The sequence below is a fragment of the Dermacentor albipictus genome, chromosome 1, assembly GCF_038994185.2.
Source record: "Dermacentor albipictus isolate Rhodes 1998 colony chromosome 1, USDA_Dalb.pri_finalv2, whole genome shotgun sequence".
Taxonomy (NCBI): domain Eukaryota; kingdom Metazoa; phylum Arthropoda; class Arachnida; order Ixodida; family Ixodidae; genus Dermacentor; species Dermacentor albipictus.
Window position 1 is genome coordinate 244,999,898 of NC_091821.1, and position 68,902 is coordinate 245,068,799.

At 47.5% G+C, this 68,902-nt stretch overlaps 1 protein-coding gene, 28 non-coding genes and 1 pseudogene across 29 annotated transcripts; all 30 read right to left on the minus strand.

Moving 5' to 3' along the window:
• Positions 1-7,753: 7,753 nt before the first annotated feature.
• On the minus strand, positions 7,754-7,826 carry TRNAR-ACG (transfer RNA arginine (anticodon ACG)). The gene has a single exon. It is a non-coding gene; the product is annotated as a tRNA-Arg (tRNA).
• Positions 7,827-7,893: 67 nt separating this feature from the next.
• Positions 7,894-7,966, minus strand: TRNAR-ACG (transfer RNA arginine (anticodon ACG)). Its single transcript has one exon. It is a non-coding gene; the product is annotated as a tRNA-Arg (tRNA).
• A 3,704-nt stretch (positions 7,967-11,670) lies between these two features.
• On the minus strand, positions 11,671-12,927 carry LOC135907962 (uncharacterized; annotated as a pseudogene).
• Positions 12,928-13,047: 120 nt separating this feature from the next.
• TRNAR-ACG (transfer RNA arginine (anticodon ACG)) lies at positions 13,048-13,120 on the minus strand. Its single transcript has one exon. It is a non-coding gene; the product is annotated as a tRNA-Arg (tRNA).
• A 70-nt stretch (positions 13,121-13,190) lies between these two features.
• On the minus strand, positions 13,191-13,263 carry TRNAR-ACG (transfer RNA arginine (anticodon ACG)). Its single transcript has one exon. It is a non-coding gene; the product is annotated as a tRNA-Arg (tRNA).
• A 70-nt stretch (positions 13,264-13,333) lies between these two features.
• On the minus strand, positions 13,334-13,406 carry TRNAR-ACG (transfer RNA arginine (anticodon ACG)). Its single transcript has one exon. It is a non-coding gene; the product is annotated as a tRNA-Arg (tRNA).
• A 70-nt stretch (positions 13,407-13,476) lies between these two features.
• Positions 13,477-13,549, minus strand: TRNAR-ACG (transfer RNA arginine (anticodon ACG)). Its single transcript has one exon. It is a non-coding gene; the product is annotated as a tRNA-Arg (tRNA).
• A 70-nt stretch (positions 13,550-13,619) lies between these two features.
• Positions 13,620-13,692, minus strand: TRNAR-ACG (transfer RNA arginine (anticodon ACG)). Its single transcript has one exon. It is a non-coding gene; the product is annotated as a tRNA-Arg (tRNA).
• A 68-nt stretch (positions 13,693-13,760) lies between these two features.
• Positions 13,761-13,833, minus strand: TRNAR-ACG (transfer RNA arginine (anticodon ACG)). The gene has a single exon. It is a non-coding gene; the product is annotated as a tRNA-Arg (tRNA).
• A 69-nt stretch (positions 13,834-13,902) lies between these two features.
• On the minus strand, positions 13,903-13,975 carry TRNAR-ACG (transfer RNA arginine (anticodon ACG)). The gene has a single exon. It is a non-coding gene; the product is annotated as a tRNA-Arg (tRNA).
• Positions 13,976-14,043: 68 nt separating this feature from the next.
• Positions 14,044-14,116, minus strand: TRNAR-ACG (transfer RNA arginine (anticodon ACG)). Its single transcript has one exon. It is a non-coding gene; the product is annotated as a tRNA-Arg (tRNA).
• Positions 14,117-14,185: 69 nt separating this feature from the next.
• Positions 14,186-14,258, minus strand: TRNAR-ACG (transfer RNA arginine (anticodon ACG)). Its single transcript has one exon. It is a non-coding gene; the product is annotated as a tRNA-Arg (tRNA).
• Positions 14,259-14,327: 69 nt separating this feature from the next.
• TRNAR-ACG (transfer RNA arginine (anticodon ACG)) lies at positions 14,328-14,400 on the minus strand. The gene has a single exon. It is a non-coding gene; the product is annotated as a tRNA-Arg (tRNA).
• A 5,094-nt stretch (positions 14,401-19,494) lies between these two features.
• Positions 19,495-19,567, minus strand: TRNAR-ACG (transfer RNA arginine (anticodon ACG)). Its single transcript has one exon. It is a non-coding gene; the product is annotated as a tRNA-Arg (tRNA).
• A 68-nt stretch (positions 19,568-19,635) lies between these two features.
• Positions 19,636-19,708, minus strand: TRNAR-ACG (transfer RNA arginine (anticodon ACG)). Its single transcript has one exon. It is a non-coding gene; the product is annotated as a tRNA-Arg (tRNA).
• A 68-nt stretch (positions 19,709-19,776) lies between these two features.
• Positions 19,777-19,849, minus strand: TRNAR-ACG (transfer RNA arginine (anticodon ACG)). Its single transcript has one exon. It is a non-coding gene; the product is annotated as a tRNA-Arg (tRNA).
• A 5,876-nt stretch (positions 19,850-25,725) lies between these two features.
• On the minus strand, positions 25,726-25,798 carry TRNAR-ACG (transfer RNA arginine (anticodon ACG)). Its single transcript has one exon. It is a non-coding gene; the product is annotated as a tRNA-Arg (tRNA).
• Positions 25,799-26,010: 212 nt separating this feature from the next.
• On the minus strand, positions 26,011-26,083 carry TRNAR-ACG (transfer RNA arginine (anticodon ACG)). Its single transcript has one exon. It is a non-coding gene; the product is annotated as a tRNA-Arg (tRNA).
• A 68-nt stretch (positions 26,084-26,151) lies between these two features.
• On the minus strand, positions 26,152-26,224 carry TRNAR-ACG (transfer RNA arginine (anticodon ACG)). Its single transcript has one exon. It is a non-coding gene; the product is annotated as a tRNA-Arg (tRNA).
• Positions 26,225-26,291: 67 nt separating this feature from the next.
• On the minus strand, positions 26,292-26,364 carry TRNAR-ACG (transfer RNA arginine (anticodon ACG)). Its single transcript has one exon. It is a non-coding gene; the product is annotated as a tRNA-Arg (tRNA).
• Positions 26,365-31,455: 5,091 nt separating this feature from the next.
• On the minus strand, positions 31,456-31,528 carry TRNAR-ACG (transfer RNA arginine (anticodon ACG)). Its single transcript has one exon. It is a non-coding gene; the product is annotated as a tRNA-Arg (tRNA).
• A 68-nt stretch (positions 31,529-31,596) lies between these two features.
• Positions 31,597-31,669, minus strand: TRNAR-ACG (transfer RNA arginine (anticodon ACG)). Its single transcript has one exon. It is a non-coding gene; the product is annotated as a tRNA-Arg (tRNA).
• Positions 31,670-31,737: 68 nt separating this feature from the next.
• On the minus strand, positions 31,738-31,810 carry TRNAR-ACG (transfer RNA arginine (anticodon ACG)). Its single transcript has one exon. It is a non-coding gene; the product is annotated as a tRNA-Arg (tRNA).
• Positions 31,811-31,878: 68 nt separating this feature from the next.
• On the minus strand, positions 31,879-31,951 carry TRNAR-ACG (transfer RNA arginine (anticodon ACG)). The gene has a single exon. It is a non-coding gene; the product is annotated as a tRNA-Arg (tRNA).
• Positions 31,952-32,021: 70 nt separating this feature from the next.
• On the minus strand, positions 32,022-32,094 carry TRNAR-ACG (transfer RNA arginine (anticodon ACG)). The gene has a single exon. It is a non-coding gene; the product is annotated as a tRNA-Arg (tRNA).
• A 71-nt stretch (positions 32,095-32,165) lies between these two features.
• TRNAR-ACG (transfer RNA arginine (anticodon ACG)) lies at positions 32,166-32,238 on the minus strand. Its single transcript has one exon. It is a non-coding gene; the product is annotated as a tRNA-Arg (tRNA).
• A 5,002-nt stretch (positions 32,239-37,240) lies between these two features.
• Positions 37,241-37,314, minus strand: TRNAR-ACG (transfer RNA arginine (anticodon ACG)). The gene has a single exon. It is a non-coding gene; the product is annotated as a tRNA-Arg (tRNA).
• A 69-nt stretch (positions 37,315-37,383) lies between these two features.
• LOC135907963 (uncharacterized) lies at positions 37,384-38,311 on the minus strand. The gene has a single exon (XM_065439777.2). The coding sequence runs from the start codon at positions 38,245-38,247 to the stop codon at positions 37,384-37,386; it is 864 nt and encodes a 287-aa protein (XP_065295849.1). The 5' UTR covers positions 38,248-38,311.
• A 1,351-nt stretch (positions 38,312-39,662) lies between these two features.
• On the minus strand, positions 39,663-39,735 carry TRNAR-ACG (transfer RNA arginine (anticodon ACG)). The gene has a single exon. It is a non-coding gene; the product is annotated as a tRNA-Arg (tRNA).
• A 6,815-nt stretch (positions 39,736-46,550) lies between these two features.
• Positions 46,551-46,623, minus strand: TRNAR-ACG (transfer RNA arginine (anticodon ACG)). Its single transcript has one exon. It is a non-coding gene; the product is annotated as a tRNA-Arg (tRNA).
• Between the last annotated feature and the right edge of the window lie 22,279 nt (positions 46,624-68,902).

The following is a 68,902-nucleotide window of genomic DNA, read 5'->3' on the forward strand; positions in this document are numbered from 1 at the left end:
TAAAGGTGCCTGGCGTTGCAGTTTCAGCATCCACCAACTCCTGAAGCGATTTTTAAAGGTTATTTTCTTCTTGGCGCTCTTCAAGACGTATTTGTGCTGCTCGCTCTATGGCGTTCATTTTTACGACTTATTTAAATCACTCCCATTGTTCCCCCCACGATTTTTCACAGTCATTCTTTGCTTTAGCAACTTCTGTGCGTACACTTTCTAGAAATTGATCATCCTTTAAAAGTTTCGCGTTTAGTTTCCATGTTCCCCATGTCATTCTAGGTTTTGCCGTGATCTTCTTCCGTATCGTGAAGGCTACTAAACAATGGTCGGTAAATGCTATGTTCAGCACCTTGTAATCATCACACAGTGTGGCGATTTCTTGCGAAAGATAATTTCTGTCTAACCTTGCATGCCTATTGCCTTAAAAATAAGTATAATGCCGATTATTGCCTCCATGCGCGCGATGTGCAATGTCCTCCAACAGAGTTCTTCCAATGGCCCCTCTCAGAAAGGCAACGCTCTTATCAGCCCAGTATCCATCACTCGAACGGTCGTCCGAGCTGAAAACGCAATTGAAATCTCCTAACGCTATCAAACATCTGTCTGTTTTCACATATTGCGATATTTCTTGAAAGAAACTTAGCCGGTCATTCACTTTCGTTGGTGTGTACACACATAATATTCGGAGTTTTATGTTGTAATATACAAAATTGCACAGCACGAATTGTCCACTCTGACAACTTATAACTGTTTCTTCAAATGCCCAAACCTTTCTAAATGAACATACAGAAACCGGTTGTTGTGCCAACAGCATGGCTAACGCACACAGTATAGCAGTGACTAAACTGCGCAACCATACCGAAAGTCGGACTCTCACTCTCTATTTTAGTCTCTTGAATCGCCAATATATCTAAATCTTCTTCCAACATTACGTGTCGGAGCTGACGCTGCCGCCGTCTCGCCCTGAGACCTCTAGCGTTGAGCGTTCCCATGCGCAATGGAGCTAACGACATAGCCGTTTCAAACAGCAAGAGTAAAACAACAGTAAGGCCCCCAGCAAATAGCAACCTTCCCAAATCGAGCGTCCCTGTCGGCACGACAGCTTCAACGGGCACCCGCGACGCAAGTCGCGTTGGCCATTGCGTCGCCTGCCCTTCTCGGGTGAGCGACGCTGACCTTTGCGCTGTGGCGTACTTCCCTTTCTTGGCCCGGGTCGACCGGACTACTATCCACTGCGGCTCCAGGCGTTGAACATTGTCCGCCGGCGTCTCCTCGTCTGGAGCATCATTTCGGTGCCGCTTGGAAGGTGTGGCCGACTCCTCAGTGGCCGTCTCATCCGGCGTCTCATATAGCGTCTCTAGTTCCGCGTCCATCTCCATGTTAAACGCGTCACACCCATGGTCCGTTTCTTCGTGTGCAGGCGGTGTCTTCTCTTCTTCGTTCATTCTTCTTTCTCTCTGCTTTCTTCCTGCTGTGGCGTCCTGTGTCGACGCGGATGGCGTTGCCACCTTTTTCGCGACACTTGCCACCTGTTCAATCGGAGTTTCCAAGGACGCTGTCAGTTTCTCCGTTACCTCCTCCTCCTCGATCAATTCGAGACCTTCGTCGTCAAGTAGCGTGCTGCCAGTAACTCTTGCATACGTACACACAATCATGTGCTTTATGGTCGAATTCCCGGCACTCAGACACCTTGGCACTCTGCAGTATCTTCTAATGTGTTCTTTGCGTCGACACGGAAGGCAAATCGGAGTTCTCCCGGGGACGACGACCAGCACTGAGCCACCAAAGATCTTGAACAAATGGGGCAGAGCTTCCGGTGTTAAGTTCTCTCGGGGCGTCATCCGCACAATACGCGTGGTAGACTCGGCTTGCTCGAAGCGCCTCACCTTCCAATCCTTTTGTCGTACTTCTTTCACTTCGCCATGGTGGTCGAAAGCCCTCTTCAATGCTTTCCCAGTAACGTGGAATGGAACCTAGTGCACGTTGAGTGTGATGTCTTGCTGTACTGGGTCAATGACGGCGCAAAAGCGCCCTTTAACCTCCAGGCCACCCGCTTTAACCAGCACTTCCTTCCCCTCTGGAGTTCGTAGCTTGATGAGCCACATATGTGTCATTTGGAAGGGCCCAATACCTGTCACGTCTTTCAGTGTACAGAGTTCTTGCACCGGGTCACGGAAATCTTCGAGGCAGTATGGTCTCCCGGTAACGTCACAGTGTAAAAACAAACACTCCTTCATAGTTTCGCCTGATGGCAAAGTAGGTAGTACATACCGATATCCCGGTGGGGCAACAGAAGACGTGTTACCACGGCCAGACGTGGCTGCTGAACCACGACTAATGTTGGTCATTCCATAACCGTTGTTTTGTGCGAGTTGGTATTGACGGCTAAAAACGATGTGCTGATTTCTTAAATTTTTGCTTGGTCATTTATTCGTTGTAATATGTGCTACTATTTGTTTTCGTGAAATATGTTCGGTATCCTAGATTGCAATGTTTAAAAAAATAGGGAAGAAAGAAGGACACAAAAAAGTTAACGAGCCTGCCAGGATCGACCCTGGAATCTTCTGATCCGTAGTCAGACGCGTTATCCGTTGCGCCACAGGCCTTTTTTTTTTCTTTATTGCCAGTCCTCGACATATCACAACAACACACATTCCTTAAATATATACAACAAAAGATATACAAAAAGACCAAACAAAAAAAGGGAATGAATACAAAAACCGAACAATAAACAATACACATGCGTTCTAGTCCGCTACTGTAGCATGACGTTGTCTCATTAAAATTCCTTGAGTGCTGTCAGGGGTTCAACCCTGTACAGCCACTCAGGAACAGGCTGTTGCAACTTCTGCACTTCTACGTACCGCTGCATGCATTCACGGAAGTACACACGTACCGGTCGGGCATCCGCATCACAATGGTAGCCCGCCATTATTGCGCGCCATAAACAGTGGAGGCCCGTAAGCATGACGTCGTCGTAAGGGAAACCTTCGTCATCATTTACTGGTAGAAACCTGATTCCGTGGGGATCTATCGGTAACTCCTTTTTAAGAGTTCTTTGCAACACGTCCCAGAAAAAGACCCCTTCCCAACAGTGGATGAAGACATGATCTGTAGTTTCGTTTTTTTACAAATAAGGCAATGTGTTCCCCACGGCATGTAGGACCCTCGTTGTTCCAGGAAGATTTTAACAGGTAAAGTGCCGGTATGTAATTTAAAAAAAGAATGATTTCGTGGCTGGTTGAACTGGCATCATCTTCACTCTTTTCAGTACGTCTAGGCCTGGGCCTCCACTGTACACGGCTCTGTACATGGGTACAAGCAGAACACTGTCACACAAATCACGATATAGCTTTTTCCGTTTTGCACTCCACAAGTATGCACTTCAAAAGCGAACACGCAAAAAAGAAACACTCTAATAATATATGGGGTTTTACGTGCCAAAACCACTTTCTGATTATGAGGCACGCCGTAGTGGGGAACTCCGGAAATTTTGACCACCTGGGGTTCTTTAACGTGCACCTAAATCTAAGTACACGGGTGTTTTCGCATTTCGCCCCCATCGAAATGCGGCCGCCGTGGCCGGGATTTGATCCCGCGACCTCGTGCTCAGCAGCCTAACACCATAGCCACTGAGCAACCGCGGCGGGTAAGAAACACTCTGAACTATTTCAAGAAAGAAACCACGGACTGGTACTGGAATTATTACGGTACCTACAACGAATTCGGGAGGTGCTCATGACAGTCTCATTTGGATCACCGTGCGCAGAAATTGGTCGTTTGTATCTCGAAAGAAGAAAAATCTGTTCACGAGTTGACGCAAGAAGAGGTGCGCAAACCCCAGACCACCATCCTTCACACGCCGGAAGAGATTCTCTCGGCTGCACCGCTCCCAGCTCGATGCCCACACGAATACCGCGAATACGCGGTGCAGTTTCTGCACATTAATCCGAGAGCACTGTAGGACCTGCATTACGTACCAGATCTTTGTCACGATAAACATATTGCACGCTGTAGCTCTCGCGAATATTGACAAGTGACAGGCGTTCCATCGGTCGGCTTTTTCTTTTAGTTCTTTTGTCCGCTCCTTCCAATACTCGCTACTGTCCTTGTAGGCATCAAAGGGTGCGCCAAGATAATTAACTGGCGTCGTGACCCAGTTTACGTTAGAAAAGTGGTTTGGTGCGGACGCCCATCTTCCATGCCAAAACCCCAAATATTTCTGCCAGTTAACGAAGCTGTTAGTGACGTTACCAAACTTTCTGACGATACTAACAGTATTCAATACACTTTGCTTATCTTTACAGCATACAGCCACATCGTCGGCATATGCCAATAGCTTCACCTCTGCGGTTTGAAGATCAAACCACTTAATGCATTCATTTTCGATGATGGCCTGACATAGCGTTTCTATGTAGTCACAAAACAGGAGTGCACCGAGTGGACAACCTGGCGAACAGAGCGCTTCACGTTAATGGGGGCGCCCAGCGTCTGATTAATTGTAAGTCTCGTGTAGCAACTCCGGTACGCCATGGTCACCCCCTCAGTGATCTTGTGACCAAAATTAACATGTTCAAGGATGGTGAGCAATATCTCATGAGAAACGCAATCAAACGCTTTCTCCAAGTCAAGCTGGAGGATCGCTACTGCATCACACATGGCATCACAACACTCCAGCACACACTTCATCTTATGAATGTTAGTGAAAATGGTTCTTCCACGAATGCTACAAGTCTGGTGTGGGCCGACTACTTCCTTAATAACTTACTGGACCAGTCGTTCCAGCACTTTCATCAATATTTTGTAGTCGCAGTTAGTAAGCGCTATGGGTCTGTAGGAGGAAAGTTGCTTGAGCTTTTCGGTCTCTTCTGTTTTCGGTATTAGTACTGTATGGGACTCGCCAAAGGATGGTGGAAATATTTTCAGTTCGTATGCTTCATTGAAAACTGCGGTTAAGATAGAAGCTAAGTGGCCTTTAAACGATTTGTACTTCGTGTTCTGTTATTGGTCGTTCTAACGTTTCTTTAAGTTCGCCGGACAGCTGTGGCATTCACTGCAAAAATAGATGCTAGAAATCGTGCATGTTGACAGGCCTTAATGCAAAAAAGCTTTTTGTAATGCTCAAAGAAAGCACTCCCTATATTATTGTTATCGGTTATTACCACGCCTTCATATTCGATGGCCTCAACCTGCTTACGTCTGGAGTGCTTTTTTTCTAGTCCCAGTGCTTTTTTCGTTGGCGTTTCCCCGCATGTTAGTCTTTCTGCTCTCGAGCGCACGAGCGCGCCTCGATAGTGCTCTTCGTCAACACCTCGAGCTTCTTAACAACGCGCATATCTGCTTGATAAGCGCCCGGTTGCATGCATTCGTGCTTCGCAAATTTTTCCAGCAATGTTTTTAAATCCTTTTCTCTGGCCTTTTCTTCATAACGCAGTACGCCACTTCTTTCAATTGCTTTCATTTTAATGGTTTGCTTCAACAACTCCCATTTCTCGCCCAACCTTATAGAACTGTCTGTTGCAAAAGAATTCAGAGCAGCCACTACATTTTCGTTAAAGGTTTCATCCCGTAGCAGCTCAGTATTCATTTTCCACAGTTCCCAGACGAAATTGTTTCGTTCTTTCTTGCTGCCCACCCTGCATTTTACCAGGCAGGGGTCAGAAAATGATATGGCAGCAACTGCATAGCACTGGCATTTTTTCTACTAAATCGTATGAAAGATAAATACGGTCTAATCGTGCATGACTTGTGCCCTGAAAGTGAGTGTACATCACGTCTCGGTCAGCCCGAAAACACTCAGCGACATCTTCTAATTCGAATTCATGTATAATCTGTGCCAGGATATCACTGGTTTTGTCATAAACTACGCGTCGCGTAGACCTATCTTCAGCGTTCAATACGCAGTTGAAATCCCCTACACAGGCTATCATTTTGTGCACATGGAAATGATGCTTTGAACTCGAAAAAGAAATTTGCCCTCTCTCGCACAGTATTAGGCGCATAACACGCGCCATTGGACATTGCAATAGCTGAAGTCACAAAAGACAAGTCGACCAGAAGTGCACGAGAAGTAACCATCTAGGACAAGACCAGGGAGCTTCCTCACGAACAGCACACACCCTGCCGAAGTCCCTAAGGCGTGGCTCACTACCGTATAATAGTTATACGCGAAACTTTGCACTATGCTCCCGGTCTCCTCCTAGCCATCCACTTTGGTTTCTTGCACGGCTAAAACGTCGAGGTCATGGTCCACTAGTAGTCTGCAAACCAGCTGACTGTTTCCTTTTGGCGGCCAGACCTCGAACGTTTAGCGTGCCGAGGCTAAGCGATGGGTTGGTAGCCATTACTGATGTAAACCGGAGGGCAGAAGGCCCGGAGCATGTTGCTCACCTTAACGTCTAGCTGACCGCTAGACGCCTCCATGGCCATCCGGCGGCCGTCGCTCGAGTTCGTCTTTGGTCGGCTTCGTGGTGGGCCTACGTTCAGCCTCCAGGTTCGGTTTGAGCTTGAGGGTGGAGCGCCTTCCGGAAAGCGTCTTAACGGGCGGTGGCTCGGAGTCACCACCGGCCTTTACGTCGACTTTCTCCTCCTGCTGCAAGGACCTCTTGACCGGTGCCGAGACGCCTTCGATGCGGGCGCTAGCATGGGTCGCGTTTTCGTCTCCCTCTGCTTGCGTAGTATCCGTAGCCGACTGGCGGCTCTCCTTTTCTTGCGGGGCCATCCCCACGCTCTCGAGTGTAGCTGCTGGCTCCTTGGGGGCAGGAACATTATTCCGTTCTCCTTCGGTCGGCGTAGTTGTCCCGTAGTCGTCCCATGTTGCCGTTTCCAGCTCCCTTGGCCGCTTCCTCCGCCTCGGTCACATCCATCATGTGGTCTAATGCCGACGGCTCGCTCTCCGCCGAACCCGCGGCTACTGCGTAAGATAGTACACAGTTCGCGTCGTTGTATCTGAAGCGCCTGCACTGAGAGCAACGAGGAACCTTACATTCTCGTCGAACGTGTTCAGAGCCCCGGCTGCGCAGGCACTGCATGGGGCGTCCTGGGGCTACCACCAGCGCAAGTTCGCTGGCGACGCGGATCTGGTGGAGCAGGTCGTCAACCTTCATCCCAGTTTTGAACTGCCGCAGCACTGCTCGGATTGTCGAGCCCTTGTCGGAAACGCCATCCACTCGCCAGCGCTAGCGGGTCACTTCCGTCACTTTGCCAAAGGAGGACAGTGCGGTCTTAACGTCTTAGTCATCCACCCCATGCAGAAGCCAGTGGATACGAAGCTTCACCTGTTGTTCCTTGGGATCGATGACCAGGCAGCGACGCCCCTTCACCTGCAGTTCCTTTAGTGCCGCCAGCTTTTGAGCAGCCTCGGCTGTCTTCATCGCTACCGCGCATACATGGTTGATTTGGTATGCTCCAGGGGCGACAACTCCAGAGAGCATACCAAGAGCTTGAAGCGCGTCCCGGAAAACTTCTACGCAGAACGGGCGAGCACGAGCGTCGCCGTGCAAAAAAAAAAAAAAACTGTGTTGAAAACGATGCGTCCTGTAGGTAGCCGAGGCAAAATAATCTGGTAATCCTTATCATCCTCCGTCGATAGCCCATTGCCGCGGCTTACAGCCGCATATGCCGCTCCATTGGAGCCCATGATGCTACGATACGTTCTGCTCGGGAGCCGGAAGCAGAATGTTGCGCCACAGGCCCAGGACGTCGTTAGCTTAAGTTGCAATATTTAAAAAAATGGGGAGAAAAAGGACACAAAAAAAGTTCACGAGCCTGCCAGGATTCGAACCTGGAATCTTCTGATCCGTAGTCAGACGCGTTATCCGTTGCGCCACAGGCCCAGGACGCCTATAGCCTAAATTGCAATGTTTAAAAAAATAAGAAAAGAAAGGACACGAAAAAATTTAACGAGCCTGCCAGGATTCGAACCTGGAATCTTCTGATCCGTAGTCAGACGCGTTATCCGTTGCGCCACAGGCCCAGGACACCTGTATCCTAAATTGCAATGTTTTAAAAAAATAAGAAAAGAAAGGACACGAAAAAATTTCACGAGCCTGCCAGGATTCGAACCAGGAATCTTCTTATCCGTAGTCAGACGCGTTATCCGTTGCGCCACAGGCCCATTTTTTTTTCTTTATTGCCGTTTTTGGACGCATAACACAAAGTAACATGATAAAACACTTCAGCCGCACTTGGACTGACGCGAGTGGTGCTAAAAACTTTTCATTTGTGACAAATCATCAAACAGTGATATCCACTCTGGTGGATCAGTCTGAGCCCTGAAACATTCGCGAAGATAAACAACACTTTCGATGAAGTTTTCACGTGTGGATCTTGTATTTATGTCTGCATGTCGCACCTGCATTCTCGTTTTCCACAAACTGTGGAGGCCAAGAAGCATAATTAAATCGTAGGGTACTTCTTCACTTTCAACTGATAAGTACCGGATGCCGTAAGGACTTAAAGGTAGTTCCTTTTCAATCGTCCTCTGAAGGACATCCCAATAAAAAATTGGATCCCAACATTCTAGGAAAACATGTTCCACTGTCTCGGGCTTCCTGCATAACAAGCAGTTTGTTGTCCATGGCACGAAAAGACCTTTATCATGCAGCCAGGTTTTAACAGGCAGCGTACCGGAATGCAGTTTAAAAAAAAAAGTTTTGACCACAGGTCTAACGGGCATGTTCTTAACTCTTTTTAAAATATCTTGCCCTGGGCCTCCAAAGTGAGGTGTCCGATAAATGGGTACCGGCAACATCACGTCAACCAACGCTTTGTACAGGTTTTTCTTATTGACATTACATAGGTATTCAGGGCTGAAACGTACTTCCAACATCTTGCACGAAAGCACAACCTCGCGCAAGTATCCTGTCACAGCACCACACATGTTATCACAGGACACTATCCTTCCAGGGAGCAGTCTCTGTAGGCGCACTTGCATAACAGATCTTAGGAAGGGATCACTTTGATCACGCGAAAACATAAATCGCGAGACCACTTGACGCAAAAAAAGATGCGCCAGGCCAAGGCCTCCGCTTTTAACGGAAACAAACAGGTTAGTTCGGCTGGTTCTTTCCCAGTTAGACGCCCAAATAAAAACAGCAAAAACACGATGCATTTTTTGAATAGCTGTTCGGGTCGCACACAGCACATTCATGACATACCAGAGCTTCGAAATTAAAAAAAGACATTACAGATAGAGGCACGGGAAAACATTGATAGCTGTCTTCCTTGCCACGCGACCGCTTTCTCTCTTATTCTCGAAGTTTCTTCTTTCCAGTACGAGCTGGGATCCCGATAACAATCCAGAGGTACTCCTAGATACCGCGTTGGCAAGGTGGACCATGGAAGCCGAGAAAAACAACCCGGTGTTACGTCCCATTCGCCATGCCAAAAACCGGAGCTTTTTCCCCAATTGATCTGACTTCCAGTCTGAGCGCAGAATTTTTCAACCACAATTGTCGCTTCACAGATGCTCTGTCTATCAGCGCAAAACACCGCTATATCGTCAGCATACGCGAGTACTTTCACGTGTGATGACTGCAGTCTGTAACCTGAAATTCGGTCAGAGTTGATAATTGCCAGGCATAGTGGCTCTAAATACACTGCGAAAAGCAAGGGGGAAAGCGGGCATCCCTGTCTTACTGAAGAACGTACAGCAAGTTTGTCAGTGAGATCGCCATTAACTATAATGCGGGTCGTACAGTTCTTGTAGGCCATTTTTACGCCCTCTACTATAATGTCCCCTAGTTTGGAGTGTTCCAGGATGGAAAAAAGGATTTCATGGGAGACGCGGTCAAAGGCTTTCGCCAAATCGAGCTGCATCATTGCTATCTGACCGCCAACTGCATCGAGACACTCTAATACGTTGCGTGCGACATGTATATTTGTAGCGATGCTACGGCCTTTAATTCCACACGTCTGGTGAGACCCTACCAATTTCGTGATCACAGACTGCAGTCTTTTTGCTAGAACCTTCATAAATACTTTGTAGTCGACGTTGGTGAGACTAATCGGTCGATATGACCCCACCAACAGTCGTTCTTCCGGATCATCAGTCTTGGGAATTAGAACGATGTGGAACGTATTGAAAGACAATGGAACCCGTTTGCGCTAATAAGCCTCAGTTATCACATGGAGCATGCACTGTGCAACAGGAAGCCGAAAGGTTTTATAAAAGGCCGCACTTAGCCCATCTGGCCCAGGAGCTTTCCCAGATGTTAGGTCGTCTATTGCTTTTTCTATCTCCTGTAAAGTTATAGGCAGTTCAAGACGTTCCTTAATTTCATCCTCTAGTCTTGGCACCAGCCTCAAGAAGTCTACATGGAAGCCTTCTATGGTCTCGAGCTTATTGCTAAGAAGTTCTGTGAAATGTTCGGCTATAGCACACTGAATGTCTCTCGCATCTTCCGAAGTCCGGCCGTCAAATCGGATGCTCCTAATTTCTTTCTGGCAAGCGTATCTTTTCTCGTCTGATAGCGCTCGTTTTGTCGGCGTTTCGCCAGCCCACAATTTTTCAGACCTTGCGCGTATGACGGCGGCCCTATACCTGTCGGCGTCGATTCTTTCGAGCTGGCATTTCACTTCCCGTATTTCTTTCGTGAAAGTTCCCGGCGCGCTATTTTCCATGCTCAGCATCCATTCAAGTTGCCCGTTCATTTCTTTTTCTTTTTCTTTCTCTTTATAGCGAGCCACGCTGCACTTTTCTATTGCTTTCATTTTTACCCACTCTTTGAACCCCTCCCATTCAGTTGCAAAACTAGCTGGCTGCGCGTCTAGCAGTTTGTCTAGCTTGGTCTTTACTTGCATAATGAACCCTTCATCCTCCAAAAGCTTTGTGTTCAATTTCCATAAGTGCCAGTTAAAGCGCGATTTCCTGCCCTTCATTCCTAAAGTCATGCTCACGAGGCAATGATCACTGAAAGACACAGGTTTAACGTCATAACTTGAGCATAGCGGCATAAGATCGACAGATACATACATTCTGTCTAGTCTCGCATGGCTCTCCCGCTGAAAGTGCGTGTATTCTGAGTGGGTCCCAGTGGAAAACACATTGCCAACATCCTCGAGACCATACTCATGCACAAAAGTATTCAAAACTTCAGAGCTCTTGTCTCTCAGTGGCCTAAACTTCACTCTGTCAGCTGCGGCGCACACACAGTTGAAGTCTCCCAGTACAAGCAAAAACTTGTCGCCATTCAACCATGGCTCAAGAGATTCAAAGAAAATTTTACGCTCGCTTTCTACATTAGGAGCATATACACAAACAATTCGCCAACAAAAATTCGAAAATGTGAAATCAGCAATCAAAAGGCGACCACTTGGGCATGCAAATACAGCCTCTACGTTCACTCTTAACGTCTTACGTATGAATACAAGGCACCCACCCGACGTCCCAACAGAATGACAAACGCAAACATGAAAGTTTGCTTGAAAGGAAGACACCATGCGGTCAGTGTGCTCTTGGCTCTCTATTTTCGACTCTTGTAAAGCAATTATATCAATATCGTTATCCAGAAGAAGGCGATTAAGCTGGTATTGTCGCCTTCTTGCTCCCAGACCTCTGACATTCAAGGTCGCAACTCGAAGTGGAGCAATATGATTAAAAGCCATGTCTTAGAAGAAGAAACGCCTCTATCCGCATGGTGCCTACCTTCATGGTTGACGTAGCCTTCCTCACGACTGCCAAGACCTCTTGACACCGATCAACCTACACAACCGGCGCTGACACCGACCAGGACACTGTTACTACGGAGGCGGTTTCCCCGCCTTCCGCGTGTCGGCCGGAATGTTCGGCCGCGGTTTTAAAGACGAGCGTCTCACTCCCCCTGCCTTCGGCGGAGGCTCATCGCCGCTACCGCCAGGCTGCAGCTTGACGTCTCCGCTTTCTTCATGCGGACGTTTTCCAGCAATGGTGCTCGCCGCTTCCTGGTTCGTCTCCATGGTATCAATGCCGGGGGTCTCCACGCTGCTTTCTTTAGCGTCCGCGGCTTTCGCCGCCTCCTTTGCCTTGTCATCGTCGTCCTGTTCAGGCTTATGCTGCGCCTGTACACTACCATCTGTTGCGCCGGAGGGCCCCGCCTTCTGCTTCACCAGAGTCGTGAATGATGGCCGAGTCTGGCGCTGTGGTTGTCCACCCACACGGGCTGCTTCCTCAGCATCCGCCTCATCCATCAGCATCTCGGACGAGTCCTCGCTGGTTCCCGGGCCTGTAATGCTCGCGTAAGTGCGAGTACACTGGTCGTCTTCGTGCCCGAAGCGTCGGCAGATTCCGCAACGCGGGACTCGACATTCCTTGCGGATGTGGCCCGTACCGCGACACCGAAGGCACAGCGGGGGTCTGCCTGGTACCACGACAAGCGCCAACTCACCGCCAACGCTCAGCTGGTGTGGCAAGTCATCCAACTTCACGCCCGCTTTCAACTTGAGGGTGACAAGCCGGGTGGTTGATCCCTTCTCTGTCATACCTTGCACACGCCAGCGCTCCCGGCCTACTTCGGTAACTTTCCCATAGGGCGCAAAGGCGACACGCACGTCCTCATCAGGCACATTGTGTAGAAGCCAGTGGAGCTTCAGTCGAACATCCTGGTTCGCCGGGTCAATCACCAGGCAGCGCCGGTTTTTTTACGCAGCTCCCCGATGCTCGAGATCTTCTTCACCGCGTCCGCGTCCTTGAAAGTGATAGCCCAGACATGGCTCATGCGATACGCCCCCAGGGCGATAACATCAGGAAGAAGCGAATGCGGTGCCAATGCGTCACGGAAATCTTCAATCCGGTACGGTCGCGCCGTAATATCAGCGTGCAAAAAAACTGTATTTAAAACATAACGACCTGTTGGCAGACCTGGCAGAACAACTTGGTAGGTGCCCTCCTGTTCCATCGTCCTGTTTCCGCGACTAGAAAAGGCCGCTGAAGCCGCTCCAACGGAGCCCGTCATCATGCGTCCGTCACGCTCGGTGGCCGGAAGCGGAATCCCCGTTGCGCCACAGGCCCAGGACGGCGTTCGCCTAAATTGCAATGTTTTAAAAAATAGAGGGAAAAAAGGACACGAAAAAATTCAACGAGCCTGCCAGGATTCGAACCTGGAATCTTCTGATCCGTAGTCAGACGCGTTATCCGTTGCGCCACAGGCCCAGGAAAGCGTTCGCCTAAATTGCAATGTTTTAAAAAATAGAGGGAAAAAAAAGGACACGAAAAAATTCAACGAGCCTGCCAGGATTCGAACCTGGAATCTTCTGATCCGTAGTCAGACGCGTTATCCGTTGCGCCACAGGCCCAGGAAAGCGTTCGCCTAAATTGAAATGTTTTAAAAAATAGAGGGAAAAAAAAGGACACGAAAAAATTCAACGAGCCTGCCAGGATTCGAAACTGGAATCTTCTGATCCGTAGTCAGACGCGTTATCCGTTGCGCCACAGGCCCAGGAAAGCGTTCGCCTAAATTGCAATGTTTTAAAAAATAGAGGGAAAAAAAAGGACACGAAAAAATTCAACGAGCCTGCCAGGATTCGAACCTGGAATCTTCTGATCCGTAGTCAGACGCGTTATCCATTGCGCCACAGGCCCAGGACGGCGTTCGCCTAAATTGCAATGTTTTAAAAAATAGAGGGAAAAAAAAGGACACGAAAAAATTCAACGAGCCTGCCAGGATTCGAACCTGGAATCTTCTGATCCGTAGTCAGACGCGTTATCCGTTGCGCCACAGGCCCAGGACGGCGTTCGCCTAAATTGCAATGTTTTAAAAAATAGAGGGAAAAAAGTACACGAAAAAATTCAACGAGCCTGCCAGGATTCGAACCTGGAATCTTCTGATCCGTAGTCAGACGCGTTATCCGTTGCGCCACAGGCCCAGGAAAGCGTTCGCCTAAATTGCAATGTTTTAAAAAATAGAGGGAAAAAAAGGACACGAAAAAATTCAACGAGCCTGCCAGGATTCGAACCTGGAATCTTCTGATCCGTAGTCAGACGCGTTATCCGTTGCGCCACAGGCCCAGGACGGCGTTCGCCTAAATTGCAATGTTTTAAAAAATAGAGGGAAAAAAGTACACGAAAAAATTCAACGAGCCTGCCAGGATTCGAACCTGGAATCTTCTGATCCGTAGTCAGACGCGTTATCCGTTGCGCCACAGGCCCAGGACGGCGTTCGCCTAAATTGCAATGTTTTAAAAAATAGAGGGAAAAAAAGGACACGAAAAAATTCAACGAGCCTGCCAGGATTCGAACCTGGAATCTTCTGATCCGTAGTCAGACGCGTTATCCGTTGCGCCACAGGCCCAGGACGGCGTTCGCCTAAATTGCAATGTTTTAAAAAATAGAGGGAAAAAAAGGACACGAAAAAATTCAACGAGCCTGCCAGGATTCGAACCTGGAATCTTCTGATCCGTAGTCAGACGCGTTATCCGTTGCGCCACAGGCTTTTTTTTTTCTTTATTTCCGAAGTTCACATGAGGAACAATAAGTCACAAACGATAATGCACTTCAGCTACGCTTGAGCTGAGGCGAGCAAAGTTAAAATTTCTTCAAACTCACTAAATCATCAAGGAGTGTTACCCACTGAGGTTGGTCATGCTGTGCCCGGATGCATTCCCGAAGGTAAGCAGCGCTTTCAATAAAGTTTTCACGTGCACTGCGCGTATTAACATCTGCATGCCTTACTTGCATTCGTGTTTTCCGCAAGCTGTGGAGGCCAAGAAGCATGAACAAATCATATGGTACATCTTCGTGATCAACCGGTAAAAACCTGATACCATAAGGGTCTAGTGCTAACTCTTTCTTTATAGTTCTCTGTAGGACGTCCCAGTGGAATATCGCGTCCCAGCAGTCCAGAAAAACATGTTCGACTGTCTCTGGCCTCTTACATAAAAGACAGTTCGTTGTCCAAGGGACAAAGATTCCCTTTTCTTGAAGCCACGTTTTGACAGGTAATGTATTAGAGTGTAACTTGAAAAAGAATGTTTTCACGCCTGGCCTAACTGGCATCTTCTTCACTCGCTTTAAAATATTCTGCCCTGGGCCTCCACGATAAGGCGCCCGGTACAATGGCACCGGCAGCATGATATCCACAAGATCTTTGTACAGCTTTTTCTTGGGAACACTGTACAAATAGTCTGGGGAAAAACGCACTTCTAACAACTTACAAGAGAGCACAACCTCGCGCAAAAATCCGGTTACAGCACCACACATGTTCTCACCAGAGGACACTATGTTTCTTGGGAGTAGCCTCTGCAATCGGACCTGTATAACAGTTCTTAAGAAGGTGTCATTTTGATCACGAAATAAATAAAGCGTGATACCACTTGACGCAAAAGCAAATGAACCAGTCCAAGGCCTCCACTCCTCACTGAAAGAAGCAGGTTTGTTCTCCTCGTTTTTTCCCAGGTCGAAGTCCAAAGAAAGACGGCAAATATACGATGCAATTTTTGAATAGAGGTCCGCGAAGCACACAGCACATTCATGAGGTACCATATTTTGGAAATTAGAAAAACATCGCAGACAAAGGCACGTGAGAAAATTGACAGATTCCTTCCCTGCCATGCTCCCGCTTTCTCTCTCGCCCTTGACATCTCTTCGTTCCAAAGTGGGCTGGGATCGCGATAACATTCTAGGGGCACACCAAGGTATCGCGTTGGCATGGGAGACCATTGCAGCCGTGAGAAAAATTGCGGTGTAATATCCCATTCCCCGTGCCAAAATCCAGAACTTTTTTCCCAGTTTACTTGACATCCAGTCTGGTTACAAAACTTTTCCAGAGTGTTTGTAACTTCACAAATGCTTTCTCTGTTCGTGCAAAATACCGCTATGTCATCCGCATACGCAAGAAGTTTCACCTCACCAGATTGCAGCTTGAAACCCGTGACATAGTCACTGTTGATAATGGCCAGACATAAAGGCTCTAGATACGCTGCAAAAAGCAGGGGAGAGAGCGGACAACCTTGCCTCACCGAAGAACGCACTGTGAGGCGCTCAGTAAGGTCCCCATTAACTATAATGCGTGTCATACAATTTGCGTACGCCATTTTTACTCCTACTATTACATTACCCAGGTTAGCGTGCTCTAGAATGGAGAAAATGTCATGTGAAACGCGGTCGAACGCTTTAGCCAAGTCCAGCTGTATCATAGCTACCTGGCTTCCAAGCGCGTCAACACATTCCAATACGGTTCTGGCCACATGTATATTTGTAGCAATGCTACGTCCTCTGATTCCACAGGTTTGGTGCGGCCCTACCAATTTGTCGATTACACTCTGAAGTCGTTTGGCTAGTACTTTCATGTACACCTTGTAGTCGACATTAGTGAGGCTGATAGGTCTGTAGGAACCCACTAACATTCGTTTCTCCGCATCATCAAACTTGGGAATAAGTACAATGTGCGAAATACCAAAGGACAGTGGAACTTTTTTGCGTTCATAGGCTTCTGTTATCTCTTGTAACAGGAACTGAGAAACATCATGTTTAAAGGTTTTATAGAAGGCAGCGTTCAGCCCATCTGGCCCCGGCGCTTTTCCAGACGGAAGATCATCTATTGCTTTCTCGATCTCTTCCAAAGTAATAGGCAATTCAAGACGCTCTTTTACATCATTGTCGAGTGCTGGCATTAGTCGGAGGAAATCCCCTTCAAACCCTTGCGCATGCTCGCGTCTATTGCCGAAAAGTTCAGCAAAGTATTCCGTAATAGCGCGCTGAATCTCACTAGGGTCGCTTGTAATGTGCCCCTCGTATCTTACTTGCCTGAGTTCCTTCTGGCAAGCGTACCGCTTTTCATCTGATAGCGCCCGCTTTGTAGGCGTTTCGCCTGCCCACAAGTTATCGCTCCTTGAGCGCATTATTGCTGCTCTATACCTGTCAGTGTCAATTGTTTCGATCTGACACTTCACGTCTTTTATTTCTTTACTAAAATTTCCTGGCTTATTGGTTTCCATCCTAACCAAGCACTCAAGTTGTTCGCGAAGTTCCCTTTCTTTTCCTTTCTGTTTATACCGAATTGCGCTACTTCTTCCTATAGCTTTAAGCTTCACTCGTTCTTTGAAACTTTCCCATTCAACGGCAAAGCAGTCCACTTGCTCAGCTAGTACCCCATCAAGATCACTTTTAATTTCCTTGACAAATCCTTCATCGTCTAAAATTTTCTCATTTAGTTTCCAAAGGTACCAATTAAAGCGTGATTTCCTTCCCTTCGTTCCAAAAGTCGCGCTTACAAGGCAATGATCACTAAACGACACAGGTTTTACATCATAGGCTGTGCATAGTGGCACGAGATCAGCAGAAACATACAGTCTATCTAATCTTGCGTGACTGTCGCGTTGAAAGTGTGTGTAATCAGGCCGTGTTCCAGCCGAAAACACACTTCCAACGTCCTCCAATAAATAATCGTGCACAAATTGAGTCAACAGTTCCGCGCTCTTGTCCCTTACTGGTCTACACTTCACTCGGTCAGTAGCAGCACATACACAGTTGAAGTCGCTAGGGTGTTAGAAGTCGCCCAATACAAGCAACACCTTGTCACAATTCAAGTACGGCTCAATGGAATCAAAAAAACATTTACGTTCACTTTCAACATTGGGGGCATAAACACATACAACGCGCCAGTGTAGGTTTGAAAAAGAAAAATCAACTACCAAGAGGCGGCCACTTTCACATGCAAATGCAGACTCCACACTTATACCTAATGTGTTGCGAATGAAGATAAGGCATCCACCCGATGTCCCAACAGAGTGACACACACACACTTCAAAGTTGGCGCGGAAAGGGGGCACCATGCGGTCAGCATGTTCTTGTGACTCTATCTTTGATTCTTGCACAGCTATTAGGTCAAGGTCATTATCAATAAGCAGGCGATTAAGCTGACACTGCCGCCTTCGTGCTCCCAGCCCTCTAACATTCAAAGTTGCTACACGCAATGGGGTTCTTAGCTCAACTACCATACGTTTACGTAATAAAAAGGGGCGCGCTCCGCATGGTGCCTACCTCTGTCGACCATGTGATTTTCCCGACTGGTGTTCCGCAATGATGTACGGGGGGTCTGTCTGGCCACCCAAAGGGTTGATTGGTGCTTGTCTCGAAGTGGTCTGAGGCACCTCCTCGTCGCATCCTCCACTTTGCATGCACGCAAACTCGAAAAGTCAGCCAAAAACACCGTGTCGGTCGATACACAACCGACGCTGACACTCCACAGAACACGGGAAAAAAAATTACGGAGGCAGTTTACCTGCCTGCCGTGACTCGGCCAAAAGGTTTGGACGCGGCTTCAACGACGGACGTCGACTTCCTGTCGTTTTTGGAGGCGGCTCCCCACTGCTACTACCACCGGGCTGCAGGTTCTCACCGGCGCTCTCTTCGCGGGACCGTTTTCCAGCGGTTAGGGCAGCCGCTTCATCGTCGGCGTCCATGGCGTCGTCAATGCGAGGCTCCACGCGGTCCGGGGTTTTCAGCGAAGCTTTCGTATCGGCCACCGCACTGTGACCGCTGTCGCTTTCGGGGTCACGCTGCGCTCGCTGAGATGCCACCACTGCTGAAGACGTCAACGTTGTCGTTGTCTTCTGCTTAACCAGAGGCGTAAACGAAGGCCCATCTTTCGTCTCCGTTTTCCCAGTTGCCCACGCTGCCTCTTCTGCGTCCGCTTCATCCATCAAATGCTCCGAGGCATCTTCACTGGTTCCAGGGCCGGCGATGCTTGCATAAGTACGGGGGCACTCACCGTCTTCGTGACCGAAACGTCGACAAGCTCCGCATCGCGGCACCTTACACTCCCGTCGAATGTGTCCCGTACCTCGGCAGCGAAGACATAACGGAGGCCTTCCAGGCACAACGACGAGTGCCAACTCACCCCCAACGTTAAGCTGGTGCGGCAAGTCGTCCAGTTTAACGCCAGCTTACAATTTCAGCGTGACCATCCTGCTCGTTGAGCCTTTCTCTGACACGCCGTGCACACGCCAGCGCTCTCGGACCACCTCGGAGACCTTTCCGTACGGTGCGAGCGCGACACGCACGTCCTCGTCCGGCACGGTGTGAAGCAGCCAATGGAGCTTCAGATGTACGTCCTGGTTTGCCGGGTCAATAACCATGCAGCGGCGTTCTTTGACGCGCAGCTCACCGACGCCTGCAATCTTCTTAACGGCATCCGCATCCTTCAGCGTGATGGCCCAGACATGGCTCATCCGATACGCCCCCAGGGCGATAACATCCGAGAGAAGCGATTGCCTAGCCAACGCGTCTCGAAAATCTTCCACCCGGTACGGGCGGGCCCTGATATCCGCGTGCAAAAAAACAGTATTTAAAACTAAACGCCCGGTTGGGAGACTTGGCAGAACAACCTGGTAGTCGTTTTCCATTTCCATAGCCCTGTTACCGCGGCCAGAAAAGGCCGCTGAAGCCGCTCCAACGGAGCCCGTCATCATGCGTCCGTCACGCTCGGTGGCCGGAAGCCCGTTGCGCCACAGGCCCAGGACGGCGTTCGCCTAAATTGCAGTGTTTTAAAAAATAGAGGGAAAAAGAAAGGACACGAAAAAATTCAACGAGCCTGCCAGGATTCGAACCTGGAATCTTCTGATCCGTAGTCAGACGCGTTATCCGTTGCGCCACAGGCCCAGGACGGCGTTCGCCTAAATTGCAATGTTTTAAAAAATAAAGGGAAAAAAGGACACGAAAAAATTCAACGAGCCTGCCAGGATTCGAACCTGGAATCTTCTGATCCGTAGTCAGACGCGTTATCCGTTGCGCCACAGGCCCAGGACGGCGTTCGCCTAAATTGCAATGTTTTAAAAAATAGACGGAAAAAAGGACACGAAAAAATTCAACGAGCCTGCCAGGATTCGAACCTGGAATCTTCTGATCCGTAGTCAGACGCGTTATCCGTTGCGCCACAGGCCCAGGACGGCGTTCGCCTAAATTGCAATGTTTTAAAAAATAGACGGAAAAAAAAGGACACGAAAAAATTCAACGAGCCTGCCAGGATTCGAAAATGGAATCTTCTGATCCGTAGTCAGACGCGTTATCCGATGCGCCACAGGCCTTTTTTTTATTTATTTATTGCCGGTCTTCGACATTGTACAAAGCACATAATACAGAACACAATTACAATACACAATTAACAAATACAAAACATTTTGAAAGGATATACATGCCATCAGTCCTATAAGGACTGGCGTTGTCGAATTAAAATTCTTTCAATGCTGTCAGAGGTTCTATCCTAGACAGCCATTCGGGTACACATTCTTGTATTTCTTTATTTCAATGAAACGAGACATGCTTTCGCGGAAATACGTACGCGCAGGCCTAGCGTCCGGGTCGCAGTAGTACCCAGACATCCTTGCACGCCATAAACTATGGAGGCCCTTGAGCATTATTAGGTCGAAGGGAACCCCGTCGTTATTCGTTACCGCTAAGTACCTGATGCCATGCGGATTTAACGGTAACTCCTTCTTCATTGTTCTTTGTAGGACATCCCAGAAGAACACTCCGGCCCAGCAATGCAAAAAGACATGGTCTATTGTCTCTGGTTGCTTGCAAATCAAGCAGTGCGAGCCCCAGGGTACAAGAAAGCTACGTTCTTCCATGAATGTCTTCACTGAGAGTGTTCCTGTGTGTAATTTAAGAAAGAATGTCTTTACCCCAGTAGGCACCTCCATATTTTTCACTCGCTTAAGGACATCCAGTCCTGATCTTCCACTGTATAGCGCTCTGTACAATGGCACTGGAAATACAATATCGCAAATATCTTCATACAATGTTTTCTTTTTGACGTTACATAAATACTCAAAAGAAAAACGCACAGAAAGAAAGCGCACACTATCTGCAACTTCTTTAAGATAGCCACGAAGCGTTCGGGGCATACTATCTGTACTAACAATAAGTGCCGGCAAAGCACCTCTCAACCTGAGTTGGCGTACAGTGCGCAGAAAAGGATCACGCACATCCCGAAAAAACAAAAACCTGTTCACAAGCTGGCGTACAAAAAGATGCGCCAAGCCCAGCCCCCCTTTCTTCACGTGCCGGAACAGATTGGTTCTGCTACTCCTTTCCCAGGTAGAGCCCCAGATAAAAACCGCGAACACTCTGTGCAACCTTTGCACGTTTACCCTTGAACAGTACAACGTTTGCATGACGTGCTACAACTTCGTGATAAAAAACATGTTACACACAGTTGCTTTTGCGAAAATCGACAGGTTGATGCCTTTCCACCTGTCTGCTTTTTCTCTTGTTTCTTTTGCTTGGTTCGTCCAGTATTCGTCGCTATTTTTGTAACTGCCCATGGGGACACCTAAGTACTTGGTCGGGGTTTTTATCCAGCTCACATTTGCAAAAAGGTCCGGGGCCGAAGACCACTCTCCGTGCCACAAACCGAGAGACTTTCCCCAGTTCACTCTACTGCCCGTCACGTCACAAAAATTTTTCACTACCCTTATTGTTTCCGTCACACTTTCTTTGCTTGTACAACACACCGCGATGTCATCTGCATATGCCAAGAGCTTGATTTGTGTGGCTGCCAAGCTATACCCGCGTATCTGCTCATTCTCAGTTATTGCCAAACACATAGTTTCTATGTAAATGTCAAACAAAAGAGGACTGAGAGGGCAGCCCTGACGCACAGAACGCATGACGTTAATGGGGGCCCCCAATGATTTATTCACAATTAAGCGTGTTGTGCAGTTCTGGTACGCCAACGCCACTCCCTCAGTGATGATGGAACCAACATTAACGTAATCCAAAATGGCAAACGAAATATCATGAGAGACACAATCAAACGCTTTCTCGAGGTCCAGCTGGAGCACCGCGACTCCACCCGAGGTGGCGTCACAGCACTCCAGCACGCACCGCATCGTGTGAATATTCGAAAAAATGGACCTTCCTTTAATACCACACGTTTGGTGATCTGCCACGATGTCACTTATGACGCTTTGAAGTCTGGCAGCCAAAACTTTCATAAAAACCTTATAATCAACATTGGTTAAAGATATTGGCCTGTAAGATGTTACTAGCCTAAGTTTCTCCACTTGGTCACTCTTAGGGATGAGTATGGTATGAGCTTTTCCAAAAGAAGGCGGCAAAGTTTTGTTGTCATACGCATCATTAAACAGCTCTGTTAGTAACGGCTACAGTTCTTTCTTAAAAGCTTTATATAAACACGCGCCCAGACCATCCGGTCCAGGTGATTTGCCTTGGTTCAAATCATCAATCGCTTTTTTCAACTTCACGTTCTGTTATTTTCCATTCCAATCGTTGTTTTGTACCGTCACTCACTCGCGGCATCCGAGATAGAAAGGCCCTTCTGAACTCGTCTATATTCACTTCTTGAAACGCAAAGAGTGACTGATAATACTCTCGAAACGCTCGGCCTATGCTCTTACTATCGTCGGCAACTGTGCCGTTCCATAAAATTCTGTCGACATGATTCCGTCAAGCTTGCGCTTTTTCGAGTCCCAGCGCCCGTTTAGTGGGCGTCTCTCCAGTTACTAATGCATTTGCTCTTGCTCGCACAATCGCACCTTGATACCGTTCCTTGTCAAGCTGCTTGATTTTTTCTTTAAATCTTGCTTATACGTCCCAGGCTCTTCGCACTTCAGCGCTATCAGCTGCTTAAGTGTCTTTCGTAAGCCCCTTTCTTTCATTTCCTTCTCAAATCGTAAGCAGCTCGATCTTTCTAAAGCTTTCATTTTTACGTTTTGTTTGAAGTATTCCCATTTCTCTGCTATTGTTTCACTGTTTTCTTCACTTACTTTCCTGACGGCCTCACGTACTGCCTCTACAAATGGCTCGTCTTTTAATAGTAAGGCATTCATTTTCCATAGTTCCCAATTAAAATCTTGTTTCTTCCTCTCCGTGCCTACATGACATTTCACAATGCAGTGATCTGAAAACGGTACTGATGCCACCGAATAACTATGGCACTTTGGAATTATGTCTTGCGATACGTATATGCGGTCTAACCGCGCATGACTACTGCCTTGGAATCGTGTGTATACAGGGTCGTTCAAAATATGTGCGAACACGGCGAAGCGTGGCCGCGCTCCGCGGGGCGTCAGCGCATGCGGAGCGGTCGCGCATCGAAACAATGTGGCGCAGGCGCACAGAAGTCTGCAGGCGGTGCTTCGTGTCGTCTGCTACAGCGCGGAAGCGCATCATGCTTGCTTTGCTGGGAAGCGCACCTGTGTGCTGGCAGCGCCCTGACGTGCCGAGATGGCATTGTCGCATTTTACTGACTGCAGCGCGTTGTTGTTGGTTCCGCATACGGCAACTCAGCAGCGTGTGTTTGCAATGCAGCGTTCTCGGTTAAATGCAGGCGTTGTTTCAAATTTCTCAGCTGTGGTGTAGATCCGAGAATCATTCGAGAATCATCCGAGAATCATCCGAGAATCATTCACTAGTACAGAGCAGTCGCTTAGCTTGGCACTTATTTGCAGCAGCTTATCAGCCGCGCCAGCGGATAAGAGATTGCCGTGCCCAAGCTAGCTCCCTCTGCCAGTTGATACCCTTCCACAGGACTGAACAACGCGCTGCAATCAGTAAAATGCGACAGTGCCATCTCGGCACCACGTCTGGACGCTGCCAGCACAGAGTTAGGCGCGCTTCCCAGCAAAGCAAGCACGGTGCGCTTCAGCACTGTAGCAGACGACACGAAGCACCGCCTCCAGTCTGCTGTGCGCCTGCGCCACATTGTTTCGATGCGCGACCGCGCCGGATGCGCTGACGCTCCGCGGAGCGCGGCCACGCTTCGCCGCGTTCGCACATATTTTGAACGACCCTGTACTGACTTCCCGCTCCCCCTCCAGGCACTCACAGACATCGTCCAGTTCATTATCATTAATTAGCTTAGTCAACACACTACTGCTTTTATCGCGAATACCAGCATTATTGACTCTATCCCGAGCCCTCAAAACACAATTGAAATCCCCCAACAAAACCATGCACTTATCAATGCTAATATACTGAAAAAGGTTCGCAAAAAATGAAGCGCGTTCTTCCACAGCATTCGGTGCATATATGCACATGACTCTGAATTCCAATTCACGAAAAACAAAATCACAAAAAACGATCCTTCCGGTTTGACATGAAAATACATTTTTAACAAGGCCAGGCAACTTCTTAACAAACAGGACACAAGCGGCGGACGTCCCTATACCGCATGGCTCACGACCGCATAATATCTAGTCATGAAACGCCGCACCATGCTCCCGGTCTCCTCCTCTCCGTCAACCTTTGTCTCCTGGACAGCTAGAACGTCTAGGTCTTGGTCAGCTGCCAACCGTAGGACTTGGCTTTGCCTACGCTTGGCCGCCAACCCTCTCACGTTTAGTGTGGCAATAGTGAGCGACGGATTAGGAGCCATTATGAACTAAAGTATGAGATAGACCCGGAGCATGGTGCTTACCTTTCACGACCAGCCCTCGGCTAGCCGCCTCCGGGACCACCCGTCTTCCCGGCGTTATTCTTTTGCTGTGCTTTGTCACCAGGCTTTCTCTCGGGCGGAACATTTGGCTTCGGCTTGAAGACCGACCGCCTCCCAAGAGGCGTCTTCGCTGGTGGCCCGTCACTTGTGCTGGATGCCGCGCTGTCCTTGTCTCCGCCCTCGTCACGGGGGCGCTTGGAGGTGGCACCGAGACTAGCCGCCCGGTCCCCGTCGTTTGCATCCCCGCCCTGTTGCATCGCTGACTCAGTCTCCTCGCGTTCGCCTTCATTAGCACCAGCCTTCACAGGGTCTTCGTCCCTCTCGACACGTGCAGGCCCAGTCACCTGCTCAGCACCCTCGACTACCTTGGCTTGAGCGACCTCCGGTACCGTCGTGGCATTTGTCGTCAATGAAGGCACTTGCACATCGGCTCCCTTAGCAGCTTCTTCTGTCTCGACTGCGTCCATGACGTGCTCTGCAGCAACATCACTCGCTGCTGGTCCTGTCACGGCCGCGTAAGATTTAACGCAGTCAGCGTCGACGTGGCCGAACCATCTGCATCTCCAACAGCGGGGGACTTTGCAATCACGGCGTACATGTCCTGTCCCTTGGCAGCGCAGGCACTGCATGGGCCGCCCAGGTGCGACCACCAATGCCAGCTCTCCGCCGACGCGGACCTGGTGAGGCAGGTCTTCCACTTTAATGCCGCTTCTCAGCTTCAGTAGCACGGTCCGGGTGGTCGAGGTCTTGTCTCCCATGCCTTGGACGCGCCAACGCTCCCTGCTCACCTCTTCTACCTTGCCGAAGGTTGTGAATGCCGCCCGGACGTCCTCGTCGGAAACGCCGTACAGCAGCCAGTGAAGCCGGAGTTTCACCTGCTGCTCCTGCGGGTCGACGATGACACATCGACGCCCTTTCACCTGAAGCTGTTTCAGGGCCAGCAGGCGTTTTGTTGCAGCTGCGTCACTGAGGGTCACGGCCCAGACGTGATTGACCTGGTAGGCCCCGAGGCACACAACTTCCGGCAGCAGATTTGTGGGCGTAAGCGCATCCCGAAAATCCTCGACCTTGTACGGCCTCGCTCTTACATCACCGTGTAAAAAGACGGTGTTGAGAACAATTCGTCCTTTTGGCAGTTGGGGCAAAATAAACTGGTAGTCCCTTTCGTCGTCGTTGCTGAACCTGTTTCCGCGGCCCAAAGTGACCGCTGTCGCCGCCCCGCTTGAGGCCATGATTCAACAATCCCATCAGCTCGGCTGTCGGAAGTAGAATCCGTTGCGCCACAGGCCCAGGACGGCGTTCGCCTAAATTGCAATGTTTTAAAAAATAGAGGGAAAAAAAAGGACACGAAAAAATTCAACGAGCCTGCCAGGATTCGAACCTGGAATCTTCTGATCCGTAGTCAGACGCGTTATCCGTTGCGCCACAGGCCCAGGACGGCGTTCGCCTAAATTGCAATGTTTTAAAAAAATAGAGGGAAAAAAAAGGACACGAAAAAATTCAACGAGCCTGCCAGGATTCGAACCCGGAATCTTCTGATCCGTAGTCAGACGCGTTATCCGTTGCGCCAGAGGCCCAGGACAGCGTTCGCCTAAATTGCAATGTTTTAAAAAATAGAGGGAAAAAATGACACGAAAAAATTCAACGAGCCTGCCAGGATTCGAACCTGGAATCTTCTGATCCGTAGTCAGACGCGTTATTCGTTGCGCCACAGGCCCAGGACGGCGTTCGCCTAAATTGCAATGTTTTAAAAAATAGAGGGAAAAAATGACACGAAAAAATTCAACGAGCCTGCCAGGATTCGAACCTGGAATCTTCTGATCCGTAGTCAGACGCGTTATTCGTTGCGCCACAGGCCCAGGACAGCGTTCGCCTAAATTGCAATGTTTTAAAAAATAAAGGGAAAAAAGGACACGAAAAATTCAACGAGCCTGCCAGGATTCGAACCTGGAATCTTCTGATCCGTAGTCAGACGCGTTATCCGTTGCGCCACAGGCTTTTTTTTTTTTTCTTTATTGCCGGTTTGCAATACATACAAATATGAACAAAACACTGCGAGAAAAAAAATTTTAAAAGCGTCTGCCACTCTGAGGCTGACGCGAGGCATTTAAAAGCACTTCATAGATGCCAGCTCATCTAATACTGAAATCCAGTCATTGTCCTCGTTTCTGGCCTTGTACACTTCCCGCATGAGGACCATGCTCTCAATAAAGTTTTCCCTTGAAGACTGAATATTAATATGCTCATGACGTATCGCCATTCGTGTTTTCCATAGACTGTGTAGACACAGTAACATCAACATATCATGAGGGACTCCATCGTCATTTGATGTAGGGAGAAAACGGATACCGTACGGCGTCACCGGTAGCTCCTTTTTTAATGTTCGTTGCAAAATGTCCCACAAGAATACTGCGTCTGGGCAGTCCAGGAACATGTGCTCTATGGTTTCTGGTTTTCTGCATATTAAACAGTTTACTGACCATGCTACAAACAAGCCTTTTTGTTCGAGCCATGGCTTAACCGGTAACGTTTCGCTGTGAAGTTGAAAGAAAAAGGACTTGGCTGACGAGCGCACCGGCATCCGCTTTACCCTCTTTAACACATTTCCTCCATTTTCTATACAAAACTTCGTCCTATATATAGGTGTAGGCAGCAATGTGTCGACAACATCTTTGTAGAGTTTCTTTCGCTTAACACTGCTTAAATACTCTAAAGAAAACCGCGTGCACAAGAATTGGTACGCCCATACAACTTCACGCAGGAAGCCCTTGATAGTTGTTCTGGCTGGTCGTGTTGACACAATATAATTTGGTAAAGCGTCACTCAGACGCTCCTGAAACACAGTTAATAAAAATACATTTTGTTGATCGCGCAAGAACATAAAACGTGAAACCACTTGCCTCAAAAACAAATGAGCTAGGCCCAGGCCGCCTCGTTTAACCGATATGAACAAATTGGTGCGGCTTGTGCGTTCCCACACAGATCCCCAGATAAATACGGCAAATTCCCGGTGCAGTTTTTGTATGCTCGTTCTTGATGCGCATATGGCCTGCAGCACGAACCAAATCTTGGCGACGAGAAAGAGGTTGCATACGGTTGCTCTCGCGAACATGGACAGGTCCCTCCCACCAAATTTTTTTGTCTTTTCCTTCACTTCTGTGCATTGCTCTTTCCAGTAATCTTTCGTGTCCCGAAAATGCTGTAGTGGTACACCGAGGTACCTCATAGGGGTAGTCGTCCACTGTACACTTTCCATTTCACTGGGAAAATGTTCCCAACCCCCATGCAATATACCTACTGATTTTCCCCAATTAATGACACTTCCTGACATTTTACAAAAACTTTTGGCCACATCAACCGCTTTATTAACGCTTTCTTTATCCCGGCAGAACACTGCTACGTCATCTGCGTATGCTAGTATCTTTATTTCACTCGTGCCTACCCTATAACCTACGATTTCACTACACAAAAGTACCTTTAAACAAAATGGCTCTAAATATAATGCAAAAAGCAAAGGTGACAAACAGCAACCTTGTCTCAAAGAAGATTGGATTTGTATATTTTCTGATAATGTATTATTAATTATAATCTTAGAAACTATTTGATCATAACACATTTTAACACCTTCTAGTAACATACATCCAACGTTCACATGTTCAAGTATAAGAAAAAGGATTTTATGCGCCACCCTATCGAATGCCTTTTCAAGGTCCAACTGTAATATTGCCACCTTCTCTGAAAAGGCATCACAACACTCAAGGACCGTGCGTACCACATGAATGTTTGTCATAATGGAACGTCCTTTTATTCCACACGTTTGGTGTGGTCCAACTAACTTCTGTATGACCGACTGTAGTCGCCTCCCGAGAACTTTCGTGTATATCTTGTAGTCTGTATTTGTAAGGCTAATGGGACGATATGCCCGCACCGAGAGTAGAGTTTGAGGGTCTTGACTCTTTGGTATTAATACCACATGGCTCTCACGAAACGAAGGTGGTAGAACTTGTTTCTCATATGCCTCATTAATTACCTGATGCAAAATTATTGCCATTTCCTTTTTAAACGCCTTATAAAATGCGGCGCCTAATCCGTCAGGCCCTGGCGCTTTACCTACATCTAACTCTTTTATTGCTTGTTCTATTTCTGCGATAGTAATTGGCTGCTCAAGGTTCAGCCTTGCGTCCTCATCCAACTTTGGAAGCAGCGTTAAAAATTCACTATCGAAACCTTTCGAGTGCTCGCGTTTACTGCCTAACAACTCGCTGTAATATTCATAAAAGGCCTGCTGAATGTGTTGGTTTTCATGTACAATTGCGTTTCCATATGTGATGGCCCTTATCTCCTTTCGTGAAGCGTAGCCTTTTTCGTCCGACAGAGCTCTTTTGGTCAGTACTTCACCGCACCATAATCTTTCTGCGCGCGCACGTATAACCGCACCACGATATTTCTCTTGATCGCCGCTTTCTAACTGAGCTTTTACTTCTTTTATTCCCTTCGCAAAGCTACCTGGGCAAGCACCTTCCATTGTTAAGTAGAAGTTAAGTTGACACTGCAACTCTTTTTCTTTTCTTTGTTCCTCCCGTCGTAAGGTGCATGATCTTTCCATTGCCATTAACTTCGTTTCCTGCTTGAACCATTCCCATGCTTCTGCAATACTTTGATGATCCTTTTCTAATAGGTTATGAATATGATCTTTAATTTTCTGAACAAAAACATCATCATCTAGTAGTTTAGAGTTTAATTTCCACAACGCCCAATTAAATTTTGGTTTTCTAGGGCCCAACGCAAACATAACTAAACAGTGGTCACTATATGACACAGATTTTACCTCATAGTTGCTACACATTGGAATCAAATCAGCAGACATATACACTCGGTCTAATCGTGCGTGGCTGACTCCTTGAAAATGCGTGAACCTTGTATTCGTACCATTTCCCATGACATGGCCCACATCTACCAGATTCACTTCGCCAACAATTTCGGCTAAAAATTGCGCGCTTGCGTCGTGCACCGGCGGGCTTAGCACTCTGTCCTCAGCGTAACACACACAGTTGAAATCCCCCATCAATAAAATGTTGGTTTGACAATTCAATTGGCTTTTAAGGCTTTGAAAGAAAACCTTGCGTTCACATTCCTTGTTAGGTGCATACACACATATCGCTCGCCACTTCACTGCTCCAATAACAAAGTCGCACACTATTTGTCGTCCATTAACATCACAAAGCACGCTTTCAATAACTACGTCCAGAGAACCGCGAACAAAAAGGGCGCACCCACCAGACCTCCCGACACAATGTGACACACAAACATAATACCGCGGACGAAAAGTCGCTACCATACGTTCCGTTCCTTCTTCACTTTCGATTTTAGTTTCTTGCACTGCGATAATGTCAAGATCGGTTTCCAAGAACAGCCTGCTTAGCTGGTACTGTTTGCGTTTAGAACCAAGGCCCCTTACATTTATACTTCCAACACGTAACGCGACATTGGTGGAATTCATTTTGTTATGAAGAAGGAAAAGACCGGTCATGGCCTACATTCACTGCACATAACTCGCTGCACACTCACGTTTACTGGCATAGCGCAGCGAAAACCATCCTCTGGACTGTCGTTGTTGGATGCCATATCTATGAATTTCCATCGCGACACTTGCGTCTTGTAGCAGTCACCCGCTGCCCCACCATTCCCCGGCACACCCCCCTCCCCCCACCCCACAAAACAATAAATAAAAGGAAAACGGAAAGCGTCTGTAGGCACATTCTCATGCTATGTCGGCGTTGACGCCGACGGTTTCCTATCGGGTGGCACATTCGGCGCCGGCTTCAAAGTCGGTCGCCGGACGTTGGTCGTCTTCAAAGGCGGCTCGCTTTGAACCGCTTTGATTTTTCCTGGTTCACCGTCATTGCTCTCCTCAAGGGACCTCTTCGGCGCCGTACCACTTGAGCCACTGGTGTCCATAGGGGTTGCCTTCTCCGCTTCCGTCTTCTTTTTGTCTTTGCTGCTGTCCTTTGTGGCGACCTTAGTCACTGCGTCCTTGGCAGACTTTTCCGCGTCCGCCTCTGTTCTTTGTACTTTATCGTCCTTTCCATGCTTGACAGTGCTGCTGGCCCCGTCAGGCTTAGCGAGGACTTGTGCCTTTGAGCCTTGCGTAACGTCGGACCCACCAGCCGCTTCCTCGGCATCAGCGGCATCCATGACGTGCTCTTGTAACACCTCGTCAGACTTTGCGGGGCCTGCGATGTTCGCATACGTCCGCACACACTGGCTGTCGTCGTGGCCAAAGCGCCGGCAAATAGCGCAGCGTGGTACGCGACAATCCCTCCTGATATGTCCCGTGCGGTTGCACCTCAAGCATAAGGGAGCCCTTCCAGGGACTACGAGAAGTGCCAACATACCCGCTACTCGAAACTGATGTGGCAGATCCTCAATGGTCACGCCCGCCTTCAGCTTCAAGGTTACGGTGCGCGTTGTCGAACCTTTGTCCGTGATGCCTTGCACACGCCAGCGTTGTCTGGTCACGTCTCCGGCTTTTCCATATGCTGCGAGTGCCGCGCGTACGTCTTCGTCTGGAACATGGTGAAGGAACCAGAAAACCTTCACGCGTATCTCCTGGTTAGCGGGGTCCAACACTAGGCACCTTCTTTCTTTCACCTCAGCTTCGCCGCACGCCAACATTTTTTTTGTAGATTCCGAGTTCCTGAACGTAACCGCCCAAACGTGGTTCATCTGGAACGCACCTAAGGTGACAACCTCGGGCAGTAGTCCCAGACGAGCCAGCATGTCCCGGAAATCTTCGGCACGAAAAGGTCTTGCCGTCACGTCCCCGTGAAGGAATACAGTATTCAAAACGCAGGGTCCTGTAGGCAATTGCGGCAAAACAACTTGGTATTCTTTGTCTTCATCGCCAATAAACCTGTTTCCGCGGCTCGGCTGAGCCGCAAACACCGCCCCACCGGAGCAAGTCATTCTGCGTCCGCACCGAACGGTAGCCGGAAGTAGAATCCCCGTTGCGCCACAGGCCCAGGACGGCGTTCGCCTAAATTGCAATGTTTTAAAAAATAGAGGGAAAAAATGACACGAAAAAATTCAACGAGCCTGCCAGGATTCGAACCTGGAATCTTCTGATCCGTAGTCAGACGCGTTATTCGTTGCGCCACAGGCCCAGGACGGCGTTCGCCTAAATTGCAATGTTTTAAAAAATAGAGGGAAAAAATGACACGAAAAAATTCAACGAGCCTGCCAGGATTCGAACCTGGAATCTTCTGATCCGTAGTCAGACGCGTTATCCGTTGCGCCACAGGCCCAGGACGGCGTTCGCCTAAATTGCAATGTTTTAAAAAATAGAGGGAAAAAATGACACGAAAAAATTCAACGAGCCTGCCAGGATTCGAACCTGGAATCTTCTGATCCGTAGTCAGACGCGTTATCCGTTGCGCCACAGGCCCAGGACGGCGTTCGCCTAAATTGCAATGTTTTAAAAAATAGAGGGAAAAAATGACACGAAAAAATTCAACGAGCCTGCCAGGATTCGAACCTGGAATCTTCTGATCCGTAGTCAGACGCGTTATTCGTTGCGCCACAGGCCCAGGACAGCGTTCGCCTAAATTGCAATGTTTTAAAAAATAGAGGGAAAAAAAAGGACACGAAAAAATTCAACGAGCCTGCCAGGATTCGAACCTGGAATCTTCTGATCCGTAGTCAGACGCGTTATCCGTTGCGCCACCGGCCCAAGACGGCGTTCGCCTAAATTGCAATGTTTTAAAAATATAGAGGAAAAAAAAAGGACACGAAAAAATTCAACGAGCCTGCCAGGATTCGAACCTGGAATCTTCTGATCCGTAGTCAGACGCGTTATCCGTTGCGCCACAGGCCCATTTTTTTTTCTTTATTGCCGGATAATCACAAATACAGGACATTGTCCATACTAAAGTAAGAACAAAACAGAGTGTTACCTAGTCATTACATATACTTCTCGAAATGCCCGTGTCAAAAACGCTTTAAGGTCACCAGTGTATCCAGTACAGGTAACCACTCTGGTGGTTCAGCCTGAGATTTATACACGTCTCTTATTTGTGAAACACTTTCAATAAAATATTGTCTGGCTGGTTTGGCGTCCACATCAGCATTTCGTACGGCCATTCGTGTTTTCCATATGCTGTGTAGGCTCAGCGTCATGATCATGTCATAGGGCACGTCGTTTTCATTTTCAACTGGGAGAAAGCGGATACCGTAGGGTGAGGTGATATGGGGAGCTCTTTTTTCAGCGTTCTCTGTAAGACATCCCAGTGGAATATTGCATCCCTGCACTCTAAGAAAATGTGTTCGATTGTCTCAGGCTTTGAACAAATGAGACAATTAACTGACCACGGTACGAACAGTCCTCTCTCTTGCAACCACGGTTTAACAGGCAAGGTATTGGTATGGAGCTGAAAGAAGAACGTCTTAACTGAGGAGCGGACTGCCATTCTTTTAACACGTTTCAACACGTCTCCTTCCAAGCCTACACAATACATGGCACGATATATGGGCACTGGCAACATAATATCAATCAGATCCCTGTATAAACGCTTTTTTGGTACATTACTTAGGTACTCCATTGAGAATCTCACTTTCAGCATTCGAAAATACATAACGACCTTACGAAGAAAGCCGCGAACACTCCATTTTCTTGTGACATTTGATACAACATATTCAGGAATTACATCACTCATTCGTAATTGTAAAATTGTTCGCAAAAATCCGTTATTTTGGTCGCGCAAATAAATAAATCTTTACACAACTTGTTTGAGAAATAAATGACATAAACGGAGTCCACCGCTACGGACTGATCGAAATAAATTAGTTCTGCTGCATCTTTCCCATGTTGTACGCCACACGAACACTGCAAAGACTCTGTGCAACTTCTGCACGTTGGTACGAGACGCGCGTGCAAACTGTAGCACGCGCGAAAACGGAGAAATCCCGCCCACCCCATTTATCTGTTTGCTCCCTAACGCATTTGGTTTCCTCGCTCCAGTATTGCGTGTTATCGCGATAATGTTCTAAGGGCACTCCGAGATATTTGACAGGTGTCACAGTCCATTTCATTTTAGCAAAATAATCTAATTTGTTTTCCCACGGCCCATGCCAGAAGCCTAAACATTCGTTCCAATTTATCATACTGCCCGTGAGCGAGCAAAAAAGTTCTGCTTCTTTAACGGTCTCCTTAACGCTTTCCTTATCGCCACAGAAGACTGCTATGTCGTCAGCATAACACAGTATTTTAACTTCACTTGCGAGTGATTTGAAACCATGTATTGTGTCATTATTAAGAATTTTTAAGCAGAAAGGTTCGAGAAAAATTGCAAACAATAATGATGATAATGGACACCCTTGCCGAATACTACACTGAACTTTGAAACTTTCGCTGACACTTTTGTTTACGATTATGCTAGCTCAACTGTGAGTGTAACACATTTTCACACCAGTCGCAATCACAAACCCAACATTAATATATTCCAAAAGACTAAAAAGAATTTGATGTGATACACGATCGAAAGCTTTTTCTAGATCAAGCTGTAACATTGCTACCCGTTCAGAAAAATCATCGCAGTATTCAAGTACACTTCTGGTAACATGAATGTTAGTAAATATCGAGCGTCCCCTGATCCCACATGTCTGGTGGGGTCCTACCAAAACTGTGATCACGGTTTGCAATCTTTTTGCCAGTACTTTCATATATATTTTGTAATCTACATTGCTTAAGCTTATCGGTCGATAGGACGAGACCGATAGTAGTTTGGCTGGGTCATCTGTCTTGGGTATTAATACAACGTGAGAACAGTTGAAAGATAGGGGCACTGCATTTTCATTATATGCTTCGGTTATTACATGATGCAGGGCTTTTGCCAGATCTACTTTAAAAGCTTTGTAAAAACAACTGCTTAAACCATCCGGGCCTGGAGATTTGCCTACGGATAACTCATCAATTGCGTCTTCAATTTCGCGTACGGTAATATCTGCTTCAAGGCGGGTCTTCACGTCATCATCTAACCTTGGCATTAAGTGAAGGTACTCATTTTCAAAGCCAGTTGCAATATCAATGCTATGCCCTAACAGATTTTTAAAGTACTCTACAAAAGCAAGTTCAATTATCTGTTTGTCTTTTGTAATAACGCCCTCGTACTGTATTTCTTTTATTTCATTTTTGACGGCATAACTTTTTTCATCCGCTAGCGAGCGCTTAGTAGGCGTTTCTCCCAACCACAGTCTTTCGCCACGAGCGCGAACAATGGCTCCCTTATATCTTTCGACATCTATTGCTTCCAGTTTGTTTTTGACATCTTTAATTTCATTATTTAATGCCCCTGGTTGTGTGCTTTCTGCGTTCAGCAAATAGTCTAATTGACTACGGAGCACATTTTCTTCGTTTCTTTCACTGCGTCGTAGTGCGCATGCCCTCTCGATTGCAATGATCTTAATCTCTTGTTTGGACAGCTCCCATTCAGCGATAAAACTATCCGTTTTAGACAGTAGTCTTTCTATGCATTCTTTTGCTTTGCTCACAAAGCTATCATTGTCCAGAAGCTTATCATTAAACTTCCAAAGTGTCCAACTGAATGACGACCCTTTGTGCTTTGCTCCTAAGGAAACCATAACCAAACTGTGATCACTGAATGAAACATGTTTTACGTTATAATCTTGGCACAGCGGCACTATATTTGCAGATACGTATAATCTGTCCAAGCGTGCATGGCTTGTGCGTTGGAAATGAGTGAACTGTGACAGTTTTCCGCCAGCTGCAATATGACCAATATCTTCTAGGCAGTGATCCTGAACTATTGCGCTTAATTTCATGGCACTATTATCGCGTACCGGTTCGTTCTTTATTCTATCAGCAGAAGCACACACACAGTTAAAATCGCCAAGCATTAGAATCATTCTTTCATAATTTAAAAAGGATCCAAGGCTTTCAAAAAAAGCTGAGCGCTCGGTTTCTCTGTTAGGCGCGTACAAACATATTGCCCGCCACTTCGAAGCAGAGAAAAGAAAATCACACACAACTAACCGCCCAGTTTTACACACAGTCACGGTCTCTACTACAATTCCCAGGGAGCTGCGTAGCAACAAGGCACACCCTCCGGACGAGCCTACTGCGTGACATACACATACATAGTAGCGTCCAGTAAAAGGTTCTACCATGCGATCTGTTTGATCTTGGCTTTCGACTTTAGTTTCTTGAATTGCTACGATGTCAAGGTCATTTTCCAGTAAAAGACGGCTTACTTGGTACTGTCGACGCCTTGCAGAAAGGCCCCGCACGTTTAACGTGCCTATGCTAAGCGGTGCGTCAAGTTTTACTGCCATTTATGAGAATAATCAAACAGGTCGCATGGCGCTCACCTTGTTCTGTGCGAGGCTGAAAATTTTGACTGGAGGCTTTTCTATCTTCAGTTGCCACGTGCAAACACACCATGATTGCCTCAGAAAGAAGGAACTGGGGTATCAGCCCCTTAGCTTGTCCTCGCCCACGTTTAGCATTTGTAGCGTCGGAACCAGGAGGCTGACCCGGGCTTCACTGAACCAGGGGGCTACGTGCCCCCCGGAAAATGACGGTCCAGTGGTACGTTGGGCTTTGGCTTGAAGCTCGTGCGGCGTCCTTGGGCCGCTTTAGGGGGTGGCTCGCTGGCAGTGGGCTCGTTTGAGGCCGCGTTCACTGCTGCTGTTTCCTCGCGTGTTCTCTTCCCTGCACCGGTCCTCGAATCCTTCATGTTGACATCTTCGGATCTCTCTAGAGGCATTGACTGACTCTTGATGGGTTTTCTCCCTGAACTGTTGGACGCACTTGTATTCGTCGCGGGAGGCAGCTCAGGTTGTACAACTTGCTCACCGTTATCCTCTTCCTCTTTGTTCACGTTGGGTGAATGCGACGAAGGGGGCGTTTCCTCTTGTTCGGGTTCTCTGCTCTTGCTGGTAGAAACATCCTCAGCTTCCGATTCATCCATTTGTAGCTCTGCGTTGTCGTCCCACACAGATCGACCTGTGACCTTCGCATAAGTATTCACGCACTCTTCCTCAGCGTGGCCAAAACGTCTGCACAACGCGCACCGAGGAACACGACATTCGCGTCGTATGTGGCCAGTCCCTTTACACCGTAGGCAGAGTGGAGCTCTTCCAGCCACCACGACCAGGTCACCTGCCACTCGTAGTTGATGTGGGATGTCTTCCTTCGAGTAGCCTGCCTTGAGCTGAAGACTGATAATACGCGTAGTAGAGCCTTTGTCCGATAACCCTTCCGTTTGCCATCGCTCTCTTGCGACTTCGGTGACTTTTCCGTAGGGTGCAAACGCGGTCCGTATGTCTTCGTCGTCCAGATAATGAAGGACCCAATGCAGCTTTAGTCGAACATCTTGGTTGTTTGGATCCACGACGAGACAACGGCGCTCCTTCACGTTCACTTCAGTTGCAGAAAGCAACCTATTCTTGGCCTCCGTAGCCTTCAGCGTGACCGCCCACACATGGTTCATTTGGTATGCCCCTAACGCTTCAACGTCAGGGAGCATTGCCAAAGCGCCCAGTGCATCACGAATATCTTCGACACGGTAGGGCCTTCCACGAACATCCGCATGAAAAAAATACAGTGTTTAAAACAATACGACCGGTTGGTAGAGCAGGTAAAATAATTTCATAATCCTGGTTGGCACTGGCTGCATTCCGGTTTCCACGGCTAGACATAGCCGCTGACACCGCCCCAGAGGAGCGAAACATTCCTCGACCGTTCACGGCGGTGGCCGGAAGTGGAATCCCCTGTTGTTGCGCCACAAGCCTAGGTTGGCGTTCGCCTAAATAGTAATGTTAAAAAAAATAGGGAAAAAAAGGACGAGAAAAAAGCTTAACGAGCTTGCCAGGATTCGAACCATGGAATCTTCTGATCCGTAGTCAGACGCGTTATCCGTTGCGCCACAAGCCCACTTTTTTTTTCTTTATTACATGGAAAAGAAAACTGAAGGTGCATTACTGAGTGGACACAACTACACACTTAAAACTCAGGCAAACACACACATGCATCCAACAAGTGCATCCAGTCTGGCGGAGGTTCCTGCACAGCGTACACACTTCTTACATACGCAGCACTTTCGCGAAAGAAGGATTTTGTAGTTCGCGGGCTTTCGGCATGGCGATCATAGAGTCTGCTTCTCCACAGGCTATATAAACCAAGCACAATGAACATGTCATAGGGAGGACCACCTGTAACCTTAAACGGTAGAAACCTAATTGAGTATGGAGTCATGTCAATGTCCTTTTTAAGCGTCCTTTGGAGAATATCCCAAAAAAATACAGCATCCCTACAGTCTATGAAACAGTGATCTATGGTTTCGGCACGTGGACAGAGCCGACAGTTTGTTGACCACGGCACAAAGCAACCCCTCGAATTCAACCAAGTTTTAACAGGGAGTGTTTCCGAATGTAATTTAAAGAAAAATGTTTTTACTCCAGGAGGCACACACATTTTTCGGACGCGTTTAAGTACATCCTGATAAGGTCGGTTTAAATAAGGTGCACGATACAAAGGATCTGGGAAAATAGAGTCAACCAGTGCCGCAGAAATTGCTTTTCGACTCGCTGTGAACACGTACTCCAGGCTGAATCTAACTTTCAAGAAAAGAAATGTGTCAACAACCTCCTTGAGAAAGCCCCAAGGAGCCTGTGGGACATCTTTGACATTTGATGACACTACTATGTTAGGAACATAATGAACTAAACGCAGTTGCAACATTTCACGCAAGAACGGATGGTCACTGTCTCGAAAGAAAAACAGGCGAGAAACAATTTGCCTGACGAAGAGGTGTACTAATCCTAGACCACCACGTTCAAGGGGGAGAAACAGATTGTCGCGCCGCATCCATTCACAGCTCGAACTCCAAATGAATGTTGCAAATACGCGATGCAGTGCCTGAAGGCGAAGTCTTGAGCAGTGCAGAACTTGGAGCACATACATAAGACGGGAAGCTAAGAAAACATTACACACTTCAGCACGAAAGAACACTGACAAATTCCACCCCCGCCATGAATTCACTTTACGTTGAATTTTGCCAACTTCTCCCGACCAATGAGCGTTGCTATTTCTATACTGCGAGAGAGGCACACCTAAATAACGCAGATCTTCTTTCCATTGGATTCCTGCGTAATATGATGGCATTGTGGCCCATAACCCAAACCAAAAACCTGCAAGGAGTTGCAAGGAGTTGATCTCCTTATGCAATGTGGATTATAAAATTTTTGCTAAGGTATTAGCTAACCGTTTGCAAGTTGTAGTAAGATCTGTGGTCGGTGCTCATCAAACATGTGGCATCAGGGGGCGGTCCATTCAGACGAACATTCATGTTGCGAGATCGGTGCTAGAGTGTCTAGCTGAGGGGATTGGACAGGTGGCAATGGTACAGCTAGATCTGGCTAACGCGTTCGACAGGGTAAATCACTCATTCCTGTTTACTTTACTAGAGCATATAAATATCGGATCTCTGCTCCTTAGAGGTGTCCGGATATGTTATGCTAATGGCTCAACGCGGCTTATAGTGAATGGTTCTCTCTCCGATCCTATTAGGCTTTTATCATCAGTACGACAAGGATGCCCCTTGTCACCGCTTCTGTTCTGCTTGTATTTAGAGCCACTTTGTATGGGCATTCTTAAAGAACAAAATTTCCAAGGGTTTAAATTACTGACTAATGAGGTTCTGGTTCTTGCGTATGCAGACGACGTGGCCTTTTTCTGTACCGATAAAAAGAGTGTAAACACTGCTCTTGCAATTACAGAAGAATTTTGTGCTGCTTCTGGTGCAAGCGTTAACTTTGAAAAAAGTTCAGGTTGCGCCACAAGCCCAGGTTGGTGTTCTCCTAAATAGCAATGTTAAAAAAAATAGGGAGAAAAAAAAGGACAAGAAAAAATTTAACGAGCTTCCAGGATTCGAACCTGCAATCTTCTGATCCGTAGTCAGACGCGTTATCCGTTGCGCCACAAGCCCACTTTTTTTTTCTTTATTGCCTGTTTGCAGCACAAACCAAGAACACATTAATGTGGAGCGATTTTGCGCCACAAGCCCACGTTGGCGTTCTCCTAAATAGCAATGTTAAAAAAAAATAGGGAGAAAAAAAAAGACAAGAAAAAATTTAACGAGCTTGCCAGGATTCGAACCTGGAGTCTTCTAATCCGTAGTAAGACGTGTTATCCGTTGCGCCACAAGCCCAGGTTCGTGTTCTCGTCAATAGCAATGTTTAAAAAAAAATAGGGAGAAAAAAAAAGGACAAGAAAAAATTTAACGAGCTTGCCAGGATTCGAACCTGGAATCTTCTGATCCGTAGTCAGACGCGTTATCCGTTGCGCCACAAGCCCAGGACGGCCTTAGCTTTCTAAGCGGTGTTGCCAAGATTTAAATTTAGTCTTAAAACTGCCTGGAATGAAAACGTTAAGTTTGATCCGAATGCGCAAGCCCCCCCCACTGGGGGGTGCAAAATAAAGAAAACTGCTACTCGAACCCCAATTGCACTCATAATCCGGACTAAGTAACTTCCAAAGAGATCGCCTTGCTGGCTTGCTTGCTGGCGGTCATGCTTTCGCTGACTTTTTTACAGCGAAGCTGTGAAGGGCTACTCCATCCAGGATCGTGTGCATCTGTTAACCTAAAACTATCATTATCGGGACTGGCTTGAGCGTCCTCGTGCTCTTCCACCGCTGGCTCGTTGGCGCCCCTCGGCGCTACCGCGCGAACGCGCTCGTGCCACTGCTCCCTGGCTCGTCGTCATTAATTAATTAATTAAGACACACAAACACGTGACCAATTTTACAGCGAAGCTGTGAAGGCAGCGAAACTGTTAAGGGCTAGTTCCTTCAGGACAGCGTCAGTGTGTAGACCCAAAACTCCCTATACGTGGGTCGATACCGAAGATAGTGCAATACCGGGCCGACCCACTGCGGAGGTGAAGTAGGCGTTAAGCATTCCCCATACGTGGGCCGATCCCGAAGATTGTGCAATACCGGGCCGGCGGAGTTGCAGTTCGCCATTAAGGGGCCCACATACGCAGCTTCGCTGGTCATCCTTCTTCCCACACTGGAAGGACACGGAGTTTTTTCAGAGGACTGCTCGAACAAAGAGCGTCAGATTCCTATGCTCTCTCACGATCATTATCGCAGCCGTAATCCTCATACCTTTCGATGCGGCCTCATGAAGGAAGGAAGGAAACTAGGAGAGAGCACGCCGAGTTGCGCAGCCTTCGCGAGGCAACTCTCCGTGCCTTTTCTCGCTTAAAAAAGGTCGGCCCATCACGTGACCCTGCACAGCGCAGACTTGGTCCAGTGTGCTTGGTCTCCGTCAGTTTTTAGATGACGCGCTCTCGTGCTTCTCCAAGGGCTATGTGCATGCACGCTTTCTTGCGGTGTGCTTCTACGAGGCGATCATTCTGAAGTTTTCCGGAATATTTAGAAATGGCCTTGGCAGGCAGCGTGATTCTTGCCCTTCAGCTGGATTATTCGAAAAGGTGGACATTACCAGCATGAGAAATCGAAACACGTGCTCAACTAGTAAACAATACTTAACTAATTCGACACCAGTTCCAAGAGATTACTTTCCAAAGTATGGGACGAAATACTGGGGCGTTCCATTTACTTTTGTGCATCAATGCATGAAAGAGCGTTTTATGTAAAAGGTAGGCTGAACAAGAGTGCATTTTTACGGCAAGTTTGATGGCGCATATCTCCAAACTGGTGTCATTCTGGAAATTCCTTCCAAGTGCACATGCCTCGAAAACTCACCGGCTACATTTCGCAAATTGTAATATGCACCGTAAAGTAATTAATTAAGAAGATCCTTAGTTAATTTTGTTAGTTCGTTGAATATGTGTTCTGATTTATCGTGCAAGTAATGTCCGCCTCGCTGAATAAACCAGCTCAAGGACCAGATTTCTGCTATCTGTAACAGGCGATTTTTTGTAAATAGCGTGAAACCTAAAGATTATTACCCCGTATATTACAGACAGACATCTTTATCACAAAGTTCTCGAGACCTTCAACATCGTTTGTTATACAAGTCCCTTTTTTATAAAGGTGGTACACCATACCGCTCACAATAGAGCAGGCTAAGCACGTTCAACAAAAGAAAACCTTTATTTAACATGAATTCGCGAGAGGCTGTGAAAACAGTCGCTAATATTTTTGTGAACACTTTACATGGCAGAATGTGCGACTGCAGTAAACCATACTGCACCGAGGTTCACGGCATGCCCTGCGTGCCGTGAATTACATGAATTTACATTAAAGGGACACTAAAGTGAAAAATGATTTCTTCTGCATCAATAAATTACCGTTCTACAACACCAAAAACACCACTCTTACAACGAAAAGATGTTTGGTAAGCCAGAACAAGAGCAAGCACGAAATACGGGTGGCGACGCCTACTTATGTTCCCGCACCTGGGGGCTGTGACGTCTTGGATTTGGATGGCATCTTCTAGGGCCTGCTAATTATATATAGCGGTACAGATTGACTACATTGTGTTCTAAAGGAACCAAATGTTAAACATGGCAAGTTTCGGGAACCTTTATTCAGCCAACGCGGCCCAAATGCGAAAACAAACTTTGGAATCCCTGACGTCACACTGACGTACCGGCGCTGGAGTTTCGGCGCGAAATTGAAGTACTGGTACTTGGACCTTCATTTTCTAATCTAATAATCAAACTATTTTTTTAATGACTGCCTGCGGGGTTCTCAAACAATGCTTCATTAGTCTGAACGGATTTATTGTGTCGCTTTAGTGTCCCTTTATTTACATGAATTACATGAATTCGTGTAAGGCTGCAAGGCCGCAAAAGCACACGGAATGTGCCACGCGACTAGTCGCGCTGCACTTTTTTGTGTTATTCGGGCTTTCTTTGACGCTTGGAAAAAAAACTTTTATGTAGCGCGTATTGAGCAATAGAAAGTTGAATCCGGAATTTTTCATGATGGCCTATAACTTTCTGATTGACAATTTTGCTCTGATTGCAATATTTGAGGAGTTACTAATAACTAATTATGTAATTAGGCAAAATAAGAAAGTGCGCCAGCAATGTGTAGAGAACACTGTTTTTTTTCAAATCTATCCATTGTTTTATCGCCTCTCGCAACGATTGGTTCTTCTGAAAATGCAAAGGAGTGATAGTCTCCGGAGATGCATAAGCGGCGACGACAAATATACGTGTACATGAAGGTCTTCCCACTAAGCTATACGCCATTCTTATATGAGCTAATCAGTCAACGTGTTATTCATAAGGGTAAATATAGATAATTGTAATAAATATTTTGCGCCCAAAGTACCTCGTGCTTCAACAAAGCAGCAGTCGGTTAGGCACATTTCATTATGCTTCACGTGCCCAGAACAATATTTCCACTGAAACAATACCTTTTTAATCTCTGTGCTCTCCACAACATGGGAACATGTGTTTACACGGAGAATGTTCTCGGTTCATCGCATTCCCATCGGAGCTAAACACATAATTTTTTTTTCGAAGGCTCAGTAACTCAATGAGTAAAAATATTCATTCATCTATGAATCATTTATTTGCTAAGATGCACTGTCCGTGCCAAACGCGAAAGCGCTCCTTCCCCTTACTGCAGGTACTGCAAGGTAAACGCTGATATCGAATATCGTGTCGGAGCAATAATTTTTCATGTGTACCCAGCCGCACGTCTCTTCACATGTGCCACATGTCATCATATTCAGCCAATAGATTTAGCACAAGCCCATTCCCCTTTTGCTGCGATTCAGGCACTCGGCTACACTAAAAGGCGTCATATGGCGCCGTAAAAATGTCTATATCCCAAGATCAAATGTTTACCAAATTCAATTATCATTTCGTTGTACAGTGATGCACCACAGTCGTATGCTTGTCAGTATCTTTGAAAGCATCTCATAATGAGCTTCATAGAGATGTAGATAATCGCCTCACTTTAAACGTGACTGAAGTTCATGCGATGCTGATACGAAGACGCGCCGTGGGTTTGAGCTATGTGCAGACATATGCGCATGTATATGTACAGTCAACCTCAAAATTTTACGGAACGCGATATCTGAGAAAAAGCTGAACATCTGCGCAGCCTCACAACGCAGCCTAGTGTTCGCATTTAGAGGCTATATACCAGTACATGTGAACAACATTGTGATGTTCGGTTTTACCGACCACTGCTACGGCCTGCTCGGAAATTGAACGTTTCCCGAGATCCCGTGGTCCGTAATGCTTTTATGGTTGACTGTACATGCGTGCAGCTCCCGCCGAGCTCCCGAAATAAGCACTCGGCGGAGCTGCACCCCCTCTCACAGTACGCCCAGGGCGAGTCCCTTGGCTGTCCGCAGCTCATTGTTACGTCACCGACTGCAGCTGAAGAAGTGAAGCGCGTACAACATTCCCGATGCTGCGGAGTCCTGGTTGAAACCATTGTCTGCATCCCTCGAGTCTTTGCGGGCCAAGAATATACCCCCACTTTGAAGGACGCGGTTGTGCCAAAAATATCACACAGGTTCCCCTACGCCGCCCAAAAACAGATCCAGTTTTGCATGAATTGGTCAGGGCGCGTCATAGATGCTCATATATGGGCTTCTGTAAAATCTGAATGTTAACGAAAATGAGCAGTAGGCGCTCCCAGAAAATCAACCACTTCAAGTTCATCGTTGCCATGTTCATCGTTGTGAAAGCTGTGCAAAACGAGTTTGTATATAGTTAGGCAGTGACTACAGTGACTACAGTGACGGGGCCCGGCACTTTAACATCTGTACTACAGTGACGGGGCCCGGTACTTTAACATATGCACTACAGTGACGGGGCCCGGCACTTTAACATATACACTACAGTGACGGGGCCCGGCGCTTTAACCTCAGCCCTGCAGTGACGGGACCGGCACTTTACATTGTAGCGACGTCAATGGCCGCACTTCTTTCAAACATTCTATGCGAACAACTTCGAGCACTTCACGGCAGGCAGTGAACTTTATTAAGGTCCTGAGGAGCGACTCCGAAACCCCCCTTAAGAGGAAGGGGGCCGCCGCGAGCCGTTCCGACGTTGGGACGGGCAGGCAGGCCGTGCCTGACCGCCTCCTCCCACTCTTCTTCCGTGGTGAGATGACCGTGGTCCCGTAACGAGGGACACCGCCAGAGCATGTGTTCTAAAGTGCAGAATGGATCTCCGCAATCCGGACGCCTGCCCCCTCACGGACGCGGCGTTAGGTTGCCCCCTGTGATCCACCACGGCCGCCGCAAACCGGTCGGGCGAACCGTATTGGGCGACGTCGACGAACGCGACCGATCGTGGATCGTGCGCGACGGATCCGAGAAGTGCGGCCGCTCGGGCCCGGCGTGTGCCTACATTGCGTTGCGCGTGCACGTTGCGCGGGAACGGTGAGACCGTGACGGCCTCCCGCGACCACGCGTCGAGCACCCACCGCCTTTCCCTGACGGGTTAAAGTCCAGCGCCTCCAGGATCCGCCTCCCCGCAGGCGAGGAAGCGAGCCTGACAACCTGGACTAACTTCTGTGACCCAACCTCATCGAAGGTGTTGTGGACCCCCAGCTGCATGAGCTTCTCGGTGCTTGCGCCTATGGGGATGCCAAGCACTTCACGGACCGCGGTATTTTATTCCAGTACTGTCCACAACACCACGTGAATTTTCACGATGTCAGCAACTTCCGTGCAGTAATGGAATACATTGATTGCACACATACGGATTGAACGACCGCAATGGGTACTTGTCCATGAATGTACAATCTTTTGCGTATGCACTGTAACACCTATGATGATTATAATAAAGAAAGAAAGTTCACTCTAATGGAAGGGGAAGGGCAAAAACACATTAAAAAAGGCACGGCACATGTTCCTGCTTGTGTAGCACCAGACAATGAATATTCTACTGAATTAGGAAAAAGAAGCAGCGGGTAATTGATCGCTTACAAGACCGATAAACATGCAGTTCGATGAAATTTGAGAAATAATGATATTGAAGCTTCCAAGACTTTAGAAGAAAAGAAAAAGAAAATTAAGACTGAATCATCGCGACGGAACATATCACAAGTCGCTGTAGGCGTCGAAGACCCTAGCTAGAACGAAATTATTTTTGAACAGCTCCGATAATGTCCATGCAACAATGGTTGCTTGCGTGCTGTCAAATGTTCATATGCTGCGGCATAAAGCTCACGGCACGGTGCGAAAATGTGCTCGGAGCGAAAGCGATCGACATGCATGCAGACGCGAAGTCGGTCACCGCGAACCCGTGCGATCGCTGCATTGCAGCTTCATTCTGTTATGCTATATTTAGTTACACAGACAGCCATCCCACTATAAGAACATATTCCACATAGTTTTCTCAGCGATTGCTTACGTTTCACGCAAACCGGTTCGGTGGAATCGATTGCGGCGACCGCTCGCAGTGTCCCAGCTTACTGTACGTAGTAGGCAAAGAGATAGCGTTTGTAAACCATTCTGTGCTTTCTGTTTGTCCAACATGATTATTTTAAAGGTAAAATACTGCCATTTCGAGAGTACTTGCAACATTGTTCAGGAGGGCTGCCGCGTAGTATGTTTATTTAGCCTTTATTTAACGCCGACGCATGTGAGGCGCTTCCGACAGATGGCGACTCCGTAAGTCGTCCTCGCCATAGAGTTTCCTACAAGAATTTTGTAGGAAACTCTATGGTCCTCGCCCCCAATACCGACATCTTTATAGTGATGGCCCCGTCGGTGTAGTGTTGTTGTTAAAGCGACGGGCCCCGTCACCGTAGTGTGGATGTTAAAGTACCGGGCCCCGTCACTGTAGTGCAGATGTTAATGTGCCGGGCCCCGTCACTGTAGTCACTACCATATAGTTATCGCTTCCGTCGATTGACGACGCAGACAAGCGATCGATAGCGTGGCGAGGCGCTGATGGGCAAAGACGATCCTTATACCAATATATGGTATAAGGCCATAACACTTTTGATCCAGTACGCGTAGCTTCCGGTCTGACCTGCCGCAGAGCTATAGTATTTGGCTAGAGTGACATGCGGTGTTAACACCGCATAGTGAAAGTACAAATGCACCGCATTTTGTTTGCGGTGTTATGCCAAAGCATGTTTTCGCTTAATGAGAAAAGAAAAAAAGATTCGCGTTGCTGGCGTTTCGATCAAGCCTACTTTACAGCAAAAGTTTGCGCCGAGCCTGCCAGGATTCGAACCTGGAATCTTCTGATCCGTAGTCAGACGCGTTATCCGTTGCGCCACAGGCCCTCATCGGAAGGAGACTGGTAAGTGGTGCTGGCAACACTTCTTCCGGAAGCAGTACTCTGCGTACGCGCGTGCGTGCCAGGAAAGTGATATATCTGGCAGGATACCGCCATATCATGAATTCATTCATAGTACTGCTCATCTTTGAAGCACTGTCGTAAGTCTAGACATTGAATTTGCCCAACCCCAGGTATATTCCTCTCTCTAAACAAAATTTGCACGTTTCCACTTTAGAGCTTTGTTTCCTCGTTTGCACCTACTCCGTCCCGTCTTAAATGAATCTCCGTGCACCAAACAACACTGAGTCTTACCCGACCACTGGCCACGCGGTTTTCTATGCATAGAGAGATTATAGTACACTTAGATTTGCATCTTTGCGTTAGTAGCTATCCCTTATGTATTCGTGTCGAAGTGCAAAGGGGAAACTGCGGTCAAGTGGAAAAAGAAAGACACGAAAGGCACGACAGGCCGCCGCGCACAAGAGAACCGACGGCCATCCATGGTCGAGTGCAGTTGATATCGAGCATGAGGGAGACCAGGAAACGGTTGCGACCGAAAGCGGACGCCTCCGCCGCGGGTCACGATCGCCTCGGGGTCATTTCGGCTGCGACGACACACCGCCTGTATCCTTGCGGGGGTCGACCCGTTTCCGGGGGCACCACGCTGGGGGCCCCGAGTGCGCGCTTTCGAGGATCCGCACGGACCACAATGGCTCTTGGTGCAGCGTGCCGCTTTTACAGCGGAGAGAGTCGTTAGGCCCCCTGCCAGACGGCCTCTCTCGCAGCAGTGGTTCCGACACACATGGAAACAACGCCGCTTTCGATGGCGCTAAGAGAAGCACAACCGGGACTCGTTCTGGCCGCGACAACCAGTTTCGCCGATGCTCCTGATTAGTGGTTCGCTCGCTTCGCGCAACACGCGCAGCCGAAAGACGCACGTCCATTGAGGGACTCTAGACCGGGCCGTTTGCGTTGTATGGGTGGCTGCCGAGGCTGCAGAGCGCTGGGCACTATACCTGCAGGGTGTCACCTTATACTGCAGTGTGGCAGCCTGGGCACGTTGGCATTCCATTCCGTGAACTGTACATGTGCAAGGAAAATACGGACGAAAACACGGACGAAAACACACATGCACATACACACAACGCACGCACGCACACACACGCACACACACACAGGCACTTACAGCGACTCCCGGTCTCCGCTCTGCTGCCGACTGCGTATCGCGAGACGATGTCTCTTCCCCCTTCACGTCCCACTGCAGTGTTCGACCACAGAATATCGTGTCGGTCGTGTGCAATTGCATTACATTACATATTGCGTATAGGCCATAACACGGTATATTGGTATAAGGCTCGTCTTTGCTATCTGTGGGCACTAAGCCTTTTTTTCACTTGGAAATTATAGTGGTGAAGGGTAAAGTACTTTCCTAACAAATTTTCACGGGGGAATAAAAAAAATTGATTTCGGCCGAAAGGCGAAGCGTCGATCAATTGTGATAGCAAACAATTAGTGAACAGCTACACGAAGTAAGGATAGTACACTCTTAAAAATAAAGCTAGTAAATAGCTAGTAAATGCACGCGATTACTAAATCAAGTATTTCACTACCTTCTTACTAGTTCTGTATACTAGTCAGTGGCTAGTAAAGGTAGCAAGCGCTGCCTTTATTAACCAGAAAGGCTTCTTAGTAGTTTTTACTAAGTAAATACTAAGCAACTACTACCTCGTCTGGCCGTAGCCTATTATGCTGTGATTGCGACAGTCTTATGCAAAATTGAGATAAACTGTAGTGTTGTTCATTATGCTGGACTAGCAGTTATGTGTGACGCCGTAGCACACATATATGCATACAGTAGGCTTTAGAAATTAGTGCACAAAGCTTTGATTATTAAACCAAGTACCGATAGGTGCTCACCGGTGCAACATGTGCTCCCTCGAACTATAGGGTTATAAATACTCTAAGTTGCTGTTCGAGCAAGTTTTGCGCAGCACCGTTATCGTCTGTATGTGTGTTCTTGCTTATCGTGGCTTGTTGGAGATATTCATTACATTACTCGGAGTCAGTGCGTCTTAATGTATCTGGTAAACATTATGTATGACGTAATAGTTATGCGGAAACCCGCAAGGTGGAGAGAGGTAATTAATAAAGGGAAAATGAGACATCCACCCAAGCGTAGCTAAGTGCTAGAAAGGAAACCCATACGGGTTGCTCGAAAGAAAAGCTTCGCAGTTGAAGAAAAATTCGTCCTGGTCCGAGACTCGAACCCGGGACCACCGCCTTTCCAGGGCAGCCGCTCTACCATCAGAGCTAACCAGGCGGCTAGAAGACGGCAGGCGAAGTCGAATTTGTCAACAACTCAGAAGCAAAGGCAAGAGTTTGACGTAAAAAGTGCTACAAAGGAACCCGTATGGGTTTCCTTTGTAGCACTTAGCTATGCTTGGATGCATGTCTCATTTTTCCTTTTATTAAGCATTATGTATATATACCATTAATTGATGCCTTATTATACAGAGAAATGATGCAGTTCTTTTTTTATATATATTTGTTATTCTACTTCCTTATGCTTTCTACAATACCATCGACTTCATATGAAATGTAAGCGCGACTTTTAAATCGAATATGCCCCATTGTATTGTTGGTAATTATATTTCAGTAGCGTTCGTAACCGCGCTATACCAAGGTAGTATTTAGTACTGAGTTAGTGCCTTTTTTCTAGCTTCAGCAGGCAGTAAAAAGTACTAACCATCATTTTACTACCTGAACTTACTAAGAAGGTAGTGCTTTTTGTGACAAGGTGTTAGTATCTAGTCAGTGAATATGACGACCTTATTTTTTAAGAGTAGTTTTATCGGCCGTATAAACTTGTACACATAGACATAATTAAATAAATTAACAAGCATGGTTTCACGCGCGCACAAGCAAACTTGAACACATCTCACTCGATGACCGCGGAAACTCGCTATCAAAATGCAGGAGTGAGGAAGCGCGGCAGCAGAAGCGAGCGAATTGACTTTCGTGCTGCCTCTCGCATCAACGCGAACTAAGTCGCGAAAACACAGCGCACGGCGGACTGTGTCCCCGTCGCAGATGGCTTTCAAGATACAGCGGCCCGGGCAAGCGGGAACGCGCGGCCGCCCGGAGTAGACCCCCCCCCCCTTCCTAGCTACCCTGCCCCAGAAGCCTTGCGCGCGACGGAAGACAGCGCGATTCCTCCCGCTTTCCTTCCTTGCGTGCGCCAGATTGAGGCGCGATCGCGGCTCACCCTGGGACGCTTTCACTCGCACATACAACATACGCCGCTCTGTGACATTTTATCGCCCTTGGACGTTATGCGGAACATCCCGGCGACGTCGACGGCATAAATGCTTTTGGAGTGCCTATATCTTTGCTATCGCAATAATATAACACTTGTCGCACAGAAACACACACGCACTCACGCACACACGCACGCACGCACGCACGCACGCAAGGAAGCAAGCAAGCAAACACCTGACCTCGAGGTAATAGTACTCAGCAAAGCACATATACGCTCTTCACACTGGACCAATCAGGAGCAAGAGCTGCAGGTGGTGCGAACGCCTGAGCAGAGTCACGACTCCGCACTAAAGCACAAGGATACAACTGAAGAAGAGAAACATAGATAGTTGTTTCAACCCACAGAAGAAACTTATTGGTTCACAGTCATTATTACTCTACGTATGAGAAATGACTGATCAACCATTCGAGTAGTATGAAAGAGGTTGTAAAGTGCATCTTTCCACGCGAAATAATAATTTAATTGACCAGAGTTGTTGGGAAAGTTATTAACCGTCAACAGCTAATTGATCCTGTCTGTAACTTGATACCAACATTTCTCCAGACTCCGCAGCCCTGGCCCAGTGGGTAGGGCGCCCCGCTCGCATGAAAGGGAGGTGCATGGCTCGATCCCGACCGCCGGACACCCATTAGCTTATAAGACGGGTACAAGCAACCCCCCGACCAGGCGTCCGACTTTCCAGGGGTGCGTTGCTTGGGAGAGGTTCGTATACAGATTGCTATGCTTGCCGTGCAAGAACCAACACAAGCAAAATACCAAAAAAACTCAAAAGGATCTGTTATCGGATTTGGAATGAGTTAAACGATAGGGTACATTGGCTCACTTTGGCTTAGCGCTGGACGCAAGGAAGGAATGCCGCCGCAAAGCAAACGTTGCGGCTGCGCGAGCACCATGCAACTTTTCTAACGACGAGCGCTGTTTCCATCGGTACACGCGTCTGTGCGCACACTGCACTCTTAAGCAAGGTGACACCCTTTGGCTTGCCCCTTCTGTCACACAACAATAATCGTTATCTGCCTTGATGCGTTTCCTTTCTTTAACGCTGCGAGCCCGGTACTTTCCAGTAACGAACGGCACGCGCGTTATCAGCATAGAACAGTTTACACACTTTGGAGTACCCCTTCTTATAACGCGCGTGCCGTTCGTTAATGGAAAGTTCCGGGCTCGCAGCACTAAAGGAAGGAAACGCATCAAGGCAGATAACGATTATTGTTGTGTGGCAGAAGGGACAAGCCAAAGGGTGTCACTTTGCCTAGGAGTGTGAACGCGCAACAGATACACGTTCTAACTGCACAGTCACGCAGAGCGTGCCATTGTGTTTCTCGAGACCGGCAATTACGGCATCGTGACGAGGACACAACACTCAATCTTGCTAATCTCCCTTTAGTTGGTAGCGCGATCCACCTGTGTCGCGAATCAATACCGGTTGGGTCGCACGGTAAACGACCTCTCATTAGGCTTTTCCACTTTCCTGGTTGACACTGAAGAAGTTGCGTATTTTTCAGCACAATAAAATAAATAAGCTGGTGCTCTTGGGCCATCATTGACCCTTGCACCACAAGACAAATACATCGTCAAATAAATATATTCTGTAATGGGAGCAATCGGTGTTGTTGAGATGGGCGTCCATGTGTGGGAACTGCTGTGTCGTCAAAAACCGCGTAACGTCTCACGCTGATGGAGGCTCCACAAGCATGCCTATATTACTACGCGATCGAAAAAGAGAACTAAGCCAATACACCAATACAGATCTCTCGCGGTACGCCTGATCGAGAAACAACATTAGAGAACATCAGAAAAACAACAACTTTAGTGGAAAGGAATGAGCACACACCTGCCACGACCAATGTCATGAGCTAAACAGTGCACAGGTCTAGAAATGAGGGCTGGCCTCCCAACCCCTAAAAACTTCAATTTCTGAGAGGCCAACTTCAAAGCAAGTTTTCAAGGCATGGCAGCAACGAGCGAGCGAGTAAAAAAGAAAGAAAGAAAGAAAAAGGCCTCATGCCAACTGTCAGGATTGGGGGCTCAATCCCTTCGTCCGTGGTCCTTTGCCAAGATTGGAGTACGGCATGAATTCGAAGGTAGCTGGCCCATGCCGTCGTCCAACTTATTTACGCTGAGATCGTTGATGAAGTGAAGAACTGCTTCTCATCGAGAACGAGGAAAAAGGGGTTTATTTACAGAAAATTAACTCAGTCTAACATGACTGTTTGAGAAAAATAGTATTAGTCCAACAGGACTGCATGAGAGAAGTGAACCAGTCTAACATGACTGCTCAAGAGAAGTGTGTCCAACAATCGCACAACCACAGTTTTTATACACTCGATCCGCTGGTCCTACGACGCGGCGGCTGTTCGTTTACACACCACCAACTCGCAGCTGCTCTGAAGACCAGTTTTCAGACACAAAGGCACACACATTCCGAAGCCCAAGCGACGGCGTTGAAGGTGGTGCCGTTCCGGAAAATCGACGCCGCTCGAGGGACGCTCGTTGTTTGGCAACATGCGGAACCGTGAGAGCGCAAAAATAAGACGTTCCCGCGGTAGCTTCTTCAGGCGTGTCAAATCAGCGCCGCGTTGAGGAACTCTGGAATCATTGTCCACAGACCAAACTCGTCTTGTCACAATGTCGAAGCGGGCTGGAGGAAGGCGGCGGATTCCAGCGCAAAGGTCGCTTCTTTGAACGCCTCGCAGCTGCAGCGGCGGAGAGCGGGAGGTGCGCGTCTTGCACCCCTTGTCGTAATCGGGTGGCAAGGTGACAATCTTGTTGTGCAACCCGCCGTTCTTTACAGCGCCTCCATGGCCCCAAAAGTCTCGACTGTCTAGCGCTGTAAACCGCTAGGCAGGAAGAGAACGGCTGCTGGTCAGGGGGGGATTGATGTCTTGGCTCGCAGCGACCACTTGTGCATTGATGTCACCGCCCCAAAACATCCAACAAGGACAGGCAACTGCAAAATGAACCCCACAACACGGCTCTGCGCCGAGATGACGTGCATTGGCTCCCACTTTAGACTCGCTAGGCTTCAAAAAAAACAACAACAACATAAGTGCAGAAACAAAAAAAAAATGCTGCATTTCACTATGCCAATTTCTGAAGCAAATTCCTGCTGACAAATTCAGCAATCATGGAGGGAATCCTGCTAAATGAGAGGGGATCTTCTTCGCTTAATAAATTTAACACTAGTAACCCTAAAATTTAGGCGGGACCCTCAAACGCAGAATTCAAATTAGCCTGCTCAAACCATCCGCATTGCTATGCAACTTTCCCTTCTTATATCTAACGGAGAAGTTGTACTCTTGGAGAGTGAGGCTCCATCGGAGCAAGCGGCCGTTTTTGTGTGACATTTGATTGAGCCACGTCAGAGGACAGTGGTCGGTCTCGAAGATGAACTTCGCTCCGTACAAATAACACGACAACTTCTGGGCGGCCCAAACCAAACAAGCGCATTCCTTCTCTGAAGCGCTGTAGGCTTCCTCTCTTACATTTAGTTTACGGCTGGCGTAGAGGATAGGATGCTCCTCGTTATCGTCGCCGACTTGACTAAGTACCACGCCCATACCTCTGTCGCTTGCGTCGCATTGAACTATGAATTCCTTTGTGTAGTCTGGCGCGCGAAGCACAGGGCGAGAAACCAATAGCGTTTTCAAACTTTGAAAAGCGTTCTCTTTGTCCTTATCCCAGTGTACGTTACTCGGTGCTCCCTTTCGGAGGGCGTCTGTTAATGGACTTGCCAATTGTGAGTAATTCGGAATGTACCGTTGATAGTACCCCACAAGTCCCAAAAATGAACGAACGTCCGTTTTCGTGCGCGGCTGAGAAAAATCTCCAATCGTAGCTATTTTCAGCTCAGCCGGTCGTCTCATGTCCTGACCGACAACATGGCCCAGATAGGTAACCTGCGAACAACCAAACCTACACTTTTCCGCTTTCATCGTTAAGTCGACTTTAAACGTACGAAGTCTCGCATTCTTGTCGTAATAGAATTTGGCGTTCCTTTGAGCTATTTCCATGTTCTTTCCGACTAGTTCTTGGGTCGCGCTTAGCCGTTCCAGTAAATTCAGCACGTATTCAACCACGGTTGGACTCTCCCCCCCTTTCCTCCCACATCTCTCTTAACATTCTCAGTGGAGAACGGAGTGTCCTCCCATACACTAGTTCTGCTGGAGAGAACCCTGTCGCTTCATGTGGAACCGTTCGCAAAGCAAACAAAGTTGCCGGCAGACAGTTCTCCCAGTCCTCCTTGTGCTCGTAACAGAGCGCACGCAAAACTCGCTTAAGCAACGAATGCCACCTCTCTACACTGTTTGACTGAGGGTGATAGACAGAACTGTGAATTAACTTTACCCCGCACTTTTGCAAGAATGTGGAAGTCAGTGCGCTCGTGAATACTGACCCTTGATCTGCCTGAATTTCGGCTGGAAACCCAACTCGTGCAAACACTGTCAAAAGCGCGTCTACTACTTCGGTGGAGCTGAGCTCTTTCAAAGGGATTGCTTCTGGAAACTTGGTGGCCGGACACAGCATGGTAAACAAGTACCTGTAGCCTGATTTTGTTTTTGGAAGAGGCCCTACCGTGTCTATTACAAGCCGTCTGAAAGGCTCTGTTATTAAGGGCACTACCTTCAGTGGAGCTTTCCAAGTCTCTCCTGGTTTACCAGAACGCTGGCAGGCGTCGCATGATCTTACAAAGTTTTCTACATCTTTGAAACAGCCAGGCCAGTAGTATTCCATAAGCAATCTTTCCTTTGATTTGTTTATGCCTAGGTGGCCGGACCACCCATTTCCATGACAAAGACTCAAAAGGTCCTCCCTATACTTAGTAGGTATGACTAACTGATCTAAAATCCTACCCTTTCGATCTCTGTAATGCCGATACAACAAACCTCCTTTCTCATGTATCGTTACGTTGCGCCTAGCAATGCCTTCTTTAGCTGTGTTACGTAATTTAGCTAAGCTCTCATCATTCTTTTGCTCAGCTGCCAGTGACTCTCTATCCACGCGTAAGAGTTGATCAAAGTTCTTTGAGGCCGGTGATAATAACGACCCTGTCTCGCTTGGGAGCGCGTCCGCATGCTCTTCCTGCAGGCTAGAACTCTGACACTCTAGTGCTACGCTCTCATTGAGCTGGTCAACTGGCAGGCTCTCCTCAACTGTTCTTTTGTCCGTCGGGCCTAGCTCGGATTCGGGTATTGAAGCTATCCCCTTTTCTGCTTCAGCTGGAGGAGCTTGAGCATTTTCAGCCGAAAGCGCCGCGATCTTACGAGCTTGGCCTCTGGTCAATGCCTGTACTATGCCCTCTCCCAGTTTGAGCCCTCTGTCACGCAGTAACTGATTCGAACGATTCGAAAAGATGTAGGGATACTGCAGTGACAAAAATTTGGAAACTGCAGCCTCTGTCTCTAGCTCCCCGAATGGTCCACTGATTTTGACTTTGGCCATGGGCAGACACACGCTGTGTTCTTCTACAACCTGTTTTATCCATGCTACTTCTCCGGTGAAGTCCTCTACCATCACGTAAGACGGATGGACAATGTCCAGCGTGGCGGCACTGTCTCTTAGCACTCGGCATGGTTTTCCATTAACTTGCAGGTCGTGGAGATATGGACTTAAAAGTTCCATATTCTCATCCTTTTCCTCCACGTAGGAAAAAACTACGCTAGGCTTCTCGCAGTTTACAGCTATATGTCCCAGTTTGTGGCATTTGTAACAGCGAATTGGTCTAAAAGATCCGAACTTTCTTTTCTGTTCTTGTGCGGTTTCTCCGTTAAGTTTCTCCTCGCTCTTTTCTGCGGGCTTTTCCGCCATGTCTACAGGCTTCGATCGTCTAGTTTGCGCACCCTTTTTGAACGGAAATGGTTTCCGCGGTCCATTTCGACCGTCCCAGTTTCCCTCCTCGGCGTTCAACTTTCTACGGGTTGCGTACTCTTCGGCTAATTCAGCCGCCCTTTCCACAGTGTTTACATTACCTCTATCTTGCACCCACAGTTTCACAGCTTGGGGAATGGTTTTGTAAAACTGCTCTAGACACATGCATTCAATGATCATGTCTCTGCTGTCGTACGCTTCCGCGCTTTTAAGCCACTCGACTAGGTTGGCCTTTAAGCTATATGCAAACTCCGGATAGCCCTCGCTATCTTTCTTGCCTGTGCTCCTAAACCTTTGCCGAAAAGCTTCGGCTGAAAGGCGGTATTTCTTCAGGAGACTAGCCTTAACTTTCGCATAATCATATGCATCCTGCACACTCAATCTGGCGATTACTTCCGCCGCCTCACACGGCAACATAGACAGCAACCGCTGTGGCCATGTACTCGGGCCGAAGTTCATCTTTTCGCAAGTCCTTTCAAAATTGCTTAGGAACAAGCCTATGTCGGTCCCGACCTCATATGGCTTTAATAGCCTGTCCATGCGGTACGATTCTGCCTCACTTGATCGACCCAGAGCTCCTTCACTTCCTTGAGACAACTCCAAACGTCTGTTTTCAAGTTCAAGTTGCATTTTTGTTATCTCGCGATCTTTATCGCGTTCCTCTCTCTCTCGTTTTTCTCTGTCTCGTTCTTCTCTTTCTTTTTCCCGTTTCTCTCTCTTTTTGAGAAGTTCCAATCCCATTTCAATATCTTGCTCACTGGCCTGATTGGAAATTAGCTCCAATAATTCCGATTTGAGCATTTCCTTGCGTACATCTAGGCCCAGTTCCTCACCAACAATCAACAACTCGTCTCTCAGCAGTGTCCTTAACTCCATGACTGCTGCTTTACTGCCTTGATTCTGCTCTCTAAATCTAGCTAGGAAAACACAACCTAGCTAACACACAACAATCTAGCTTCCCTACTGTTCTAAACAGAACAACCACAAAATGAAGCCTAGAGAGTCAAAGCAAAAACCAAGCACTCACCACAGATACAGCACCATGTCGCAAAGTCCATCTCACCGCTGTCAGCCAGTTGTCAGGATTGGGGGCTCAATCCCTTCGTCCGTGGTCCTTTGCCAAGATTGGAGTACGGCATGAATTCGAAGGTAGCTGGCCCATGCCGTCGTCCAACTTATTTACGCTGAGATCGTTGATGAAGTGAAGAACTGCTTCTCATCGAGAACGAGGAAAAAGGGGTTTATTTACAGAAAATTAACTCAGTCTAACATGACTGTTTGAGAAAAATAGTATTAGTCCAACAGGACTGCATGAGAGAAGTGAACCAGTCTAACATGACTGCTCAAGAGAAGTGTGTCCAACAATCGCACAACCACAGTTTTTATACACTCGATCCGCTGGTCCTACGACGCGGCGGCTGTTCGTTTACACACCACCAACTCGCAGCTGCTCTGAAGACCAGTTTTCAGACACAAAGGCACACACATTCCGAAGCCCAAGCGACGGCGTTGAAGGTGGTGCCGTTCCGGAAAATCGACGCCGCTCGAGGGACGCTCGTTGTTTGGCAACATGCGGAACCGTGAGAGCGCAAAAATAAGACGTTCCCGCGGTAGCTTCTTCAGGCGTGTCAAATCAGCGCCGCGTTGAGGAACTCTGGAATCATTGTCCACAGACCAAACTCGTCTTGTCACAATGTCGAAGCGGGCTGGAGGAAGGCGGCGGATTCCAGCGCAAAGGTCGCTTCTTTGAACGCCTCGCAGCTGCAGCGGCGGAGAGCGGGAGGTGCGCGTCTTGCACCCCTTGTCGTAATCGGGTGGCAAGGTGACAATCTTGTTGTGCAACCCGCCGTTCTTTACACAACCCAGAGATAGGCCAGCGGGTTCAAACACGGCTATGTCAGTCGGTATAGCCTCCGAGCAAACGGGAATTGCGTCCCGAGCGGCAGTTTTGCGCCTGGTACCTGCAGATGTACATTTCTTAGGAGTCACTAAAAAACAAAGGAGCTTAGAAAGTGGTTTGGCCGGGAGAAAGAAGCGTCATGGTTATCACGAGATGAAAGCCTGTTCTAGTTTGGAGCTAATCAGGGAAGTGCGAGCAAAGAGTTTGGACTCCGAGTTTGCACCTCATAAGTGGGGTTTGATAAAACCTAGTGATCAGGGGCGTAGCCAGGGGAGAGGGCGGGGGGCTTATGGGGCTTTAGTCCCCCCCCCCCGAATTTTTTTCGTGCTGTATATGCAACGCCGACCAAAACAACCCCTGGCGCCGGAAATCATTCTCGATTTTGTCTAGAATGTCTTTTTCATACTCGAAAAGACATTTCGGCGTGGAGATTGTGAACTCTGAATTTCGTGGCAACGCCTATGCACCTGGAGTCACATAACGCAATGGAGCCCCACCGAGCACAAAGTTTCAAGGGCGTTTTGATGGCGAGAGGGATCGTCGCGGCATCGCGCGGAGGCCGCGGAATCTACGGGGCGCATTGAGGTAATAAGTTATATGCTTACACACAACACATCTGCTTGAACACAATTGACGACTATTTCCGCAAAACAGTGCTTCCAATTCATGTAGGTCAACTTTCATTATATTTTGTTTTGGGATTTATGCTAAACACATGGCACGAAAAATTTATCATATGATGTTGTAACTTTAACTACTACTGTATAGAAGTAACAGGTTTGGTAATGCTGCTTTCTCAACAGCTATCTGAAAAAAATTTGTTATGAGTTTCTTACAGATAAATTATCTTGATGCGTGAATTTTTCATTCGCTAGTAAACGAGGCACTGAAGGATTATTTTGTTAAACCTTTTCTTTACTCCCTGTCTTCCTCATTCTGTATAGAATGCCTATTGCAGGAAGCTCTCTACTCTAGAGGAATTTCCGTGCACTTCTAGAGGGACTTGTGGTGCACAGGGGGGAACAAACATTTTCGCGTCCATCACAGAGCGTGTCTCGCTAAGCGCCGCCGACGTAGGCGCTTTCGCGATTTGCTGCGAGATTGGGCGATTGCTGTGCGGTGATAGCGCGCGCTTTCTTTTTCTTTGTATTTTGGCTTCTCGCCTATCGGCGGCATGTTGAAAGTTCCTCTGCGCTCGCCACGGGCCCGCGAAGCGCCAATCTGCGTCTCGCTCGCGGTCTCTCTATGCCGCGTCCCTGTGCGTTTGGCTGTTGTAACCGTGACAGTCAAGGGAAAAGGCGATGACGCGTGCTGCGAACACGTCAGCCCATTTCCGACAAAAAAAAAGTAATTATGCTCCATTCCATACGTAGCAGTCAACGCTGTGGAGGCTAGGGAGACTTGTTGCAATGGCTTCGTTCGCACTTGGATATGGACACGGGGACTTGTTCATCTTTTTCGGTTAAGCTCTTTTCACCGTCTAACAAATGTTATTGCTCAGCGCAGGAAGCGCCTGCACGTATCGGAAGTTTCTGGAATGCTATCGATGATTCTATCCGCTGTCTGTTATTACCGGACCTTGTGTGATCTGATGGCATGTATGCGCGACACGAATGGTTAGAACTTTCGGGAGGACACGCGGGCACCAGCGATTACTCTGGAACGTTCGGCAGCTCGTGTATGAAAGCCGACGCGCTTGACCGGCAGATCAGATTTTCGACGATCGCCAACTGTGTCCGTCGCTATCGTTGTTCTTTGAGCGTAGCCAGTTTTTGAGGGCACAAGTTCGCCCAATAAAACGCTAGTTTCGTCAATCACGGTTTTGCTGCCTTCGTCACCGTCACTACTACGTGACAATATCATCATCAGCAGCAGCCTGGCTACGCCCACTGCAGGGCAAAGGCCTCTCCCATACTTCTCCATACGTGACAATATAGTTCGATGTTTTTTGACCGCTATTGTGCGCAACTGTTGTTTATATAGGCTCAGCATTGAATTAAACAAGTTTTAACCCTTAGAAACAAACACACTGTGGTATGCAGCTACTAATGCGTTGTTTTAGATAATATTTACTTTTGTTGTTTTTTTCTGGTTTTTTTATTTGCAACCCGTCGCTGTTAGCGCTCAGCGAAGCATGGACAGAACGCGCGGAGTGATAACTTTTCTTGACCGAACTTCTTGCATGCTTCCACAGCGTTGACTGATATATGCATGAAACGGTGTACAGATACCCGTGTTTTGCACAGTATCGTGATATAGTCGATACATCGTAAAATTGTTTCACTACTGAGATATAGATACATTTTTTTTAATGTATCTTGATACAGAATCACAGATACTCAAAAGCATCTCTAAGATTATATTTTATTTATTTATTTATTTATTTATTTTAGTACCCACAACGCCCATTCAAGCATTAGTGGGATGGTATCGAAGAAAAACAAGCATAGAAGTTGCAGGTTTGCATAAATGCGTGTAAATGGAAAAACTTAGATTATTATACGCCGACACAAAAGCACACAGCCACGTTGCACGCAGCCACGTCGGACACAGGCAAGTTGCAGATGTCACATGTGAAAAAAAAAGTACATAAAGCACAATGATTACAAAGATTCATAATGAAAAGGCAAAGAACAAAGCAATCGAATAATAAATTTAAGAAAAAAAACACGGTGGTCAAGATACAGTACAAGGTGAAAAAAGAGGCACTAAAAGTAAAGAATGCCATTTGCAACTGGGATTCTTTATAGGTCATGGTAATTGCTAGACATACACGCGATATTTATCAAGCCTAGGTGTTCAAGAGATTCTATCGTTTTTAGTGCAGAAAAGAACTTGTTAGGACAAGAAATTCCTACAACTGAGGAAGGAAGTCGGTTCTACTGACTGATGGTTCTTGGGAAAAAAAAAAGCTGCTAAAGGCCGATGTATTACATTTGTATTAGTTTATCTTGCGTTCATGATCTTTGCGTGCTGATGTGCGGTGAGGCTGGGTCATGTACACGTCACGGGGAATTCCAGCATGAGAATGATATATGCTGTGTAAAAGCTTCAGTCGAAACGGCGCCTTCGGTGCCTGAGAGATTGCCATTTAAGCATTGCCTTAGATTTCGTTGCACTAAACTGCCTGTCATACAATGATATATCAAGTACATCTCTTGCCGCCATGGATTGAACTTTTTCTAGTCTTTCTTTCTTAGTTAGTGATGAAGGGTCCCACGCAGAGCATGCGTATTCGAGCGCAGATCTTACATATGATTTATATAGTAATTCCCGGCTTTGTTGTGGAAACGCACGTGTATTTCGTCGTAAAAATCCCAAGCTCCGACAAGCTTTGCCTACGGTATAATCCACATGCCGATTCCGTGATAAAGAGGGGCAAAAATAAACGCCTAGCTATGTATATTCACATACCATTTTTACCGGATTGCAGTTTATAGTGTGTTCAGATTTTCCATGATTTTTTTTTTTCTGGAGAACCTCGTGCACACCGTTTGCTTGAGATTCAGTTTCATTTCGCATCGCTCACACCACTCGTGTATTACGAATCAGTCGCTTTCAGATGTAATTTTGCGGTATAATATACAGTCATCTGCAAATAGCCTGATATCGGACTGTACGTTTTTATTAATGTCACTGATATAAAGTAGGAAAAGAAAGGGCACCAGAACTGATCCCTATAAGGTACCCCCGACGTAACATTGGTTATTGCTATTGTTCGCCGTTTACGACTACATATTGTCGCCTCTCGCGTAAATATTCGACGATCCGCGCAATAACTTGGGGATTAATATTACAACTGGTTAGTTTTTGCAGTAACAGTTCATGTGAAACGGTGTCGAACGCTTTTTGAAAGTCAAGAAAATACATTCAACCGATGATTTGTCGTCTAGTGCTGCCGCTAAGACATGTGTGAACTCTACTAGTTGTGTGACGTATGATAATCCTTGTCTAAATCCATGCTGGTTTGAGTTAACTTAACAATTACTATCTATATGTTTGACTATTGGGGTATATAAAACATGCTCTAGAACTTTACTGCACACAGAAGTGAGTGAAATGGGATGGTAATGACGTTGCGCGGGCCAGTTTTATATGTAAGAGGAACCGAAGGCATTTTCAGATCAGCCGGAAGCGAACTGTATTCCAAGGACTTCTCAAAAATAATTTTCAAGTACACAGACACTGTATGAGAGCAAGACTGCTATATAAAATTGGGTAAACAATGAGGGCCCACAGCTTCTGCACAATCTAAATCCCGAAGCTGTAATCCAACGGCCCCAGCTTCGATTACTATTTCAGGCATGGGTGTGGATTCGTGCTTCAACAATTTCAGATCTTTCCTAGGATCTGTTGGGACAGAGAACACTGATGTAAAATAAAGATTGAACAACTTAGCCTTTTCTGTGGCGTCACAAATTATAACGTCACCACTGGTCAAAGCCGAAATAGAAATGCTGTCTTTGTTTATTTCGTTTTATATGCTACTAAAGTTCCTTCGGGTTTTGCTTTATTTTGGTTTCTATTATTTTAAAGTAGGCTGATTTTATTTGGACTGTAGCATTGTTCACTTCACGCGTTATCAGTTCTAGTTTACATAAGTTCTCTTTCGAAGGGTTTCGTTTGAATGAACGGTAAATTCTTGGCTTACGTTTCACTAAAACATCCAGTTCTTTAGTGCACCGTGGCTTAATTCTATTACGCCTTCTAGTCAATGCCCATGACGGAACAAATCGGTTGCGCAGTTAAAAGAGTGTGTCTTTAAATAGAACTCATAGGTTTTCCACTGAATACTCATCCGCAAGTGTTTCGAACTCAACGAAATACGCTTCCAGTGAAGTATTAGTTGCTTGGATATCAGCCTTGGCGTAATTGTACATGCACCGACACTTCTCATTGTAAACGCTTATATGTTTCATATTTATTTCCTATAGCGCACGGCGTCATGATCCCTTATCCCTGGCAATACTTCAGAGTTCAGTGTTCGCGATACTCCTCGCGATACTTGCCCAGCCCTGCTCGGAACAGACGCTGAATCGACGCGGCTTTCACGTGCAACTGTTTCGCGTTTCCCCAGACGTGGAAGAAAAAACCCGCAAAATAAGTAAACCTTCACACTCAGTGGTGTGTTCCGTCTTATTTAGCTGTTGATAATAAGTTGTTTATGTTTTCTCTTCCCCAGCCTAACGTGGATTAAAGCGCGGAACTCTTTTCAGAAGCGCTCTCACTTGCGCGAGCTTTGCCTCCGTATAGCTTTCCCTTCACAGCCACAGAAAGTTGTCCGCGACTATAGCACCCACTCGGACTCGGGAACTGCTGTCGGTAGGTTCCAACGTCTTTACACACCCCAGACAAACGTACCACGTACACAAGATCATTCCTTTAGTCTTACAGCCATTTCCATGAGGTTAGCTGCTATTCGATACATAACTACTGCATAAAAAGCGGGCTTACCTTTCACTTTCTTGGAAACGGAAAAAAGTGGCCCTGCTGTCTCACCCCCTGTTGGCATACCATAGAGCCGCGCAGAACGCCTTGTAGCCTTTCTTCTGTTTTCCTGGCCAATACAGAAACAAAAGCTTGCAGCGCACACCAGACGGCACAGGCGTGCACGTATGCAGAGAGAGCGCCAAGAGCAGACGAACCGAATGGCAGCCGAAACGATAACAGCGAAGGCGTCGCCCGTTGGCGCAGCAAATGAAGCGATGACCAAATACAAAAAAGCACGCCATAAAGAGAAAATAGGAAGATACAAAGTTTATTTCCACACATAAGTACGTCATTTTACCATGATTACTCGCAGGTTCCAAAGATATAGAGAAATATGCAAAAAGTATTTAATATTTAATTGGCCACCAGATCCATGGTGACGCTAATTACCGGAACCAAAAAACTAGCCCAGCCAAACACCCATTGGTTCACATACGAACCAGTTTCACTCTGTCATGAACAGGGACATCTGCTCTGGCGTTTGCATATAGAAATAAATGCTAGTAGCGTCTCTAACAGTTCTTCCATAAAGCAACCACACGCCCACATAGAGGAGAATCTTGACAATACTGATAAATATGGAAGGAAAGGACAGTCATGTGTCGTCGAACGCAAATGAATCAAACTTTAGTTCGAATCAGTGCAAGTGAAGCACCTGACTCACGCCATCCTATGAATTATGTGCAAGCGCACAGTGATATTGAAAAAAAAATTAAGTAGATATGTATCATAAAAACTAAGAGAAATCAGTAAGGCAGGCACGTCAGTGAATAAGCTTTATTGCGGAGCTGTTAAAGCCCGAAGGTGGCCGGCCACCCTATTCCAGGTAGCCTTGGCCCTGTGCTGATAGACTATAGGCCTGTTCACCAGCCGGAGCTGGTCCTCGGGTCTTGGGCTAGCGAGCTGGGCCTCCCACTGGTCTTCTGTTGGTGCTTGGACGGGCGTTGTCCACTAGTTCTTTTCGCATTCCCAGACCATGTGGTAAATGGTGTTTGGTGTACTGCCGAATTGGCAGTCTCTTGTGTATGTTGAGGGGTACATCGCGTGTAGTAGAGCGCCGTGGAAGTAACATCCCATCTGAAGTCGGCGTGGTATGACGGCTTATGATAAGCTTGCAGCATGGTGGCCGATATTACCGCCAGTTTTTCTCGTAATGTTCTGGGATGCTGCAGTATTTGCTCTGTATCATTTCGTCTCGGTCTGGTGGCAGACGATGTCCTGGTTGGGTTGCCCGGCGTACATGCTCTCGGGCGGCGGCGTGAGCCGCTTGGTTTCCCACCAAGGATTCGTGTCCTGAGGTCCAGACAATGTATACGCTTCAGGGAGTTCTTGGTTCTTGATTATGTTGAGCGTGGTCTTGCCAACTCTTCCTATCCGAAAATGGCGACAGGCTGCCTGTGAGCCTGTGACGACGATGATCCGCACCTCTCATCGGCCGATCTGTATGGCCATAGCAGCTACTGATGCAGCTGCTATATCTTCGCTCTGCTTGTTGGTTACGCAGGTAACGTATCTCCCTGTCTTGTATCTTGCTGCGTCCGTGTACCTTATTTCTGCCTTGTTGCTTTCTTTGTTTATCATTTTTTGTAGCGCGGTGGCTGTCGCTTTTCTCTGTTGTGTTCCGGGTGCATGCTTCTTGGTACGGGTGCTACTTGTATCCTTGGTGTCAGTGTCGGGGGTACACGTTGTGGACTGTTGTGTTCTTGTTCGAGAGGATATCCAACTGCTCTGAGGAGAGTTCTACCGGCGCTTGTAAGCTTTAGTCCTTTGATTTGGTTCGTCTTGTGAGCCTCCGCCAGTTCTTCCAAAGTATTATGGACTGCTAGTTTCAGCAGTTTTTCTGTTGACCTGGTGGGTGGTAGTCCTAAGCAAGAAATATTGCAGTACTTCTGAAGCGTAAGCTTTTTAACGCAATCACAAATAAAAGTTATGGGGGAGAAGAAAATAAAACAAAGTGTGAGCGCAAAATGCAGTAGTTACAACTAGTACTACTACTACTGCTACGTTACAGCTATATACTAAGGTAGCAAATGGTGTGACACTATAGGTAACAATTACTACGACCTTTTTTTATGTGCATGCCATCACACGCATAGGTCATGAGCGTTACATAACCTTCACGTGCAGTCGTGCAGTCAGCATCGTACATACATAAATATGTGTGACTATTCCTTTTTGTGTCACTGTGTTTGTGTTACCTGCCTTCTGCCTATGACAATTAGGCCTAATTGCTTAATTGCTTAATTGCCTAATGATGCCTAATTCCATAGTCCATAATTGCCTAATTATGGACTAGAACATTTCTGTGTACCAATGCCAACCATGTACACATAGTGATCAGTCGATTCAATCGTATCGTCCTGCTGGCATAGTGCCCCCGTCGTCCTTCACAGAATTCATATCGTCACTTGTTGAAATGAAGCTTCTTCAAAACACAAGCCTAAATGCGATGGGAAATAAAAATGCATTGTAATAAAGTACATTGCACTGATATATGCGCGAGGCAGCGGGTTCGATTCCCGGGCGCGGCGGCCGCATTAGGATGGGAGCGAGATGAAAGAATGCTCATGCACTTAGATCTTAGTGCATGTTAAACAAACCCCAACGTTGTTGTCTCTCATAACCCACTGTGCAGTTTGCGGAGGTTAAACGGAACCACTTGATTTAGATCTCTTATAAAGTACGTCGCGCTATAAGTGTGTATGTATGTTTGGAATGAACCTTGCCTTTGTGTAGTGAAGAAATGGTAGAATAGTATGCCTAAAGCCTCAGGCAGCGCGAGCGCGGTTCTCGTATGGCGACCGCGCCATGATGGGTAATGTTGACGCGCTGCCCAATGGCAACTAGGGCTCATGGCCGCTCACGTTCACGAATTTCTTGCGGGCATCCCGCGAGTCCAGCCAAAAGAACGACTCGGTTTCACATGGCCACCCTAAAGCAACCAAGAGTCGAGAACTTCGTTGTGGTGGCTCTCGTCATGGTGGCTCTTGCTAGGGGCCGCTGCCGGGAGCAGTATACAATTCGATGGAGGCCGGCCGCGTATACCGGGCGTGCTCTTCGAGCCAAGCGGAGTGTCACTGCGCATGAAGACGAGATATCTCGCACTACACGAGCGCTTAGCGCTCAGCTCAGGCTCTCTCTTTCGGCAAAGACTGCGGTGCTGAAGACACGCGCCTGTGCTATATCGTACATACGTCGCTTGTGTAGCCGTCATGCAGCGTCACGCAGCTGGGCGTTTGGAGTAACTGGTAGGCGTATAGTCGTGTATACATAACCCGAACCGCGTGGCACGTGTTACTTCCTGCAGCTTCTCACCAGCAGAGGACGACTACAAGCGTTCCGTCCTTCGAGACGACGGCACTTCCAGACGAGAGCCGCGCGCCCGGCCGGGAATCGAACTGGCGACCTCGTGCTCAGCAACAGAACGCCGCATGCCCACTGAGCCACAGTGGCGGGTACAAGAACGGCGAGGAGGCTTTATGTGACTATGAACGAAACACAAACTAGTTCCGTTGAAGCCTTACTAATTGCCTACTCGAATTCACAGTGATATTAGAGAGTTTTAGAATAGGGGCCCCAATCGTTTGGGGCCCCAAGGAGCTTTGCGGGTGTTAGCATTGGGGCACGTAGGAGTGAAGAGTTTTAGAACAGGGTTTTACGTTTGCGGATAGCGTCTTGCGCTGACAGCGCCACTACGGCGTCAAAGAAAAGCTATTAGAAATAATTAAATAAAATATACCATTTTATGAGAGGAATAATAATTTTGACTTGCGTGTATTCGCGTTTGATTACAATTTAGAGGTTATTCTGTAAGCAGCAAACAGTTAGTTGCGCTTAGTTTTGAGCAAACCAACTTTACTATAGCCTTCATCAGCCAAGCTTAGCCGTGTTAGGCCTACGAGCCATAAAATCCACAATCGAATTCAAAATCAGCGGCGTCTAATGAGTCAATCTTCATAACACACGCTAGTTGAGAGAAAGCGATAGCCACAGTCACTTCTCCTAGCTTGCGAACTTCACGCGTTACCGCGAATCGAACCCAGTTTTGTGCTAGGTTAGAGCCGTCGCTTCGATGGGTGCCGCCATGTTTGCCGACGCAAAGCTTTTGGGGCCGCTATTTGGGCTCCCGCTAAATCGGTGAAATAGCGTTCCCAACGCAAAACCCAAGCGCAGTTTGCGTCTTGCGCATACGCAGTGGCTTCGACGCTATTTCTTTGGGGCCCCAAAACGTTTGGGGCCTCTATTCTAAAACTCTCTATTAACTTTCCTTTTCATCAGCTCACACGATTGTCAGTACAATTCCGGTTGGCAGAGCCGGCTAGATTTCGGTAGCACAGTCAGGGCTAAATGTTGTAAACGCGAGATTTTTTTTTTTCTTTAAGTGGTGAATGGACTCCAGAGGGCAAAACGGAAACCTAAAACAAGCGAAATTCATGCAAAAGAAACAAGTGTCGTAATTTTATGAAGGTGAACGCGTATGTCTTCTTACCTCGATGTAATTTCTAACCCCCTCTTCAGCGCAGGGACAAACTCTGCAGTGAGCGCCACTATAGCGCATTAAACAATCCAGCAGGCTGGATCGCGACTGCGGATATATGGTGCGTTCACTAGGCACAGCCGCTGCTCTTATCAGCAAACGCGAACGCTCGCAGCATCGTGTGCTCGGGCTTTCCGCGAACTTTCTTTAGACGCCGGGGACAAAAAAACTGCCAGAACGATAGAATCGGTTTTCGCAACATCCGGAATTTTGCTGCGGCCGTATGCTTATAACTTCCTCGTTTAGTGTATTTTGTTCTTATTTTGACAGACTTCACGAATTGAGAGAGAGAGAGAGAGAAACTTTATTGTGATTCTAAAGATTTGAAGGAGGGGTGGTCGGAGCCTCTAAGTCCAGGGCCCCACTGGCCTCTGCCGCCTGCCTGACCTGGCTAATTAAGGACTTTTGTCCTGCCAGATCGGAGCGGGCGAGCTGTGCCTCCCACTGCTCCATTGTCCTACTGGTGTTTGGCCTATGAGGGTGCTTAGTGCACTCCCAGGTTATGTGCATTAGGGTAGGTATGCCACCGCACCAAGGACAGTTGGCCCTATAACGAGTGGGATACATGTCGTTTAGCAATTTTAAATGGGGGAACACCCCGGTCTGTATTTTACGCCAATCGGCGGCCTCTTCCCCGTTAAGTTGTGGGTGAGGCGGCGGGTATTTTCTTCGGACTCCACGCTGATGAGCAAGGATGTCTTTGGCATTTAAATTGGTGGAATTTTGTGATGGGTAGTGCGGGTGGTTGGGGTTAGAAGAGGACGCCGTCGCTCGGTTAGTGAACCCTCGAGCTAACGCGTTAGCCTTTTCGTTCCCCTGTACCCCCGCGTGGCCCGGGCACCAGAGTAGGCGATGATGGTGGTTGAAGGATTTCGGGATTATCGCGAGGCTAGCCGCAGTCACGTGTCCCTTGAGAAACATGCGACATGTCTCCTGGGAGTCCGTGACCACGACCGAGTCCCTTTGCGAACGCTCCGCGTGAGCGAGTGCGATCGCCACTGCTAATATTTCAGCCGAGGCTGGGGATCCCGCCGTGGCCGACGCGGTAATTTGCTGTTGGCTGACAGCGTTCACGACTGCCAGGGCGTACCTCCTTTGGTAGCGCTGCCCGGTCGTGTCTGCATACAGAGCTGCGTCCGTGTAGTACGTGTTGTACCTATGGTTGTTAG

Bases quoted from the DNA above. Each gene is read 5' to 3' on its own strand.
- LOC135907963 (XM_065439777.2), bottom strand. From the start codon at position 38,247: ATGCGGCGCGACAATCTGTTTCTCCCCCTTGAACGTGGTGGTCTAGGA.